General features: G+C 34.8%; 1 protein-coding gene across 1 annotated transcript; it reads left to right on the top strand.

The window, feature by feature from the left end:
* The first annotated feature begins 26,309 nt into the window (after positions 1–26,309).
* On the top strand, positions 26,310–49,687 carry LOC146994015 (uncharacterized). Its single transcript, XM_085826720.1, has 2 exons — positions 26,310–29,019; positions 44,304–49,687. The coding sequence occupies exon 1, from the start codon at positions 26,969–26,971 to the stop codon at positions 27,584–27,586; it is 618 nt and encodes a 205-aa protein (XP_085682846.1). The 5' UTR covers positions 26,310–26,968; the 3' UTR covers positions 27,587–29,019; positions 44,304–49,687.
* Positions 49,688–72,089: the final 22,402 nt, after the last annotated feature.

Raw genomic sequence — 72,089 nt, 5'->3', positions numbered from 1 at the left:
CTTCACAAACACTCATGTTTTATCATTTTTTTTATTTTAGAATTCATCAACCTTGTTCCTCCTCCTCCCCTCTCCCTCTCTCTCTCTGAGGAGTCTATATAAACGGATCGCCAGCGAGCTCTTGTTCATATCAGACGAGTATTTCGCCTTGAGAACGGAAAAAAAAATACAAAAGCCATGCTGCTCAAACTGGAATAAAACGATGACTATTACGTGCACGCGTATGTGGATCTAGGATTCCTGTACTGGAATGCCAAAGATATCTTGACTCCCTTGCCTACGAACGTCTCGCATGCGACGAGTGTTCTCCAAGTCTTTTTTCCTAATCGACACTATTTTCTTCGACTAGGCGATTTGGACAACTACTCCAAAGAATGGGGTCAACCGAACCAGATTGTCCTCACTTCGAATGAAGCGGCCTTCGTCGCTTCGAAATCCCTGCATAACAAGTCGCTCTTCCCTTGGATGTGTAAAATATTCATGAGACCTCTGACGAAAATTGAGGAGGACGGGGAAACGTATATCACCGTCCGAGAGACTGTGCAAGACGAACAAGAAAGGAAAAAGAGTCCTCTCTTTTTCATCACTCAATTCGGGATCCATCATCTCCCCAAACTCATCCAGAGACATCAAGCCTTCGTTGAAAAGTATCAGAAAGAGGATGATGGTGATGGTGATGATGATGATGATGATGCGATATGGTCTCCAGTCGCTTAAGGAAGGGGAAACGTTCTCCGCTTTCCCTATTCCATAGACTGGAGAGTTGAATCAGGAGACCAAAAAAATGGGTCTTGGAAGGAATGTGTGCATTTCAAAATGCATTCGATTCCTTCCGAGACCCATTTTTTTGGGCCACTCTCTCCTCCAATATTGGGAGAGAGAGAGAGAGAGAAAAGAAATTTATCATCTCCTGTCCACCCAAAAAAGAAACTATGTATTTTTGTTTTTCTGGATGCGGCCGAATTTGTAGAGGAATCGTCCAGAAACCGGCCCTCAAGCCCATTTTCAGACTATTTCTATACATATTCGGTCATCAAGATGGTCCGGGGACGACTTTGTTTGGACATCATCTCTATATAGATGGTGAAATTTGTATAGCCATTTCTAAAGAATCTCAGAGAAAACTAAAAGCGAGATTGCAAAAAAAGAAATAGCCTCCAGTGAACACAATTCCAACGACAGTGAATAGGAAAAGTGAAGAGTTGAAAGTGAAAGTCGAAAAACGAAATGGGATCGGCTAGGAAAAATTTCTCAGAGCTCAGAAAAAAATTATGAGATGTAAAAAAAAAAAAAAAAAAAAAAAAAAAAGAAAACTTTCTGTTAATTTTTATCATGTCTTCTAGACATGATAAAAATTAACTCACCCCCCTTTTGTCTGGGAATGTTGTCTCCCACTTTCTAAAAATAGACCATGACTCATCCTTTTAAAGAATAGAATTCCAAGAAAAGACTGGGTTCTGGTCTATTTTTAGAAACGGTGAGACAACATACCCAGACAAAAGGGGGATGAGTTAATTTTTATCATGTCTAGAAGACATGATAAAAATTAACAAAAAGTTTTTTGTCCATTCAAAAAGACATTCTTTTTGTTTCTGAATCCAACCGAATGTATATAGGAATATACTAGAAAGCGCCCTCCCCTCCAAGCCCATTTTAAGTATATCTCTATACAAATTCGGTATAAAATTGTCCGGGGACGACTTTGTCCGGAGACGACTCTGTCCGGGGACGACTCTGTTTGGACTCAACCATGACGTCATTTTAATATAGTGGAATGTGTGTAGAAATAGTCGGAAAAAGGACTCGAACGCCCGTTTTCAGTATATTCCAATACAAAATTGATTGTCCACAACATAAAAAAAGACATCATTCTTTTCTTGGATAGAGCTCCATTTGTATTTGAATATACTGAAAACCGACTCGAACGCCCGTTTTCAGCATATTCCAATACAAAATAGGGCAGTCCACAACATAAAAAAAGACATCATTTTTTTCTTGGATGGAGCTCCACTTGTATTAGAATATACTGAAAACCAACGTGAACGCCTGTTTTCAGTATATTCCAATACAAAATTGGCAGTCCACAAAATAAAAAAAAGACATCATTTTTTCTTGGATCGAGCTCCACTTGTATTGTAATATACTGAAAACCGACGTGAACGCCCGTTTTCAGTATATTCCAATACAAAATTGGCAGTCCACAAAATAAAAAAAAGACATCATTTTTTTCTTGGATCGAGCTCCACTTGTATTGTAATATACTGAAAACCGACGTGAACGCCCGTTTTCAGTATATTCCAATACAAAATTGGCTGTCCACAACATAAAAAAGAGACATCATTTTTTTTCTTGGATCCAGCTCCATTTGTATTGGAATATACTGAAAACCAACGTGAACGCCCGTTTTCAGTATATTCCAATACAAAATAGGGCAGTCCACAACATAAAAAAAAGACATCATTTTTTTCTTGGATGGAGCTCCACTTGTATTGAAATATACTGAAAACCGACGTGAACGTCCGTTTTCAGTATATTCGAATACAAAATTGGCTGTCCACAACATAAAAAAAAGACATCATTTTTTTCTTGGATGGAGCTCCACTTGTATTGTAATATACTGAAAACCGACGTGAACGCCCGTTTTCAGTATATTCCAATACAAAATAGGGCAGTCCACAACATAAAAAAAAGACATCATTTTTTCTTGGATCCAGCTCCATTTGTATTGGAATATACTGAAAACCAAGGTGAGCGCCCGTTTTCAGTATATTCCAATACAAAATAGGGCAGTCCACAACATAAAAAAAAGACATCATTTTTTTGTTGGATGGAGCTCCATTTGTATTGGAATATACTGAAAACCAACGTGAACGCCCGTTTTCAGTATATTCTAATACAAAATAGGGCAGTCCACAACATAAAAAAAAGACATCATTTTTTTCTTGGATGGAGCTCCATTTGTATTGAAATATAGTGAAAACCGACGTGAACGCCCGTTTTCAGTATATTCCAATACAAAATTGGCAGTCCACAAAATAAAAAAAAGACATCATTTTCTTCTTGGATGGAGCTCCACTTGTATTGAAATATACTGAAAACCAACGTGAACGCCCGTTTTCAGTATATTCCAATACAAAATTGGCTGTCCACAACATAAAAAAAAGACATCAATTTTTTCTTGGATCCAGCTCCATTTGTATTGCAATATACTGAAAACCGACGTGAACGGCCCGTTTTCAGTATATTCCAATACAAAATTGGCTGTCCACAACCTAAAAAAAGACATCATTTTTTTCTTGGATCCAGCTCCATTTGTATTGAAATATACTGAAAACCGACGTGAACGGCCCGTTTTCAGTATATTCCAATACAAAATTGGCAGTCCACAAAATAAAAAAAAGACATCATTTTTTTCTTGGATCGAGCTCCACTTGTATTGAAATATACTGAAAACCGACTCAAACACCCGTTTTCAGTATATTCCAATACAAATTGGCAGTCCACAAAATAAAAAAAAAGACATCATTTCTTTCTTGGATCGAGCTCTATTTGTATTGAAATATACTGAAAACCGACTCAAACACCCGTTTTCAGTATATTCCAATACAAATTGGCAGTCCACAAAATAAAAAAAAAAAAGACATCATTTCTTTCTTGGATCGAGCTCTATTTGTATTGAAATATACTGAAAACCGACTCAAACACCCGTTTCCAGTATATTCCAATACAAATTGGCAGTTCACAAAATAAAAAAAAAGACATCATTTCTTTCTTGGACCGAGCTCCATTTGTATTGAAATATACTGAAAACCGACTCAAACACCCGTTTTCAGTATATTCCAATACAAATTGGCAGTCCACAAAATAAAAAAAAAAAAGACATCATTTTTTTCTTGGATGGAGCTCCACTTGTATTGAAATATACTGAAAACCGACGTGAACGTCCGTTTTCAGTATATTCGAATACAAAATTGGCTGTCCACAACATAAAAAAAAGACATCATTTTTTTCTTGGATGGAGCTCCACTTGTATTGTAATATACTGAAAACCGACGTGAACGCCCGTTTTCAGTATATTCCAATACAAAATAGGGCAGTCCACAACATAAAAAAAAGACATCATTTTTTCTTGGATCCAGCTCCATTTGTATTGGAATATACTGAAAACCAAGGTGAGCGCCCGTTTTCAGTATATTCCAATACAAAATAGGGCAGTCCACAACATAAAAAAAAGACATCATTTTTTTGTTGGATGGAGCTCCATTTGTATTGGAATATACTGAAAACCAACGTGAACGCCCGTTTTCAGTATATTCTAATACAAAATAGGGCAGTCCACAACATAAAAAAAAGACATCATTTTTTTCTTGGATGGAGCTCCATTTGTATTGAAATATAGTGAAAACCGACGTGAACGCCCGTTTTCAGTATATTCCAATACAAAATTGGCAGTCCACAAAATAAAAAAAAGACATCATTTTCTTCTTGGATGGAGCTCCACTTGTATTGAAATATACTGAAAACCAACGTGAACGCCCGTTTTCAGTATATTCCAATACAAAATTGGCTGTCCACAACATAAAAAAAAGACATCAATTTTTTCTTGGATCCAGCTCCATTTGTATTGCAATATACTGAAAACCGACGTGAACGGCCCGTTTTCAGTATATTCCAATACAAAATTGGCTGTCCACAACCTAAAAAAAGACATCATTTTTTTCTTGGATCCAGCTCCATTTGTATTGAAATATACTGAAAACCGACGTGAACGGCCCGTTTTCAGTATATTCCAATACAAAATTGGCAGTCCACAAAATAAAAAAAAGACATCATTTTTTTCTTGGATCGAGCTCCACTTGTATTGAAATATACTGAAAACCGACTCAAACACCCGTTTTCAGTATATTCCAATACAAATTGGCAGTCCACAAAATAAAAAAAAAGACATCATTTCTTTCTTGGATCGAGCTCTATTTGTATTGAAATATACTGAAAACCGACTCAAACACCCGTTTTCAGTATATTCCAATACAAATTGGCAGTCCACAAAATAAAAAAAAAAAAGACATCATTTCTTTCTTGGATCGAGCTCTATTTGTATTGAAATATACTGAAAACCGACTCAAACACCCGTTTCCAGTATATTCCAATACAAATTGGCAGTTCACAAAATAAAAAAAAAGACATCATTTCTTTCTTGGACCGAGCTCCATTTGTATTGAAATATACTGAAAATCGACTCAAACACCCGTTTACAGTATATTCCAATACAAATTGGCAGTCCACAAAATAAAAAAAAAGACATCATTTCTTTCTTGGATCGAGCTCCATTTGTATAGAAATAGCCTAGAAATCAGTTCGAACGCCCGTATTCAGTATATTGTAATACAAATGAAATGACATGAAAAATGCAAAAAGAGGAAAAGTAGCCTACCTTGACGGAAATTCTATTCCAAAAGGGGAAAACTTGTATCCAGGTGGGCCCACAGCACGGCCGGAACTCAAGCGAAACTCGATAGGTTGAAATCGATCCATTAAATAACATTCTTAAAAAACAGTAAAGTTTTATTCACATCTAAAACTCAAGCGAAACTCGATAGGTTGAAATCGATCCATTAAATAACATTCTTAAAAAACAGTAAAGTTTTATTCTATTCCAAAAGGGGAAAACTTGTATCCAGGTGGGCCCACAGCACGGCCGGAACTCAAGCGAAACTCGATAGGTTGAAATCGATCCATTAAATAACATTCTTAACAAACAGTAAAGTTTTATTCACATTGAGTCGGCTGGGAAAAGTTTCTGAAAAATAAATTACCCCCCTTTTTAGTCTGAAAATTTGAAAATTGATGTCTTCAATTTTCGAAAAATTGAAGACATCAATTTTCAGACTAAAAGGGGGGTATTTTTTTTTTTTTTTTTTTTTTTTTTTTTTCAGTCAGAGAAATTTTTCTCCGGCTCTAAGAAATTTTTCCGCACTCGACTGGATGAATAAAACATCCCCGTTTCTTTAAGAATGGGCTCACTGTTAACTATTTCAGCATTCGACGTTTCGCGTCCAATAATAACTGCCGGGTGTTCAAGAATGCAGATGCACCTACTAGATTTTCTAGAGAGAAGCTTGACTGGATGGAGAGTGGATGACTTTTTCCAAGATTCTCGACTTTGGACCGTCAAGAGGTAAAGGATCTTTTTGTTTTTTTTTTTTCTTTTAAGAAAATTTATGGATAGATTCATTTCTTTTTGAATGGACCTATAAAAATAGGAAAAAGTTCTTTTCCAAGATTGGATGAGAGAGGGACCCAAAAAAATGGGTCTTGGAAGGAATCGAATGCATTTGCACTCATTCCCATTTTTTTTTGGTCTCCTGATTCGTCTCTCTTTCTCTCACCTCAGTCCATTTCCATAAACATAGGGAAAGCGGAGAACCTTTCTCTACTTATTTCTAAAAATCTTTTCTTTTTTTTTTCTCCTGAGTTTATGTATATATCAATTCAAATACTTTTGAGAACGGTCATCCCAATTCTCTGTCGTCTTTTCGGTTTCATCGTCCCAACACTCAGTGGACATAGTCTCAGTAGATTTTGGAGCATGGGTCGTCCGTTCATTGTCCCAACATTCAGTGGACATAGTCTCAGTAGATTTTGGAGCATGAGTCGTCTGTTCATTGTCCCAACACTCAGTGGACATAGTCTTAGTGGATTTTAGAGCATGAGTCGTCCGTTCATTGTCCCAACACTCAGTGGATTTTGTCTTTGGATCCTCTGAAGATATTTTGGGGGTCTCATGAGATTCTTTGGAAGGTTCGTCCCAACAGGCTGCTGGATCGTAATGGGGAATATTTTCAGGTATGTCTCCCCAACCCTCCGTCTTCCTCGAGTTATTGGAGGAAGTTGACGACAAAGAAGAAGAAGTAGAAGAGCCCATCAAGTTTAAAGGCGTATGCTCATCCGGATGTTCCATCACTTGGAAACAGGACAGATTATCCCATTTCTGGATGAGGTTATCGTACGCTTTTGGGGACGGATCCTTCTCTAACTGATCGTAGGCCTTATCAAAAGCTTGCAGAGGATTGTCTGCTTCCTCCTGAATCCTCTCCTCTTTCTCCGTTCCGTCTGGATAGACGTGATTGATATGAAAATCTCCTTCCGTAATATGCCATCGATAGTTGCGCACTTTGTTTTCGGCACAATGGAAATATTTCATCCTTTGATGATGTCGGGCACATTTTTCCCGATACTTCCAAATGATTCCATCTGGCACATAAATTTCCGTCACGGGTTTTTGATAATCCAAGGATTTAGCAAAGAATTTAGCTTTCTGACATCCCACCACATAAATCGTGGAGAAGCTGTGAGTGAGCGATTGGAGAATGCGTCCTAAATGGTTGTAGGGAATATGACCCTCGTTCCAACGAAGTCCGTGCCGGTTTCTCGTCAGTTGGTGGAAGGGGTGAGGAGGAGCAAACTTCAACGATCCCACGGTCAAAAAATCTTTTGTTGCATAGCCCAATTCTTTTAAAACGTAGGTAAATTCACCCTTCTTGTGGTTGTAGGACTGGAAACCCTCTAGATCGAGCACGATAAAGTTTTCTGAACACGCCATGGCGATGAATACGGTGATGTCTTCCACAAACAGGAGCAAAAAAAGAATCGAAAAGGCATATATGTATAACAGGGAAGATCTAGAAAGGGGGGGAAAAACAATAAAACGTTTTAGAGTCGTCGTCTTGAAAGAGACATTTTTCTTTTCAAAGGGTTAAGAAGTTTCAAAGTTTCAAAGGTCTTTTTAAATGAAGTTATGATTAAACCATATTCATAGGACCAAAGGGACTTACCAGCTCAGTTCACGTCTTCTTCTGTTCTCTGAAGAAATCTCGCGGAGGATACACACTTTTATACTCGCGCGACATCTGTCGGGATCGCGACCCCATCTAAATGTCAGGGTCATTCCAACCTCTTAAAAGGATCGGAATGAAAGAAACACTTTGATAAAAAATATATTTATGAAAAGATATCTGAGGGTCGTGAGAACATTTTCTCTCCCCACCCCCCGCCTATTTCAAAAAAAAAATAAAAATAAAAAGTCTTTCTTGGATCGCGTCAAGATTACAAAACAACTCACAAGACTTGTTTATCTCGATCTTGTCAGGGTCAGCGTTTCACATAAGAAGATGGATGGACCCTGAACTTTAGACATGATAAAAATTAACTCTACCCGCCTTTTGTCTGGGAATAGGGTCTCACCGTTTCTAAAAATAGACCAGATCCCATTCTTGGAATTCTATTCTTTAGGAAAGGAGGAGTGATGGTCTATTTTTAGAAAGTGTGAGACAACATTCCCAGACAAAAAGGGGGTAGAGTTAATTTTTATCATGTCTAAGACATGATAAAAATTAACAAAAAGTTTTTTTTTTTTTTTTTTTTTTTTTTTTTTTTTTTTAAGGCTGAAAAATTTTTCTGAGAGAGCTGAGAAAGATTTTTCCTCCCAATCGTTTTCGACGATGAAAATGGAAAAACTACTGATCCGATCTCCCTACGCTTTAGGGAAAAAAAAACAAGAAAATACTTATGAAATATTCATGTGTTGAAATTGACTATTCAAATAAGTGACATTTTGTTTCTCATTGGAACTGTTCAACGGCGAGTCCATTCGTCTCATTCTTTGGGGTAGAGGATGAAAGTACAGCGGTTTGTTGAAATCGATGATAGTTTCCTCTTTAGTCGGCGGAACTGTAAATCTATCCCGTCTTAACTCTTCTAATCTCTTTGAAAGTCTTTCCACTTGCCCTGCTAAGGTTTCCTCGGTACTCATGGTCTCTCTTAGTTTAGGAAAGTCTTGACGTATTGGCTAGAGAACAGAGGGTCTTTTTCTCTCTATACATATATCATGTGGGAGCGTGTGATTTATAAATCCTTGTGAAATCTTTCTACGTCTTGTGTAACTTGGAAGATTCGTCTTGTGTAACTTGGAAAATTCTTCTTCTTCTCGTCGATTGGGCTGGAGTTATGGAAAAGAAATGGGATTGGAAAGAAATCAACATATTACAAAAAAAAGAACTTTTTTTTTTCTATTTTTTTTTCTCTAGGGATTTACATACCATTTCATTCATGAACATTCAAGGGTTCTCTCCAAGACCAAATTTTAGAAGAGGACCACAAAGAGTACACTTGAGGATCCTCTTTCAGGTCTAGGTGAGATAAGGGTTGAGACCAATATTCTTGGGTCTCTAAAGCATCCCAACTTAGACATGTATTATTATTATTATTAGAAAGTTCATCCTCCTCCTCCTCCTCATCGTCGCACGATTTCTCCTGGGGAGATTCTTCCGCCTCCTCTTCGTCTTCGACAGCTTTGTTTTCGGAGGGGTAACAATGTAATTTCCGGAAAACGTAACTACCCTCCATCAAATGGTATCGAAAATTTCTCACCTTGTTCTCGGCACAATGAATCATCTTTTGGAAATATTGGTGTCGCGTGCATTTCGACTTGTTCCGCCACTCGGTTTTCCCTGGGATGTAAAACTCGTAAACGGATCGCTGGCAGAGCTTGCTGAAAAATTCGGCTTTATCGTATCCATTGACGTAGATCACCTCCACATTTTCGGTCAGCATTTTCAGGATCGTAGGAAGATGCTCGTAGGAAAGACGACCCTCGGTCCATTGCAGGCCGTGTCGATTATTTGTAGTCTGGTTGACCACAGCTTGATTGCGGGACGATAAGTCATCGTAATGGACAGGAGGGAGAAAAATCATGGATCCGCATAAGGTTAAATCGCAAGTGATGTAGCCCAGTTCTTTCAAGATGAAACATATATCTCCCGTCTTTGGATCATAACAGTGAAAGTATTCCATGTCCAGAACAATGTAGGAATCTTTGAGAGGTTTGGTACTCAAAATGTCCATCTTCTTCAATTGAGGAAAAAAAGAAAACAAAATTCTCTCTCTCTCTCTCTCGCAGTGTGTCCTGAAGGAAAAAATGGATAGCGTTCTCTCGCCGTCTCCTCTTTTATATATATATAGAGAGAAGGTTGCACGTGACAGGTCGTATGAATTCTGGGAAAGGTCACATTCGTATATATATATTTGTTTTTTGAATAATATCGTGCGTATCTCAATACACATCCATCATCATAATAATAAAGGTCACCTTGGAAAGAAAAAGAAATAAAAAACAGGGAACTCGTGCTCGACTTTGAAGGTTTCTACGATTCTCAAGGAGCCTTTATTGTGAAAGAATTGGCTTACGTCACATTGGACGGTACTTCTCGAGGGGTATTTGTTTTTAAACCCCCGTTTCCATGGCAAATGCTCACCGAGAAAGAAAAACGAACCGCTGTGTGGGCTAGTGATTATTATCACGGTTTGTCGTGGTACGAAGGAGAAATTCCGTACAGTTATTTTCCATGGATGTTGACGGAACCTTTTTCCATGATTTGGGTGCGAGGAGAAATGAAACGGCGGTTTTTAGAGAAATGGTTGCAAAGATCCATTTATTACATTTCGGGATCGACGCAAGAGATTCTCAAATACAATGGGATCGAACACATGAATTGTCCTAACCATACAAAAGGTTTTTTCCATTGCGCTCTACAAAAAGCAGTTCGGTATCATTATTATTTAAAGACACAGAGAAGAAATTCGCAAGGTCGATCCTGCACAATTCAATCTTGACAGAACTCATTAAAAAAAAAATACATATATCACGTTACTTCTTCAACAGCATAGATGGTTCTGAAGCGAAACTTGGATTTTGAAATAATAGATCAGAGAGAAATCATTCTTAAAAAAAATGGTAAAGTCTCGAATCGGCTGGGAGAAAAAAAATTTCTCAGAGCTGAAAAAAAAAAAAAAAACTTTTGGTTAATTTTTATCATGTCTTTAGACATGATAAAAATTAATGACCCTCCCTTTTTGTCTGGGAAGGATGTCTCACCCTTTCTAAAAATAGACCATGACTCATCCTTTCTCTAATGGCAATCATTCCATGAATGAATCACGATTTGTTTTTCAAAAGAGTGAGACAACATTCCCAGACGAAAAGGGAAGGGGGTCATTAATTTTTATCATGTCTAAGACATGATAAAAATTAACAAAAAGTTTTTTTTTTTTTTTTTGAGTTGTAGAATTTTTTTCAGCTCTGAAAATTTTTTTCCAGCCGACTCAAGACTTTACCATTTATATTTACGAATAGTCTTTGGATTATTTATTCATTTTCTTTTAAAAGAAAAATTCTGAGCTAGACCTATCTATTGGCTTAACATTCTGGTCATAGAAACAGTCTAGAATCTCATTTTATTTTTCAAGGCTAATGCACGGGTTCTCCAATCAAAAGGGTTACTATAAAGGGATTGGTTTGAATGCATTTATCTGCAAATGTTGTAGGATTCTGTTGTTGAGAAGGGGGTATATTATTATTATTATTATTATTATTATTATTATTATTATTATGGTGATGATGATGATTGTGGCAGATTCGTTTTCTACATGGAAGTCTAATCTCCTCCGAAGACCTTTTCTGGGGATCGTCGATAGATGGTTTTTCAATAGGAATCGTTTCCCTCGGATCCTCAAGAGATAGAGGGGGGTCCTGTCTTGAGACATGAAGCGGTCTCTCCTCCTCCTCCTCCTCGAGAAGTCTTGAGAAAGGGAGAGGATTTTCGGTTCCCTTATTCTCGAGGGGTCTTGACAAATTGAGAGGTCCCTCCTCTTCGAAAGAGAGAGAAGTTTTGGTTCCCTTATCCTCGAGGGGTTTTGACAAATCGAGAGGTCCCTCATTTTCGAGGGGTCTTGATAAATGGAGAGGTTTTCCATCTTCGATGGGTCTTGAGAAAGGGAGAGGTTTTTCATCTTCGAGGAGGTTTGACAATGGGAGAGTTTTGACAAACTGAGAGGAATCTGAACAGGCTTCTCCTCATCCCCATCATTATCGACGAGGATGAGGATAGGCTTTTGGAAAGGTTTTTTCTTTTTCTTCTGAACAGGCTCCTCTTGATGCTCGGGGAGAGGGATGGGGTAGTTGTTCCACCATTCTATTTTTTCTTGCTCGAGGATTTTTTCAAAAGTCGTGGCCTCTCTATGATGAGACGAAGGAGGAGAGTCCTCGAGAAGAATATAATAGGTATTCTTCCCAGTCTTCTCGATCGAGAGAGGTTCGTGCAAACATTTGTGCAACCATTCACTAAAATGAACGAGAATCCCTTTTGTCTTCTCAAGACGATCCATAATCCTATTCATTTGCGAGACGGTTAGAAAGTGGGACGTGTAAAAATATTTGGCTCGTTTCATTAACAAAATTTTTGCATCCAAAGGTGGAATGTCACGAGCCATCAACACGTTTTCGTCGGACAAATATTCATCCCGCATCTTTTGATAACTCCCCACGGTATAATAACCCGCACATTTTGAAAAATCGGAGGCTTTCAGGTAAACGACTCCTTGGATGATATAAAAGGAAAGATCAACATATTTATATTTGAAAGGAATACACGTAGTGAGCTGGGGATGCCTCCTCATGATCCACTTGGACAAAAATACGACTTTGGGGCTCTCCCCTTTTATTTATAGAGAGAAAGAGGGTGTGACCTTCCCTTCCCTCCTCCTCCTCTCTCCCTGCTTCCTCTATCTCTGGACGTCCTTGGATTGGAAAGGTTGACTTTAAAAAAAAAAGAGGGTCATGGTTGGATAATTTTTTGTTTATTAAATTATTACTTTCACTTCCTCATTCCCACACACATTCATCTTTTTAAGAAAAGAAAAAGAGGTCATGGAGATAAGATTTCTTGGAAAGAAGAGAGATAGAAACAAAAAAAAACAAATAAAACGGACGTCATAGAGCCTCTATGTGTGTCTGTGTGTGTCTATATAGATATATAAAAAGACGAGAGTACTGTGCGAGATCATTTCTTTTCCATTGGGAGCCATGTCGCTATTACACGTTTTTCCAACTCAACGGATTTAGTACGGGGAGGATTTGAAGACGCTAAAGCAAATCTCCAACTTGAAAATCTTTTTGGCGTGTCATTGTGCGACATTTATTCCGCATTTACCACCTCATCAAGCGATCGTTTCTTTCAACCAAGATGTCGAATCCTCCAACCTGCTCGTTCAGAATATATACAGAAATTTATTCGAATCGCAACAAACGAAAGAGGAATCTCCCTTCTCTTGGAATCGGATGGATCGAGCTTTGACACGGCCCATTCAAACAGACCGGCGATATACAGATCCGCGCACGAGTTTTCGGTGGAAGAATATTTTTCTCACGAAACGATATTTTACGTTTGGAGTGAGAACGACGGCTGAGGACGAAGTTCATATTGTTCAAACCACAGCCGCTCCTCTCGCCTATCACGAATCATCGTCCCCTAATCTGAAGGAAAGAAGTTTTAAAGTCAGCGACAGGATGAAATATAAGAAATATATTCTAAGACCTTTTCAAAACTATGTCGTTCCCCCGAAAACGCAATATCTCATCGTCACAACCCAGAAGAGTCTCTTTCTCGTCGATCGGTGCTCGTACTTGCTTTGGAAACAATTGAAAGAGGAGATTTCTTTCCAATCGCCGATGATGTTTCAAGAAAAAGAAGAAGAAAACCCTCCGCCACCTTTACCCATTCCTTCCTTAGATGATAAGAGGAGCTGGACCAAACCGTTATTTCCCGAAACAAAATCGACCCGGCAACGGAATGAAATTGAAGTCATCACAATTGAAGATGAGGAGGAAGAAAAAAATTACCTCTTAAAAAACGGTCGACTTACCGGAACCTACCTGGCGTGCAAGATCCGCTTCAGAATCCAGAAGCTTCTTCTTCTTCTTCTTCTTCTTCCCCGACTTGTTCCAACAGGCAACCTCTTTCGGACTCCTCACAGACAGAACCTCTTCCAGTATCCTCTTCTTCTTCTCCTCCTCCAACCTGTCCCGACATCGTAGAGGTAGAATGTCAGACGGGTCCACAAGCTTCAAAAAGTCCCGACATCGTAGAGGTAGAATGTCAGCCGGGTCCACAAGTTCCAACAGGTCCAGAAATCATGGAGGCAGAATCACAGCCGGGTAAACAAGTTCCAACGGGTCCAGAAATCATGGAGGTAGAATTTCAGCCGGGTAAACAAGTTCCAACGGGTCCAGAAATAATGGAGGTAGAATCGCAGCCGGGTCCAGACATCCTAGATCCCTCCACTCATCCCAAAGAGACTCCAAGTGTTTGGAATGATTATATGGACTTACAAAATTTGGTGCAACAGGAAGGAGAAGAAAATAATCATATGGATGGGTGGGTCAAAGACTGTTTAGATCATTTAACCTCGAATGAAATTGAACTGTTATGGAATTGCATTTCTGAAATCACATCGGAAATGGGATAAAAACCAAAACAAAAAAAACAATTTTTTTTAATAACAAATGGGAGGAGGGTCATGATGTCAATTAAAAAAAATATTATATGGAGTCCAATCTTGGTGGTTCACTTCAGTTTTCCAGCATGAGGTGATCCACGTTTCCCGAAATATGGATCCCATTCCAAGAGAGATTGTGTAGAGCCTTCACTTCAGTTCTTTTTTTTATATACCAAGAGGAGAGGGTCTCCAAAGGGTTACCCATGTCCAAAGAGAGAAAGTGTAGAGCATTCATTTCAGTTTTTTTTTTTCAAGTTTAGGGGAGGGAGGTCTCAAAATGACACCCCCCCCATTTTCAAAGAGAGATGGTGTAGAGCGTTCATTTCTGTTTTTTTCCAAAGTTAGGGAGTTTTCAAATGGCTACCCATTTCAGAGAAAGAGAGAGAGAGAGAAGGTGTAGAGCGTTCATTTCAGTTTTCCAACATTAGAAGGTCCCAAAATACCTTCTGAATTCAAAGAGAGATCGTGTAGAGCGTTCATTTCCAGTTCTCCAAGATCAGAAGAAGAGGGTCCGCTTTTCCCAAAAGGGCTTTCCGCATTCAGAGACAGCGAAATGCAGACTTCAGTTTTCTCCCTCCCCAAGAATAGAGGGTCCCAAAATGGCTTCCCATTTCAAAGAGAGAGGGAGAGGCGTTCATTTCCATTCTCCAAGATAGGGTCGTCTGCTTTTTCCCAAAATGGCTTCCCAATTCAAAAAGAGAGAGAGAATGAGAGAGAGAGAGAGTAAAAGGGTGTGTAGAGCGGTCATGTTCATTCTCCAAGATAGGGTCGTCAGCTTTTGCTCAAAATGGCATCTCCCCATTCAAAAAGAGATCGTAACCAATTTTTTCCAGTTTTTTCCAAGATGGGGGGAGAAGAAAACCTAGGATGGAATAACACGACACACAGAGAGAAAGAGAAAAAAAACGCCATCTTGTCATTTTCTGATAGGGTACCGGTGTTCGAATACTTTTGTGACCGACTGTACGGGTGTGGCATTCCCGAGGTACCCTAGCCCTTCAGGGGATCATCTTGGTGAGACGGGTGTCACGATCCTGGAGCCCCAGTGATCTATCCTCTTTTCCGTCTCCTCTCCTCTTGGCTGGAACTTTTCCCTTCCCTTCTCCCTCGTGGTTTCTCTCTGCGGAGTTTGGGGCTCGTCACGAGAGACTGGAGCAGTCCTTGCTTCTAGTTTTCGAATGGCGAGGAAACTGCCCACGTGTTTGCCGTGCGTGGAGACCCGTGTCGCTGGAAAGGAGGGTCCTGGTAGTTGAGGGGAGAGGTACTGTCCCCAACACGCTGCTTTGGCCTCTGCTTCAGCTAAACGGGAGGCACCTTAGTCGTCCTCACGGGTGTCAATCGGCTGGTCACTAGTCCTTGTGTCAGTGGCTTGGAGTCAAGCTCTCGGGAGTACCTGCTTTCGGGAAAGCCGACTGTGGGGCTTCAGTTTGCGTATAGGTCCGGCTAGCCCTAACACAGGAATCTGTGTTCCCTTGTTGGGCTCCGTGGTATGCGGGGCCCGAATTTTTTCTCTTTCAATTATGGCTTCTCCATTTATTCTAAAAAAACTGACTCAAAAGACACCAACCAAGATATTGAAATTGTTGATAAATCAATTAACAAGAAGACCCGTACCGATGAAAATGACAAAGATACTGAAATTATTGACAAATCCAGTACCAAGAAGATCCGAACCGATGCAAATGCCAAAGAATCTACTGATTGTCCGCGCTTTATTGTTATCTCTAGTCCTTCTGGTGAACTGCAAAAGATGTCTCCTTTTCTGGTAAACAAATATATACATTCATGTATAGTGAGCCAAGGAACATAAAGCGTCTCCGATCAGGAGACTTGCGTGTTGATACAATGTCGGCCACCCAGTCTGCTTCTCTTTTCCGACAAACCAAATTTGGAGAAATATCTATAACTGTGTCAGCGCACAAAACACTTAATTTTTGTAGAGGTGTGATCTCGGAGATCGACCTTCTGTGTGTTTCAGAAGAAGAGTTCGTCTCCGAGTTAGCTGACCAAAATGTCTGTGGTGCTAGGCGGATCAAGATGCGAAAGGAAGGTAAGTTGATCGATACAAAACACGTGATCCTTACCTTCAACACGCCTGATCTGCCTAAGAATATTAAGGCTGGATATCTAAATCTTCCTGTAAGACCTTATATTCCTAACCCTATGCGATGTTTCCAGTGCCAGCGTTTCGGCCATTCTAAGATGACTTGTCGTGGCAGCCTCACATGCACCCGATGATCACAGATTGGCCACGATTCTGAAAATTGTACCGCTGCGCCTTCGTGTATAAATTGCAAGGGTCAGCACCCAGCATTTTCACGCCTGTGCCCAAAATGGAAATCCGAAAAAGAAGTACAGACTCTTAAAGTTACCAGGAACATCTCGTATGCTGAAGCCAGAAAACTAATTCAAAGCACACAGCTCCAATCAAACAAATCTTATGCCAGTGCAGTTAAAACAACACGTAGCATTGCCATTCAAACATCAATAGGCACGCAGACTAAACCAAATAAAACCCAACCAACCACATCCACCAAGAAAACGGAAAATGCAACTCATTTAATACAAAAAAAAAAGAAACAGTCATTCAAAGTAAACCTAAAACTGAAAGTCACAAAATAATTAATAAAAATAGAAGTCCTAGCAATAGCTCTCTTGACGATATGATTTCTGAATCTGCGGATTCAGACGGTATGGAAGTAGAAGAGGGTCTAGAAGTTCCCAGGCATCTACTTCCACGAAAAACCAAACAAGAGCACAGAAAGAACAAAAACCAGTCATAATGGCCACCCTCGTCTCATGGAACTGTCGCGGTTTCCACCGAAATTTGCTCGACATCAAAGCCATAATTAATGCTTATCATCCTGTATGCTTCGCAGTACAGGAAACAAATCTAAAACCAGAACAACAGGCAAAACTTCGGAGGTTTTCCTTCGTCAGGAAAGATAACCTTGCAGGTGAGCGTGCCACTGGAGGTGTAGGTCTCCTCACCTCACTGGATTATCCCTCAAATGTGCTTTCTTTGACGACATCCCTCCAAGTTGTCGCTATTCAAACAAATTTTGATATTGTTGTTACAGTCGTTTCTTTGTATTTGCCTCCAAATGAGCATATTGATCAGCAAGATTTAAATGGCCTTTTAGAGCAGCTGCCTGAGCCTTTCATCATAATAGGTGATTTTAACGGCCATAGTCCACTCTGGTGTAGTAAAGATACAAATTGCCGAGGAAAACAAATTGAGCAGATGATCGAAGATCATAGCCTTTGTCTCCTAAATAATGGGCAGGAAATGTACTTCCATGAGCCTTCAAGGACATTCCACGCTCTCGACCTTGCCATCTGTTCACCATCTCTGTTGCCATTTTGCACTTTTAGTGTCGGAAATGACCTGTACAACAGCGATCATTATCCCATTTTTGTATCTCTTGCACGAAGAGGAGCAAACCCCCTGTCGAGACTCCCTCGGTTTATACTGGACAGGGCAGACTGGGAACTCTTCTCTTCCTCCGCAGAGCTCACAGAGGAAATGGTAGAAGATGTGCATATCGATGACGCTGTGGAAGCTGTTACTAATACTATTATTCAGGCAGCTATGCTTTCGATTCCTAGAACATCAGGAAAAATGCTTAAATATACGAAACCATGGTGGAATCCCGACTGTCATGAAGCACTGAAAAAACAGAAAAAAGCATGGGGTATTTTTCGTAGATATCCTACCCTGCAAAACCTCATAGCCTTTAAAAGAGCCAAAGCAAATGCACGAAAAGTAAGAAGGCAGAGCCAGAGGGATTCCTGGATTTTATATGTGTCGTCAATAACATCCTCTACGCCGAGTAAGCGGGTTTGGGAAAGAGTTCGAAAAGCATGCGGCATATATAAAGACCACTCACTTTCCTTTTTGGAAAAAGATGGCCGAGTGATTAGCCCCATAGAAGAAATTGCTAATACTTTTGGTGAGACATTTGCTGCCGTTTCTTCCAGCCGAAATTACTCACCTGCATTTCTTTCTATCAAGCAACGCTCTGAGAAAAAATCCCATCGCTTTCAACTCTTCCAAATTTGAGCCTTATAATAGAGATTTTACTGTGCTAAAGTTAAAGAGAGCTTTGTTACAGACACATAGGTCGTCTCCGGGTCTCGATGGCGTGAATTACGATATGCTAAAGCATCTGTCCTATAAGTCACTGAATGCCCTTCTCACGCTTTACAATAGAGTGTGGAAGAGCATACTTTTCCCAGTGCATGGAAGAAAGCTGTTGTAATTCCTATTGCCAAGCCAGGGAAAGATCCAAGGAATCCCTCCAACTATCGGCCAATTGCCCTTACGAGTTGCCTATGCAAGCTGTTTGAAAGAATGGTAAACAGCCGCCTAGTCTACTTCTTGGAAAAGAATAATATTATATCGCCTTATCAAAGTGGTTTACGAAAGGGGAGGACTACCGTAGATAATATGCTCCTCTTAGAGACATCCATTCGAAAAGCTTTTGTAAGAAGAAGTCACCTAGTCTCGGTATTCTTTGATATTGAGAAAGCTTATGATAAGGCATGGAGATATGGTATACTTCGCGATCTTCACGAGAGTGGCTTGCGCGGCAACCTACCAATTTTCATTCAGAATTTCTTGAATACTAGGACTTTTCAAGTAAGGATTGGCTCTGTTTTTTCAGATATTTTTGAACAGGAAGAGGGTGTGCCTCAAGGCTGTGTGCTTAGTGTAACTATGTTCAGCCTAAAAATAAATTCTGTATTAAAACAACTTCCTCCCACCATTTCAGGATCTTTATATGTTGATGATCTACAAATTAGCTGTCGGGGTGCGGATATGAGACATGTAGAGAGGCAGCTCCAGATCGCTTTGAACAGGATCCAGGAATGGGCAAAAAGACAAGGATTTACGTTTTCAAAACAGAAGATTGTGTGCGTGCATTTTTGTAAAAAGCGAGGTCTGCATCCTGAGCCTCAATTATACCTCCATGAGTCTGTAATTCCAGTTGCACCGGAAGTAAAATTTTTAGGGGTGATGTTCGACCGAAAATTGACTTTCCTTCCTCATGTCTTAAACTTGAGAAAAAAGTGTACCGAAGTTTTAAATATTCTAAATGTCTTGGCGAACACCTCCTGGGGTGCAGAGCGTTGCTCCATGCTTCGCATTTACAGAGCTCTAATTCGCTCTAGACTGGACTATGGCTCAGTTGTTTACGGATCCGCCCGGTCATCAGTATTGTTAAAACTGGATCCTGTTCATAATCAAGCTCTACGGATCTGTTCAGGAGCTTTCAGGACTTCTCCTGTCCAGAGCCTGTATGTTGACTGTAATGAACCATCACTTTATCTGAGGCGTGAACAATTGTTCCTTCTGCAATATTTTAATATTCTATCCCAACTTGAACATCCCAATAAGCTCTGCTTACTTGATGATGTGTGTAACGCGTTATTTGAAACACGTCCATCTTGTGTTCCTACATTTCTTTTAAGAGTTCGCCCTGTCATTGAGGAACTTTCCCTCTCTGATATGCACCCCCAAGCAGTACAGAATTTTGAAATCCCACCTTGGGAAAATGCACAGATTCAGCTTCTTGATGTTTTTAAGTATCATGTGAAGGCAAGCACTAACGAGATTATTTACAGACAACTCTTCGCTGAGCACAGGAACAAATATAGCAGTTATCTTCCAATTTATACAGATGGGTCCAAGTCAGAAGATCATGTCGGGATGGCATTTGTAATTAAAGACCACATGGAGGGTAGACGCTTGGACAATGCTTTCTCTGTCTTGACATCCGAACTAACTGCGATATATTATAGTCTTTTATACATCTCAAGGCTCTGCTACAAAAAGTTTATAATTTATACAGATTCGTATAGTGCTCTTAAATCAATAGAAGCTTTTCCTAATACTCAAAATCCAGTAATAGTGGGTATTCTCAAAATACATATAAAATTAATGAATCGTGGATATGAAATCCTGTACTGCTGGGTTCCCGGGCATGTGGGAATAAAAGGGAATGAGCTGGCAGATATCACAGCAAAATGTGCTGTTGAACTGTCCAGTCGTCTCATCCCTTTTGCAGACATCTGTTGTGTTGTGAAACAAAAGATCCGAAAAAAATGGCAGCAACTTTGGGATGTTCAGCTTCAAAATAAATTAAGACATGTAAAACCTAGAGTTGAGCACTGGGAATTAACCAAAAATCGTAAGGAGGAAGTTCTTTTGACTCGCCTCAGAATTGGTCACACTAGAGTGACACATAGCTACCTTTTAAAAGCTGAAAATGAGCCTGTTTGTTTTAACTGTAATGTTTGTTTATCTGTTCGTGTTTTAACTGTAATGTTTGTTTATCTGTTCGTCATATTTTAATTGAGTGTCCATGTTTTAATAGGCTTCGCCAGAAATATTTTAATAGCTGTGACTTGCCTCTCGACCGTTTAATCGGAAGAGAGGTCAATTGTGGTTTGTTTTATTATTTGAAAGAGACTGGCATTTATTACCAAATGTAATTTGTTTTGAAGACTGTGTCTTGAATTTTAATATGTGCTTTTAATTTGTTTTTATATGACTCCATCCTCTGGATTTGGTATATTTGTCTACTTGTTAATTTATTGAATTTTAAGTCATCAATTGTAATCATCCCATCTCGTGTTTGGCGTGCTATAATCATCTTTGGTTTTTGCGCCATAATCTCTCACTCACTCACTCTTTCTTTGCCTGATTTTGCATTATCCTTAATTTATGGACATGAGTGTATTTATTTCATAGCAGCCATCCCTTGAATGCTTTTGTGAGGTAAACATTCAACTTGTTTTGAAAAATATGTTACTTTTTTTAAAATTTTCTTTCTGCCCCTATCTTGATATATCTTCTACAACAGGGATTTCGAACCAAGGGAAAATTTCATGACTTCAGGGGGAAGAACATGGTCAGCCTTTTATTTATATGTTAAGTATAGCCTTTTATTTATATGTTAAGTATTTAGTTTTAGTTCATGAATATCAAAATCTACTTCTGTTCAAGTTTTGACACTTATCAACATTTTCTACACTTTTGTTGTTTCATTTATAAAACAAGTTGAAACATAGTCCGAATCTAAATAAATGTATATGTATTTTTCAAGAGCTGGAGAGGGGAGAAGGATTTTCTAGCAATGGTGAAAGAGATGCATGGGGCAGAATGGGTTGTTTTACTATTTTTAATACATCTATGTTATAGTATTTATTATAACTCAAGCCGTGCCTTTGAGATACTTTTATAATTGATGAATCAAAGTAATATCCTTTAATATTCATTCAAAAACACATTACCATCATAAATATTATCTAAAATATGTACATAGGAAGTATTTTTGTGGTCTTTGTGAAAGGGAAGGAAAAAGAAAGTCCATAAAGCACTGTACTTCCAATGTATTCTCGGATTAGTCATGCTACCGTAACATTTATGTTCTCAACACCTGTGCACTTTATTATCATTTTCCAGTTTACAACTTTAGTTTGGCTAAAAAGAAAAATAAATTGACAAATGTTTAATTGCACAGAACTTTCAAATTCACAAAATGTTGAGTAGATACTGAAAATTAAGAAGAGTTGAAAACGGTAAAAATCAGACTATGCAACCAATTCTAGAAACCACCTGTTAGTGTTTAATGGTGTTTTACACATGCTGGTTCATAAAGACTGGACAAGTTTCACAAAGATTTAAGAATACAGTCAAAAGTCGTTAATCCGGACTAGTCGGGACTTCGGCTATTCCGGATTATCGATTTTTCCGGATTATAGATCATCAGTTTAAATCTCGTAAGATGGCATGCAGAAATTCTAAAATTAAAAATATGAAACCGTACTTTATGAAATAAAGAACAATTATGATCTAAAGGGTATCAAAATTTACAAAACAAAACAAAAAAAAAAAAAAAAGCTTAATATTTATTTGTTTACTTTATTAAACATTTCTCTCAATGTAAGTTGTTTAAGTTGCTTCATTTTATGTGATAATACTTTCTCTTTAATTCTATAAACAGACACAATTTCTTGTTCAGTTACAAAGTCCCGCTGTTCAAGTCCCGTTAATTGCTGTGCCAAGAATACCGACTAACTTGTCAATCGAAATTTTTTCGTTTTCACTAACCTCTCTGTCACATTCTTCATACCTTTATCCATTTTTTGCAGCAATTCCATTTTTTGTTTGTTGGACTTCGAAACATACTTTCGTTTTGTAGGTCCTTCTGAAGTTCCAGCATCGGAAATTCTATTTGACATAATCGAAAGTTCAAGTTTACTTTTATAAAATTGCTCTTACAGTCTGCAAAAAATAATAAGCGGGATCCAATTCGAAGATTAAGGAAAAACGCAATCATTAACATTAACTGAAATAGATAATTTTAGCTTACACCGTCCGTTATACATTAAATGCGCAGGCGAAAACGTATTCTGCACTTGCGCATACGCATATGCGCAGTAGTCAAGGTCTTACGCGCACGCGTAAAACGCCTGTGCGCATGTGCCAACGCGGCGCATGCGCAGAAAGTTTTTAGCTTTGAGGTCCGGATTATGGGTGTCCGAATTAACGACTTTTGACTGTATTTGCTTCGTTCGATTCCTGTACTAGCTAATTCTGTTTCAAAGTCATCAGACATCATGTCAGTAAGAACTGCATGTTACAATTCAGAAATATTCAAGAAACACAATTAGATGCTTATCATGTTTCAAAATTAGCAAAGCTTTTCAATAAAAAAGAAGTATTTTAAGTAAATTGACAAAAGTATCTTAGTTCAACAATAATGCTTACTTACACAAATAAAGAAATAGCGCTACCGTTCTGTTACCAGGATCAGGTTCAGAAATGTATGTATGTGTTTATGTATACATGTATGTGTTCATAGTATGCATAAGTACAAATGTATATGTGCATACAAATACACATATAAGCACATGCATACCAACACATGTTCATACATTTCTGAATCCAGTCCCCCCCCAATAACAGAATAGTACAAAATAACTGTTAAACTGTTACTGTTTTTGCTAAGTATCCGAGGAAGCATATTCCTTGGATGTACAAATTGTAAACTTTTCTGTACATTTTAAAGCTAATAAATACTTTTCCTTCAGATTTTCAATTTTCCTTTTTTGGTTATAGTTAAAAAACTGATTTTAATGTCAAAGAACTGAAAATAAAAGATGCGACATACTGCTGTTTACAGTAATGTAAAAATAAAGCAGTAATTTGAAAATTTAGAACTATGGATTTTTACTTTGCTCTTAATCTGTGCAATCTCCTCATGGTAATAGTAAAAAGCATGAAAAAAAAAAAGAGGGCAATGAGACTGCAAGCTGTCAAACTATTGGGAGTTATAGAAAATTATAGTTAGTTTTTTCTATTACGTGGGCCTTCAGCCCACTTCAGGGCCAATATAGGGATCAAACCTCACTACTGCATCATATTACAACTAATTCGTTGGAAATTTGGATCATTAGATACGTTTTGCTTTTCCTAATGCAAATCACAATAGAAATATTTATAGGGCTTTCAGTACAATTTGAGGTACGTTGTGAATGCAGGTGTTACCAGGATATAAAACATTTATCTTTTCTGCTATATTGATGACCACTACACATTTCAAGAGTAATATCAACATAGTAGTTACAGATATGGCACTATTTGCCTTTTGTTTTTACTTATCAGAGATTAGCAAATAAGGCATAGTTTGAAATTATTATATACACAACGTGATTTCAAAAAATTAAATTAGTAATTATTAAAAAGACATCTTATTACACGAATTCTGTTTCAAGAGCAAAATAACGTTAGTAAATTATGAATATAACGTGAGTAAATTATGAATTCCGAGTCTCAGTTTGGCCATGCTTGATTTGTACATAAGGTATATGCCATATAATTATAAAAAATAATTTCTAAGAAACATTATACAGTCAAAAGTTGTTAATCCGGACACCCATAAAACGGACCTCAAAGCTACAAACTTTCTGCTCATGTGTCAACGCATAGGCGTTCACGCATGCATGTAATACCTTTACGCATGTGCATAATACGTTTACGCATGCGAGTTTAATGTATAACGGACAATATAAGCTAAGCTAAAATTATCTAATTATCTATTTCAGTTAATGTTGCATGTTGCTTTGTTCCTTAATCTTCAAACTAGATCTGGCTTATTTTTTTTTTTTTTTTTTTTTTTTTTTTTGCATACTGTTAGAGCAATTTTATAAAAATAAGCTTGAACTTTCGATTATGTCAAACAGAATTTCCGATTATGGAGCTGCCAAAGGATCTATCTACAAAGCGAAAGCATGTTTCGATGTCCATCAAACAAAAAGTGGAGTTGCTGCAAAAAATGGATAAAGGCATATCCTTTGTTTTTCTAATCATTCCGAAATCTGTTTATCAATTTCACGCTCCTCTGCGGGGGGGGGGGGACATCACAGCGCGCAATGAACTGGAAGTTGATCTGTCAGCACTATCTTTATCTTCAGGGCAGATATTTTTATTTTATTCGCCTTATAATTCCTTACTAAATGTAGTATTTCATCTCGATGTACTCCGTCTTTGGTATGATTTAAATCAAATTTCTCGTCATTATAAATATCACGAATACACATCAAATAATTTTCTGGTTGCAATTTTCTAATCAACTATGTGTAATGTATGCTTACATATGTGCGCGTTGAAAGAAATGTTTAATAAAATAAACAAATAAATATTAAGCTTTTTTTTTGTAAATTTTGTTACCCTTTAGATCATAATTACTCTTTATTTCATAAATTACGGTTTCATATTTTTAATTTTATAATTTCTGCATGCCATCTTACCAGATTTAAATTGATGATCTATAATCCGAAAAAACCGATAATCCATAATCGCCGAAGTCCCGACGAGTCCGGATTAAAGACATTTGACTGTATTCTTAATTTGTTTTAAGAATATGTTCTGAAAATTATTCCGATTTTTGAAGTTTTTAAAAAAGAACGTTTTTTTTTTTTTTTTTACTTTCATAAAATATATAAATTGCTGTTTCAGTGTCGATGAAGTATCAGACTTTCAATACTCAGCTACATAAATTTCTATCCATAAAAATTGTTTTCTTGCTTTTTCGTCAGCAATTAATAACAAATTTTTTTTCAGGTATAGAAAATATATATATTCTCTGCTTTACCACTCAGCAATACATGAGCGAATTTTGTGGCATGGGCTATGCTTTCGTATCATTTCCAGTTTATTAATTTTTTTTAGAATATGGTAACTTTTATCTGGCTGCATGTGTAGTCTCCCTTTTATTTATTATACCTGTCTTTAAAATATATTGAACTCGCATTTTCTACATTGATTATGTATTCTTTATGAAAATGAATATTTAGACAAAATAATGCATAAGACAATTTAATGAACATTATATAATATTACAGAACTAATTCTAGAATGGCTAGTATGTGGAAGGCTATCAAATACTGCATTTTTAAAGTAAATAATAGAAGCATATTTCTATCGTAGTTATATGAGATTACAGTATAGTTAGTTATACGAGAATATCTTCTAATATTTCTAATATAATCTAATATTTTCACAAGCATACACATAATGTTTCAATACTTGGGGTTTTCAAAGCGAAAAACGTTGTAAAATAATACACATCCAGAAATAAGTGTCAAAAGTGGCTAGTTATCTGATACATGTGTAGATCATATGAACAGGAATGTGATATATTAATACATATATGAAATCGGATCGAAAAGTAATTGCTCTGCGTTTTTGCTATAAGCACACATTACTCGACTTTTAATGCTAATTTAGCAATATAACGGAACCAAATTAGCAATCACATACGAAACAAAAATAAACAGATCTTCATCCCGCTTTTCCCCATATATTTTCCTTTTCTCCCTATTCGTCACATGCGTCGCCCATATCTTTAAAGGAGCGAAGTTGGCGCACAAAAGGCTGTTCTCCGAACAATATCCCACTTTCGTTTATTTACATTACTGAGATAATTATTTGTTCCGACTTTTTAAGGTGTTCTATGGTACAAGTTTTTGTATAAACTGTTGTTATATGTGCATGAGGATAGTTTCGAACGTGTATGTTGTTGTGAAAAGTATTACTTAAATATTGTGTTTGGTTATAAATCTTCATAATTGACTGTTTATTGCTCTCCCTGTTTTTTGATTTAGTCATCGTATCGAAACACATACATCACACACCAGAGAAGTCTTATACATAATATGTATTTATATATTTATCAAGATAAACACATATGTATTTGCGCAAGACACCGAAAGCTAGAATGAAGCCACCAAGAAGTACTGTGACTCAAATTTCTGTTGAGCAGTATACTTTTCATCCATCCAGAGCATGAACGTTATATTGAGGTCTGTAAGTAAGTAATACGATATCAAAGCTGTCAGCGTATAGTTATCTATAAAATGCAGGAGTTTCAGATATGTAACGAATCATTTGGAAATAGGACTATTTTAAAAGATTACATGCATACCTGTACGGAAGATAAATAAGAAGTATGTAATCAATCATTCACACAAAAGGCTAATTTAAAACAGTGAATTTATCAAACATATGTTTATTCACAAAAGAGGAAAGCCTCATGTGTGTGGAATATGTAAAAAGTCATTTAGTCAAAAGGGTAGTTTAAACGATCACATGCTTATTCACACAGGAGAAAAACCTCATGCGTGTGAGGTGTGTAAAAAATTGTTTAGTCAGAAGGGTAATTTAAACAACCATATGCTTATTCACACTGGAGAGAAACCTCATGTGTGTGATGTATGTAAGAAGTCATTTAGTCGAAAGAATAGTTTATATGATCACATACTTATTCATACAGGAGAAAAACCTCATATATGTGAAATATGTATGAAGTCCTTTAGTCAAAAGGGTCATTTAAAGGACCATATGCTTATGCACACAGGAGAGAAGCCTCATGTGTGTGATGTATGCAAGAAGTCATTTAGTCATAAGAGTAGTTTAAACAAACATATGCATGTTCATACAGGAGAAAAACGTCATATGTGTGAAGAATGCAAGAAGTCATTTAGTCTAAAGTGTCTTTTAAATAATCATATGCTTATTCACACAGGAGAGAAACCTCATATATGTGAAATATGTAAGAAATCATTTAGTCAAAAGGGTAATTTAAATAAGCATATACTTATTCACTCAAAAGAGAAGGTGTGAAGTATATAACAAGTGACTTAGGGAAAAGAGTTATTTAAGAACACAAGTTTATTCATACAGGGCAGAAATCTCATCTGTATCAATTATGTAACAAATTGTTAAGACAAAATGGTATATAAGCAAGCATATGCATATTCACACAGTAAAGGAATCTTGTGTGTGAGGTATGTAAAAGCTCTCTTGTACTAATGGATGATTTAAATGACTATGGTTTATAAAGGATTTGGGCAGAAAAAGAATTTGAAGAAACATATTTATATAAAAGAAAAGTCTTGCGTCTTTTGACGAACCTCCATTTAACCAATGCACTAAGTGCTTGGCCATATAGCAAGGGAATCTCATTACATGAGGTATGTAATTTGTCACTTGAGCCTGATGCTTTTTTAACCATTTATTTGTATGTACAAGGAAAGGATTTAATTCATGGAAGATTAATCATGAGTCAGTTAAAGTAATTTTGGCTTAAAGTAGCTGTTGCCTATCTGCGCTCTACAGGATATCTTCTTATAATAGAAGTTTAAAGCAATGTATACTTACGCTCATTGGAAAGGTTTAAACTTATCCACTTTATTCAGAATCAGCTGATTCTAAGAATTTTACATTTCTTCCCCACCCTATCTCAAATTTTAATCCTTTATACTGAATTGGTTGGTTCTCTGCATTTTGTGAAGAGTAAAAAATTTGAAAAGTACTCTTTTGTAACATGCTCATTAGGACTGCAAGCTGGCATTTTTTGATTTCTGATCAAAAGAGAGCTTCGTTATGTGCTTATTAAAAGATTAGGAGATCAGTTTCAGACTGTGCCACTATTGCCATAGCCACAATATGCATATTGTATTATTTTCAAACACTTTCTAGAAACAGTAAGGCTTTTTCCCTTTCTTGTGGGTCTATGCAAGTGGTTTTCAAGATATATTTACATAATAGACAGCTTTCACCCTCTAGCCATAAGTAGTTAATGTTTGCATCTGTTCCTGTCTGACTTTATGTTTCATATACAAGTTATCATTCTGAAATACTTCTAATACTGAAATTTCTAGGCACCATGACTAAATGTTTTATCATCATGTGTATTCAGTAACATGTATATGCTTTGTGATAAATTTGGCTCTTTTTGATTTTAACACTAATTCCTATCAAAGCTGTGCTGTTATTCTTCATGCCCATCATGAAAAATTGTTTTAAGTATTTCCATGTATTATGACCAGATACCGAAGAGTGGAGCTATCCAGCTCAAGGATCAAACACCTTAGTGTATGTTGTTCAGAAAATCTAGACCAGACTTTCACATCTGATGCTGGAAAATAAGAATAGATGCTTTCTCAAATGTTCTCAGGCGAGTCTTGGTTTTGCCTATATTGTAAAGAAATCCACTATCTGAAATATATAAGAAGGTGCTTGTAAAAATGAATAACTTGGGAAACATTGTGCAGGTAAGAAATTTATGTATACTAGATATTTATTCAAAAACTGAACTGTGATTTACTGTCATATGCATATTTTTCTGTCTACTGTATAACTGTCTCTAAGCAGCATGAATAAGTTGCAGTAATGGATGAGCATGATGTCAAAACACTCTTAACATCTTTCCTTTCATTTTATGTAACCCTAATTAATTCTCAGTAAATGTTTTTATATAAAAGAATATGAACTCTGTTACTGCTGTGTTTTAATTTAAATTTTGAACATGCCTTTTGCAGAACAGGAAGCAACAAGGTATTTTCAGAGTAATAGGATCATATCATCAATACTAATATGTATTAATTTGCATGGTATGCATGGTACTTTATATTTGAAAATGGATAAATATTTGCTCTGCAGCTAGTGAATATCTTTTAAAAAAGGAATGTAGTCCAAGTACTCTGAAGTCACTTTTGTGACTGTCAAGTGAATTAGCAGCAGTTGAGTGTCAGAAAGAACATCTAGATGTGGCTTAAAAGATAATAATTCACTGGAATAATTTTCTGCGAGATCTGTATTTGTCACTTATTTAACCAAAGAAAGAGTGATCTGTGATTATTTATTGAATATTTTCAATAATCAGTATGAACAACTATCACAACTTTAGCAGGATCTCTCAACTTTCGGGGTCGATGGAAAACTATGTATCTTTTTTTCAACCTCTGATGAAAGAAACTTCATTTTTAGGTTGATCTTTACAATATGGTAACTGGTAGTTTGGCGACATTTTGGAGGCGATAAAGGTTACTACCTGGCACTTTGGTAATAATGTGAGCAGTACTCAGTTCCGATTACGCATTATTTTGTGTGAGGGAAATGAGAGATCATGGGATATGTCATGTGATATTAATGGACGAATTACGGTTCTTTAATCGGAAAAGGGGGGAAATCAGGAAAAAATCTGGAAATTTTGTATTTGGCTTTATTCTCTGTTGTGTGAAACAGTGTTCGTGAATTTTTGGATCCCATGGCCGTAACTAAAGTGAATTCGAAATGGGTATTTACGTATGTATTAATTTAATGTATGTGCTCATTTATATTTTTTAAGTAGTGTTTTTGAATTTAATTATATTTTAATTAAATGATAGTTATTTTGTGAATTTTATGTTTGTAGGAATTTGGTATACGTTTTAGTTGAAGTAAACGTGCATGGAAATAATTTAAATATCTGACAATAAGTGTTTGTAATGGTTGCGGTATGAATTCGTTGGTGACGTGTATAATGTAATAGATGATTTAGAGGTAAACGTTTTTGGATATTTTATTTATTTTATATGTGGAAATGTTCATATTTGGAAAGGGCAAATACTTTTTCACGATCAGGTAATTTCATATATGTTCTTTTTACCGGGTTTAAAGATTGAGAAAATTGTCATGTATTTTCGTGAAATTTTTCTAATTTATGAGAAAAAAGCAGTGTACATGGATATAGTGAAGAGTGTGCGCAATGCCATTTTTGTGCAATTGTGGGATGTTTTTTTAAGTAAAAATAAGTCGACGTGTACATGGTTTAGTGATATTTTAATTAAATGATAGTTATTTTGTGAATTTTATGTTTGTAGGAATTTGGTACACATTTAAGTTGAAGTAAACGTGCATGGAAATAATTTAAATATTTGATAATAAGTATTTGTAATGCTTGCGCTATGAATTCTTTGGTGACGTGTATAATGTAATACAGTCAAAAGTCGTTAATTCAGACACCCATAATCCGGAATGATCTATAATCCGGATCTTAAAACTAAAAACTTTCTGCGCATGCGCCGCGTTGGCACATGCGCTCAGGCGTTTTACGCATGCGCGTAAGACCTTGACTACTGCGCATATGCGTGTGCGCAAGTGCAGAATACGTTTTCGCCTGCGCGTTTAATGTATAACGGACGGTGTAAGCTAAAATTATTATCTATTTCACTTAATGTTAATGATTGCGTTGTTTCTTAATCTTCGAATTGTATCCCGCTTATTATTTTTTTCAGACTGTAAGAGCAATTTTATAAAAGTAAACTTGAACTTTCGATTATGTCAAATAGAATTTCCGATGCTGGATTTTCCAAAGGATCTACAAAACGAAAGTATGTTTCGATGTCCAACAAACAAAAAGTGGAATTGGTGCAAAAAATGAATAAAGACATGAAGAATGTGACAGAGAGGTTAGTGAAAACGAAAAAATTTCGATTGACAAGATAGTCGGTATTCTCGGCACAGCAATTAACGGGACTTGAACAGCGGAACTTTGTAACTGAACAAGAAATTATTTCTGTTTATAGAATTAAAGAGAAAGTATTATCACATAAAATGAAGCAACTTAAACAACTTACATTGAAAGAAATGTTTAATAAAGTAAACAAATAAATATTAAGCTTTTTTTTTTTTTTTTTTTTTTTTTTTTTTTGTAAATTTTGATACCCTTTAGATCATAATTGTTCTTTATTTCATAAATTACGGTTTCATATTTTTAATTTTAGAATTTCTGCATGCCATCTTACGAGATTTAAACTGATGATCTATAATCTGGAAAAATCGATTGTTGATCTTTACATTATGGTAACTTTACGTTTTTTTGGCTAAAATTTGGCGACCAAATCTCCTACAGCAACCCTCTATTTTTTCCCCGCCGCCATTTTGTCTTCACGAAGTAAAGATATGTTTCTTTTCTTTTTATCTACTGAACACTTCTTCCAACAATCTACTAGCCGAATTACACTTATGCTAGAAATTTTATCTAACAAAACTGCTTAATCATGACAAATATTCACTGCAAAATTGGGAAAAAGTGCAGAATACCATACTCCTTACGCATTTTTCAAAATAACACATACACATAAACCATGTACACGCCGACTTACTTTTACTTAAAAAAAATCCCAGAATTGCACAAAAATGGCATTGCCCACACTCTTCACTATATCCATGTACACTGCTTTTTTCTCATAAATTAGAAAAATTTCACAAAAATACATGACAATTTTCTCAATCTTTAAACCCGGTAAAAAGAACATATATGAAATTACCTGATCACGAAAAAGTATTTACCCTTTCCAAATATGAACATTTCCACATATAAAATAAATAAAATATCCAAAAAGTTTTACATTTAAATCATCTACAGTCAAAAGTCGTTAATCCGGACTCATCGGGACTTCCGCGATTCCGGATTATCAATTTGGTTAATCTTTGGATTATGGTAACTTGTTGATTTTTGGCGAAAATTTGGCGACCAGCCCTGCTACAGCAACCTTCTACTTTTTTTTCCGGCGCCATTTTGTCTTCACAAAGTAAAGACATATTTCTTTTTTTTTATTTACTCAACATTTTTTCCAACAATCTGCTAGCCGAATTACGCTTATGCTAGAAATTTTATGGAATAAAGGTGCTTAAACATGACGAATATTAATTGCAAAATTGGGAGAAAGTGCAGAATTGCAAACTCCGTGCCGCAATTTTCAGAATGGCACATACACGGTAACCATGTACACGTCGACCTATTTTTACTTAAAAAACATCCCAGAATTGCAAAAAAATGGCATTGCACACACTCTTGACTTTATCCATGTACACTGCTTTTTTCTCATAAATTAAAAAAATTTGCACGAAAATGCAGGAAAATTTTGTGAATCTTTAAAGTTGGTAAAAAGGGCATATACGAAATTACCTGATCGCGAAAAAGTATATACCCTTTCGAAGGATGAACATTTGCACATATAAAATAAATAAAATATCCAAAAACTTTTCCCACTAAATTATCTATTATAAACGTCACCTGCGAATTTATAACGCAAACATTAAAAATGGTTGCAAATACTTAGTGTCAAATATTTAAATTATTTCCATGCACGTTTACTTCTACTGAAACGTATTCCAAAATGCTACAAACATATAATTCACAAAATAACTATCATTTAATTAAAATATAATTAAATTAAAAAACACTACTTAAAATATAAACACATACATTAAATTCATAAAAATTAGCTTAAAATTTTAATTACTTTAAACTAATTCATTGCTAATAAAAATTTTCCAGTAATAGCATATTCATTTATTTATTCCTTATATTTAGAACAATGCATAAAAATAATATCCTGAAATGATTAAAAATATTAACTTACCTAATCTTCTACAGAATCTTGAGTGCATGGCAGATCACAAAATGTCCATTTTCACCAGATTTCTTGCACCGCCATTCAAACTTATCTGTAATATCCTTCCTTTCACACAATCTCATTTCATTCCCACATGTTGGACATTCATACTTATCTGCAATTAATTCTACACTCATACACTATTCAAGCAATTCTTTTGGATTATCAGATAAACGCAATAAAAATTTCAAATTCACTTTAGATAGGGCCATAAGATCCAAAAATTAAGCAACACTGTTTCACACAATACAAAATGAAGCTAAATACAATATGCTATAAAGTACAGCAGATACTTTTCCAAATTTCCCCCCTTTTCCGATTAACCCCTTCGAGCCGGGTAGCGAAAACGCGTGCTTATCGCGGAGGCCGGCAGTGTCTTCCGCGAGCGTCTCTTCAGGGCCGGGGGCTTTTTTGCTACTAAGCCTAAATCCATGAAATTTCCGAAGTATCAACGCATTGTTTAATAATGCTCTATAGAGTTTTTAAACGGCTTATGCTTTATAGATATTTTTATATATATATACTTTAATTACCTTATTTCTTGTTTAAATGCATATTTTACACATTTTATTTTAATTACTCACCATTTTATGACTTTTAACATTATACATCGGAAAACTAAATATATTACTTAAAATTCTCTTTTCGTATGAAAAATTTTAAAACAGGGATCTACACACAGTCCTACGTTACATTCCTTGAACTCGTAATAACTCATTTGCCGTTTTGGAGGATTTTTCCGGGAATGTGAACAAACGAAGCATCGTCGTCTCATTTTCTTATCAGTCTCTTTTGAACAAAGTTTTGGAAAATGTCTTTCAGTTAATCTTTCAGAATCAATATCAGAATATTAGAATTTCAGAATCAATATCTGAAATATTTTGCATCATTTCTGCTATTTCATGCTCTGTTAAACATTTTCAACGCTTCGACATCGAAACGGTAAAAACAGAAAGAATTCACGTCTAACGAGATCTAATTATTTTTTAAAAACTGAACTGTAAACCGAAATACTCAACGCTTTAGTCCATATAAAACTTACAATAAACAACTACCACATGCGAATAAAGTGCGATTTAAAGAGACGTCATAAATCACGCCATTCGGAAACATTTAGTTCCCCGTTTGTTTATATAATCAAAAACACATGTATGTGAGTCATGCTTCTCTCATTTCGAGTAGAAGGTCTGATGTACGTGTATCTGAAACCATATGGACATACAGTGCCATCTTGTAGCAGAAATTATAGTTTGAAAAACGTTCCAAGGTACTGGCACAAATACGTGACAGTCGGTAGTAAATGCAACAATGCTCTAGCACGCCTGCGTGTCGACCGGTAGATAAGTGTGTTCGTTGCTGGCACGTATACGTGACAGTCGGCGCGAAGGGGTTAAAGAGCTGTCATTTGTCCATAAATGTCACATGACATATCTCATGATCTCTCATTTCTGTCAGACAAAATAATCCATAATTGGAACTGGGTACTTTTCACATTATTGCCAAAGTCCTAGGTAAGTAACCTTTGTCGCCTACCAAAATGTCGCCAAACTGCCTGTTACCATATTCCAAAGATTAGCGAAAAAATTAAATCACATTTTGTTTGGGAAAGAGAATTAAAACAAACTGTTAAAACATATCATAGAATATTTGTAATTAAAATAATTTATTATTAAATTAGATTACTATTAAATAAAAAAAAACTTTTCATCAAATTCTTCAATTATTTGATGATTCAATATTATTGTTATTAAATAATTTCTTTCTGTTCTGTTATTGGGACCGTAGTCATCACCAAATGTTTGGGTAAACTTGCCAAAGATATTGTTTCATAAAGTCGCCAATGTTTAAAGTCGTTGCAGTGTTTAGTTGTTTAAAAAGTAAAAGAATTCCTTTTTAAAATTGGCAACGAAAATACAAACTCTAAAGGTGTAACAATCATTTGTATTTTTATTATTATTGTATTTACTATGGTTATGAAAATTTAGAACTTGACTAATGATGAAACATCTTCCATAAAATTTCTTCAGGAACAATCAATTCACTCTGAAAGAAAGTGCACCAAAAAAAAAAAAAAAAAAAAAAAATTAAATCAAGCTCTACTTCAAATTGAAGTGGCACCAAAATGAAGATAGCATCAAAAGTCAGTTTCTTAATTTTTATTTATTCATTTGTTTCATTTATGCTCGGTGCTGGGAAAACTCAGATAAGTGGAACTTAGTGCAGTTTTTTCCGCCATCTTGAATCACAAAAAATCGCTGTATCCTCGTGAGGAAGTTTTTGATGCCAAGAGGGAAATGGCACTTTCCAAAAATTCCCTCTTCAGCCCAGTATCTGGGGAAAAGCTCTGCTGGGGGAGAAAATCGCGTAAGGCAAAGTGTAGCATTTGCATTGAGATGGTAAACCACACACATAGAACACATTGTAAATGATTAATTATTGTTGTGATTAATTAAATCTACGTACTTTTTTTCATCTTAATATTTTATATTATGATATATATATAACTCCAGTATTATTAACTTTTATACTTCTCTTTTTTAATTCTTACCATTAATTTGAACAATTATCTGTAATAATGGTTATATGTTTGAAAACATGTTCTTTATATAAATTTATATAAAGTCAGTTAAAATATACAATATTGTTGAAGTTCAAGAAAAACTTCAACAATATTGTATTTTTTAACTGATGTTAACTATGTGTTGGTCATATCTCTCTGTCCCAGTGGGTATGCAGTGGACTTGCCAAGAAACAAAAGAATGTTTTTTAGTTGCTGTGCATAACCACTGTGCCAGAACTTTGCTCAGAGTTATTGAAGAAAGATATTGATGGCACTACAATATAATATATTGGAAAGGGTATTGTTGCAACTCTCAGGGCTACAACGTGCAGGTTACAAATAATCACAGCAGGGATTATTAATATAAAGATTTTAATATGGATATCTCACACAAGCGGAAAACGTTACGTTACTCTATCAAGTGCATGCATATAACTGAGTGAAAAGGGAATTTCCCCGCTTAGTTCACAGTTAAAGAAAAAAATAAGAATAATTAATAATAGTCCAATCAAATGCGGTGCTCCTTCTGTCGACTTCACCCAGCCGTTACGTAATCGTCTGTCTGCAGCAGCCGTCTCCAACATTCTCCCCCTCTTTGAATCGACTGCAGGTTGGCTCGAAGACATACAGTACCTGATCGAAAAGATCTAATTTCTAAAGCACCTTGATCATATGTCCAAATCTTGACACTTTAGCACCTTGCAGGATGTTACTAGAGTAATTAGAATCTGAATGCTCATCATTAGAAATAGAATAAATATGATTAGTAAAAAGTTATCGTGTATGGGATGAATGGGTGTGTCCGTTAACTGCACTTTCAACGGAAAGACCCATTGAATGGGACGAAGCAGCGTACCAGCATGAGTCTTCAGTTCTACAGTTCTCACCTTGCCATCTTTCCCAGGAATTAGTCAAAGGACCTTAGCTAAAGGCCAATACATCCGTTTTTTGATGTCATCTCCCATTAGGACAATTTCACCCAACCGTAGCTCTGACGATGGATCCTTCTTATTTTGAATCAGAAGGCCTAAATATTCTTTCCTAAATCTATGCCTTAAATCATTAAGCAGTATTTCGTGATGTCTAGCCCTTTTTCGGAGACCTTTTGAATTGCAGAAATCAACATCCGGAAAGAAAAACATGGCTGGGGAAAGTGGGATTAAATCATCCGGTTAATCAGACTGTTTATTTCTTTTACTCTGTTCATAACGAAAACTGACCAATCACCACAGTTCTTAATCCATCAGAGTGCTACCATAGAGTCACTCCATGCAATAATTTTCAAATCAGGCAAATCTAAGGCAGCGTATACTGAGTGAACCAGTCTCGCTTCTATGCATCAGGACATCGATTCTAACCGGGGTATTGTCAGAGATTTTAACGATGCTACCCTGGATTCGGCTCTGATCAATCGAATTTTGACGAAAGGCATCTAAATTCCAGAGTTTGGGTACGCTAATATTAGCACAATGCAACGAAACTACATTATTGCACAAATTATTTTCTGGTAATGTTGGAATAGTAGCTGAAGTAGTTTCTTTGGATAAGCTGTTTACTTTACCAACTACAGGGTATCCGAATTTAGTCTCAAATACAGTTACACCCAAGTACAGTTTCAGAGAGCTGCCAGTAATAATGTCCCCAATGGCATCTGCTCCTAAAAGCAACTCAATGTCATATTCTTTAGCTTGCAAATCAGACAAGGAAATATTTCTTTCTTTTAATTCTTTTAGGATATTGGAGTCAACTACTTTTGGAACACATTCACATATTTTGTTTTGAGAAAGTACTTGGTCATATGTGCCCTCAAAATTTTTTTAATTAGCATCAAACACTAAATTGGAATAAGGACTTGTCTCTCTCCCCCCAAACAAACCGTGTATAATGGTTTGTTTCGATTTAGGACGCAGTTGCAAAAGCACGATGACCCTTTCTGAAAGATAAGATTTCTGAAAACCACTTCCAAAATCGTACGAACTGTAAGTTGTCTACCTTCGAGTACTATTTTTAAAACAAGTGTTTGCAAATACACATTTTCATTAACAATTGACTGATTAGACAATACATTACTTGAAATAACAGTACTGTCAGTTTCATTTGGCTTTACAGGTTCGCCATTTGAGCACATAATGGTATAGTGAAATTTATCACAAGTTAAACATTTTACTTTATTTTTGCATGCCTGTGAACTATGTCCAACTCGTAGGCAGCGAAAACAGGCACGCTTTTGCACCGAAAGCTTTCGTTTATCTTCTAAAGACATTTTGTGAGCAGAAAAACATTCGGCAGAATTGTGAGATTTCTCACAAAAAATACAATGTAAATTTTGCCTACTTGTATTGTCTTGAACATTTACCAAGGTAGCAACTGTAGAGCAATCCGCATCATCGGAATGTGGACGCGAATGTGCAGAACGTGAAGCTCCCAACCCGGTAAGAGCGAGCTTAATCATTTCCTCACTTTGCACTTCGTTTCAGAGAAAGCACAAAAGTTTATCCAAAGAATGTTCACTATCTTGCTGTGACGTAGTATCTTCCATCGAGCGGCTTCTTTCCCACGCACGAAGAACAGTTTCTGGTAAAGACTCAAGAAGTGGTTCTAAAAATTCTGCAAATTTTTCCTTAGTTCTTAGGCTTTCGAGTGCCATAAGCTTGCTCTCAAGTAAATCATAAAGTTCATCTAAATCTCCTTTATTCCGACCAGCAGCATTTTTCATTACTATGGAAAGTAGATCCCGTACATAAATCTAAACCAAAAGTTCATCGCTCCCGAAGCGTTCTTTAAATTGTGCAATCACCTTTGAATAGCTTTCTTTAGTTGGCGGAAAACTTGCTACCAGTCTTAGAATCTGCTACCACACATTGTAACAGATATTGAAATTTGTCTTCATCCACAATAGAATCATCTTTGTGAATTTTTTCAAACTGAGACCAAAAGGCAAGAAAGTCTTTCGGTTCTCCACTAAATTTCCTCATTTCAAGTTTTGGAAGCTTGAATTTCCTTTTTTGCTCAGTTGTTCCTTCCGTAACCGAATTTCCCTTCTTTGCATTTTCTAACAGCGAACAAATCAAGCAGAACTTGTCTCGGTATTCTTCTGCTTTCAAAATATCTTCGGAATATTCGTCTTGAAGGGTATCATCACTTAGCAGCAAATTCGAAACTTCTTCAGTTGTTTCCAAACGTGTGAATTTGTCCCGAATCTGTTTAAACAACGCACTGACTTCGTCACTTTTTAAACTGTTGTTTTTGATCTTCTGAGCTATATCGTTGCAGCATACCGTAAATGCTGTTCTCAGCAACTTTTGCTTTGCCTTCAAAACTTTTATATCCATATTTCATCAAAAATATAAAGTTGCGGATTTACTATGTTGCAACTCTCAGGACTACAATGTGCAGGTTACAAATTAAATAATCACGACAGGCATTATTAATATAAAGATTTTAATATGGATATCTCACATGAGTGGAAAACGTTACATTACTCTATCAAGTGCATATATATAACTTTGTGAAAAGGGAATTTCCCTGCTTTGTTCGCAGTTAAAGAAAAAAAATAAGAATAATAAAAAATAGTTCAATCAAATGTGGCGCTCCTTCTGTCGACTTCGCCCAGCTGTTACGTAATCGACTGTCTGCAGCAGCCGTCTCCAACAGATATAACACTAAAGAATAATGAGAGGGAGGATTCTGCATTAATCTTAAATATAATTTTACCAGGAATACTCAAATAAGAGGCACCGGGCGAGCTTCCTGAAATCATGTTACCAAATGCCCTTTTTCTAATTATGTCCATGATAGGATTAGAATTATTTACAATATGAAAAGCACTTCTGAGCTATGTGCTAAAGAGGAGGGAAGCTCATTAGCCAGGACTAACTACCAGTGTGCAACAGTTTTAACGCTGAAAGATGACCTGTATCATAAACAGTTTTTTTACCCCTCATATTCAAATTTATATTATTTTCCTGCTGAAAATATTATTTGATATTTTTTTATGCAGAATGAAGAGTCGGGTCAGTATTTTGCCCCTCGAAAGCCATCTCACCTCAGTGTTTAGATGAGTATAATGCGGATTGATTTCTTCACATAGCGTTTTAAATATTCAAGAATTAAGGCTTTGTGTCGAATTTCATTTGTGATTTTGATAGCATCTGATAATACTTATTGTAGTTCTGGGGAAATTTTTTTCGCCGCAAGGTGCTCACTATGTGTAATGCAGTGTGTAGGCAGAAAGTCTGGATGACTAACATTCTTCACCTTTGCAATAACTCCTGAGTAATGTTCAGTCATGTTTGCAACACTGTCTGTACATATCCCAACACATTTTTTCCATTCAATTCTACGTTCCAGGAAATAACTATCAAGCGCTTTAAAAATCTCACAGCTCGTTGTTCTGCCTGGCAAGTTAAGCGAGTTCATGTAATTTTCCTTCACGCTCAACCCTCATAAAACAAAGAAGTGCCTTGTTGCTTATGTCCATAGATTCATCAAGTTGAATAAAATGGTGAAATTTACCATTTTTATAACTTGATTTTAAATATTTTCAGCAGCCATTTGTTCAATTCTGTGCTTAACAGTGTTAGTGGACAAAGGAATTATTTTCAATTTCTGTGCAGCTTTTTTTCTCAAAACCTCTTCTCAGGCTTGCAACATGCAAGGCTTAAGTAATTCTTCTCCAATTGTGTATGGCTTTGTACTTTTTGCCATTTGAAGTGCTATCAGATAAGAAGCCTATAATAAGGACTTATCTTCAACAACCATATTTTTTAAAACACCTACTTGTTTTTGCATATTTTTATGCATCCTTTGGAAATATTCAATTTTTTTCTTAACTAAATCTGGGTGTTTTGATTTCAAGTTTTGAAGGTTTTACAGCAACGTTAGATAAACTCTTAGAACAGATAATACAAAGTTGCCAGCTCAGTTCCCAAGTTCTGCAATAAATCCAAATTTTAAGTAGTTTGAACCATATTTTCCTGTTATTTTGTTTTTTTTTTCTCATCACCTCCAATTTGAATGTTCTTTCTAATGCTGTCAGGCCATAATGATGTTTTTTTCTGTTGACTTAGCTTGAGACTTTGTTTCTATTGTTAATTTTTACTTTTTTTTTCAAAAACTAAACACTGAAAAATTTGCAATAATCACCACTGAATCGCATTTTTTCTGAAGAATTTGCAGAATGAAGTACGCTTTTTTTTTTTTTTTTTTTTTTTTTTTTTTTTTTTTTTAAGAATTTGCACTAATTGTGACAGTGAATGAATTTCACACTTTTGAAAAAAAAAAAAAAAAAAAAGGGGGGGGTGCACAATACTTGAATATTGGATAACACACGTAAACACACCATTAGAAATTTTCACAGATGTCATCACTGATCATGCTACAGAGATCGATCTTGATTCACATTAGTGTAGACACAGGAAAAACAACATTCAGTAGACATGTGCACAGTATCCATTGGGATTTTTATGGGAAATAAATCATGCTCTTTATCACTGTTACAGGATCACTGTGATATTTTATTTGCGTAACAGCTGAAGGAAGCAAGCAGTTCGGTGACCATCAAAGCACTTTTGAACACACCGTTAAATCACCTTGATGATATCTAACTTTTAGAGTGACGAACTTGCAGATACTTTTCCACTAGAGTTGAGGCAGCAGGTACACAGCCTACCTGCTCTTTCATATGTGATATTTAAAGGCATAGTCTTGATGGCTGAGTGACCATCTTTATTTTTAGGCACATCGGAATCATTTCTTTGTAGATGATAAACTTTCTGATCAAGCAATTACAATAATTTTTATCTACACATAATGCCATCTTAGATAAAGAATAAAGGAGGGCCTAGCAGATTAGAGATGGCAGAGGTTAGGAAAAGGAACGATGTAGCTGCTTGCGAAGCAGTATTTATACTAAGTAGGTGCATAAGTATAGCTAAGCTGTGATTGGTTAATTTTAGGTTTTTGTTCCTTTTTCAGGAGTATTATTTAACTTAGAAAGGTCTGAAATTTGGGAGATCAGATTGATTTAGAGAGGAGAGCACCAAATTTAGATTAGTCAGCTTTAAGGTTGCCAATCATTTCTTAGCGTAGCCATCATATTTTATTATATCTCGTGTTTATATATTAATCAGAAGCAGAAATCACAAACGTAACCCTCGAATTCTAGAACCACTTGCATAAGTTGGTTGCCAGATAAAATATACAGGCTGTTTCATATTGAATGGTGTGAAAAGAATAGCACAGTACAAATTACGTAATTGATTTATTAAGCCAAAACAAATTAATTCTGAAAATACAATTATACATGTTGTATCCGGGAACAATGAAAAATATTTCTGTTTCGAATCACCACTAGAGGCGCAGTTAATCAGTATGGCACCATCCATGCAGGAGAAAATGTACTGTATTTTGAAATACACCAAACATCATCATTTATTGTTGTTCAAAGACATTTTTCCACAAAATTTGGTAAAGAACCATTGAACGATGGGTGGAGCAGCTTCAGGACATGGGCTGCTTCTGTAAAAAAAGCAGCCCAGGATGAACAACTGTCAAAAAATTCATGAAATGTTTCTACAAAGTCTTACAAAATCAGCTTGTCATGCCTCAAATACAATGCCGGATTTATGTTTAAGTTGAACAAGCTATAGCTTGGGCTCCCCTGAATAATTATAGCATATCCCATATAAAAAAAATGACTCATATCCCTCATAAAGGGCCCCATATCTCAAATAGCTTAGGATCTCATCAAATCTAAATCCAGTCCTGCTCATGTAACAATGTGGCATATGTTACAAAAACATCTACAATTCTGGTTGTACACCTTTCAAATTTTACAGGCATTAAAACCTTCCAACAAACTGTTGCATAAGATTTCTATGTTCCAACAAACTGCATAAGATTTCTGTGAATTCTTCAGATCGCAGCTTTTTTTGTGGATATAGACAGTGTAGAAAGAAGAGTTTCCAATTCTGCAAGATCATTCCACACTCACTACGTTCACACGTAGTGAAACATTAGGGTTATCTAAATCTTCTAAAAAGTTCTTAATTCTAACAACCTCTTTATCATTAAATATGTACTTCTTTATGACTTTGCTTGTTCAATAATTGCTCATTTTCCTGCTCACTTCTTCAAAATGCCATCAATTATGGGAGTTTTTGCTGCTATTGTTGCTTACATAAATTTACCAGTGAAATTTGTAACTAAATGAATCAGTTTAATCACTAATGGCAAATATCACATCCATCCTCCTCCCTTATATTTATTAATTAATATGTCAATAAAATAGAAAATAACTATTTATTAATGTATATAGTCCATAAATAAAGATAATAACTCAGTTTGTCATTAATTTTTTCAATTCAATTTTAATTTCATTTCAAATTTAAACTGTCCAATGAAAACTGGAGTTGAACTGTTTTTAGTGACTCCAGCTCTGACTTCTTTTACCCCAAAAATCTGCCCTACTCCATGACTCGACTCCACAGCCCTGGTCAGAACAATGTTGTGTGTAAATCTAATATATATTCCAAGTCGCGTTCCCAAGATATGATAAACAAAAGTTAAATTTCGTCAATCGGCCCAGTAGAATGGGAGAACTGTGCCCCCTTTTTTGTGTAAGGTGTACAATAATTTATCAATACTTCATATTTCAAAAATTTTATCAGTTTTTGATATTACTGTCTTTTTCTGAAAATAAGACATCCTCCAAAAATAAGCCCTATTGTGATTTTCGGAACTTTTTGTAAAATAAGACATCTCACGAAAATAATCCCTAGTTAAAATAATGTGACAAAAAGAATTCGTTAAAAGATGCTGTTGATTTAACTCATATTTCAGAGAAATTTTTTAAACAAAATATTCTGAGAAATTAATTGTTTACCTCTACAGTTCGTTTCAAATTAATTCTTGGAATTTATCTTAACCAGTTCACCATTTGCCCCGAGAGAGATATGTTCACAGGAAAGGCTTCATCATCCGTTAGCATCGGCAGACTCTCATCGGGATGAAATTTGGGCTGAATCGTAACCCCTGAGACACATACGACGCAGCGACCTTTTTCCAACCCCCACAGAATGAGTCGAAAATCAAAAGGGGTGATTGATGGGTAAAAAATTCATGGGACAAAATAACTGATAGTGATGTTTCCAATGCCCTACGAACAGGCTACTTAGACAAGAAGTATTCATTTACCAATAGCTATATTACAAGACATGAGAGATTCGAACCAATGATTCAACAGGACATGGATTTGGAAGAAAATTAGAATATGATTCAGAATTTTATTTATGACGATGTTCCAGAAGAAGATGACATGACTGTAATTGAATAAATTTAAATTTCTGTATTCTGTGTAAAATAAATAGTAAATAAAAATATATAAATATACTTTTATTTTTGCCTTTCCCCGAAAATAAGCCCTAGTGCGAATTTTGGACCAAAAAAGAAAGTAAGACAGTGTTTTATTTTCAGAAAAAGACGGTAGCTAGAATTTTTATATAGTCAGAAAATAATGCATCTGATACATTAATTTTTTTTTTTTTTCTTTCAGCCGTCATCCAGCATCAGTACTCAGTGTACCCTAGGAATATTCCAAAGGTTCATTTGCATCAACAATTTCCGAGTCCAAGAAACACACATGAATTTTAATCTCATCTGAATGGCTGCTTTTGAATGGTAATTTGACTGAGCTGATGCAAACCTGAGACATGACAGTTTGAGTCATGTTCATTCAGACATGACAGTTTTGAGCAATTTAGACACTTGTAATTTAGACTTTGAACATGTGAAAGAAAAGGTTGGACCACTTAGACCTGCAAGCTCTGAGTTGGTGATTTGTTGGTATTTTATGCTGAGCAATGTAGTGCAAGATATAACATAAGCTGTTTCAGAAGAGAAACTGAGTTATTACATTGTGTTAGGGAAGTTAAAATTTTAAGAGATTTTTATTCTGACATCTATTTCACACCATCTCCTAAAAGTGATATTATATTATAGGTAAAAGAATGTATCTCAATTTTATTACAGTTTGCACAAAATCGTATGTGATTGGCATAAACTTATGTTGTGCAAATCACTGAAGTATTTATAGCAAGAATAGAAAACAGTGCAATGATTACGAAACATTCAAAGATTAAATATGAGAGACTGTCTTGCAAAAGGCAAATTTCACATGTTATACTGTACTTAATTACATTAATAAATACATTATTGCACTGAATTTTTATACGCTGAATTTTTCTGAAATATTTGTATAGTTTTTATATTATAGTGTTTGGGAGCAATGCACGGAAAAATTCTGAAATCATTTGTAACCTATAAGTACTTTGAATATTATAAAATTTTTAGTGAGTGGCTTACGAAACATTCATGACTTGTTGCAGTTGCTCCATCGTTAAGTTATTATACCTCTAATTTTTCAGGTGATTCACATTGGATATTTCATTACTAGCTTTTAAAGATAAATTGTAAAACCATTTTCTGAAGAGCAATGATAATATAACTTGCAAAAGCAGTTTTGCGTATAGCAATATGATGCTAACTAAATACCGTGTTTACTCGCATTTGGATGGTTTATTTGCTGAGAGAACTAAGGAACATTTGAAAGTATCTCAGTATGAAGTTTTCTTTTGCAATGCAGATTATCTGCCTTACTTTTAAGAACTGATGATTATCCAAAATTTCTAAAATCGGACTTCTTCAAATCCTTCCAGTTTCATTTCTTCAAAAAATAGAGCAGCAAGATTTAGAGGTATGGCTTGGAGCTTTATCCTGATGGAACTTAACGCACTGAAGATTGTTTGGATAAAGAGATGGAATTTCTACTTTTAAAACAAGCGTTAACATATTTCTAATAGTAATCCGAATTAATTTTGACTTTTTTTCCTACTTTCCTGATTTTAAGTTTTCATTATAAGAGAATCCAGTAATAACCGTAAAACCTTTAAAAAAACTCGTTTTCTGTGATCCAACATATTAAGTCTTTTTCGGCCAATAAATCGATTTTTTTCTATTGCAATCAGATAAGTATATCTGAGCCTCATCAATTGTAACTGTATATTTCCATTTTTCACTTGCGAAATAATTTTCATACAGCAATCTGTACATAGTCTTATGCTGAGAAACATGTTTCGGCATTGGGCGATGAACGTCATGGTTTTTTTTTTTTTTTTTTTCGATTAGATTTAAATCAGATTTTAAAATTTTGTTCACAGTTCCTACAGAGATATTTAAAGATTTTGCAATAGCTCTTTGGGGGGATTAGATTTTTCTTTAAAACATGAGATGCGACTTTAAATTTAATAAGAACTGTACCTACCTTTGTTGGGTACACATTTTTTTTCCATTTTCCCAGTGACATGTAAACTTTGACGTTTCTTTCCTTTCATATTAATTATGTCATTTATTTTATGAGTAGAAATATTAAAACCATGTTTTTCACATCTTTTTTAATAACTGATTAAGAGTGTTTTCCTATGGACAGCGCAAAAATATAGCCTTCGATACATTGTTTATTTTCAGCAACATTTTAAAGAAAAGAATATTTTTAATGCTGCAGAGGATAAATAAACCTTATTCCAATTTGATGACACTCACGTTTGTATTTTTAAATGAATATTTAAATTCATGGAAAATGTGTAACCATTCGTTACAAAAATGTGTAAACACCGTCTGTAATAGAGTATTACTCTCACTTTGCTCAATGATAGAAGAGTAGTATTGTGAATAATGTATAAGATTTATGCCTAAATGATTTTAACTGAACCATATCCTTCAAAAGTACCTCAAAATGGTAGAAATATCGAAGGTAATCAAACCATTCCTTTTAGATCAATAAAAAGTACTATATTATTTATTCTGCATTGCTCTCTCTTTATATTACTGGTAACACTCCTATAACACGGTAGATAGATTCCTAGAAAATGCCGTGTTGTGTGAAAAAACCATTTGTACAAGGCTCAGAGCCAATACAAAAAAAGAGAGTTACATTCTGAAAGCTTATTAAAACCAAGTATTTTTTTTATTTCTACATAAATAACTTTAATTTTTTATTAAAAATCTAAATGTATGTCGAACAAAAAAATAACGCAACTTTAATTAGTTTTTTTGTCATTCATTGCTCAGTATAATCAACCGAGAACGTTTTTTCGGTGGAATGAGATCGCTTTCATTTTCAGAATTTTTTTTTCTTCGTTTAAAGTTCTGGAACCTTCTTTCCTCTTTAAAAAATCTGTAATTTTACTTTGTTTACTAGTTTTTACCATGTCATTGTAAATTTCTCGATATCGAGGTAGACAATTTTGCAGCTCCATTTTGAATTTTCGGCTTCTTTCAGCGGAAGGGTCGGCATTCAAGAAAAATGACTCGAGATTTTCTGTTAAGCTTAGTCCTTCTTTTTAAATGTTTACTGTAAAGCCCCGTTTCCATTTGTGCATTGCAAACACATAGCGTCATAGGGGAAACGCATATGCAGGTGAAAGACCGTTTACACTATTGCGTTGGATTTACACGTACCAAAGTTCAGTGGCCAATAGCATTTATTGCCATCAGATGTCTCTGTATTTAACTTACGGGATTTGGACACTTAACCCTTCAGAGCATGATTTTTTGTTTTTAGAAGATACTGACTTTAATTAAAATTTTATTGAAACTTAATTCTAATTAATCATGTTCAGACTTAATAAAAATTTAAATTGTGATGAAAATTTAAATAAAAATGATGTTTCAAATACTTTGTGCATTTACATTTATCGTGCAAGTTATGTTGTATGGAAAATTTTGAAACCATTTCCATCCATATTTAGACATAATGATACAACGCATTATGTCTAAATAAAATTCGCATACAATAAATGTTTGAAATTTGCAATTTGGTATTTTAGAAGGAGTGCAATTTTCATTTTCATATGGGAACATGTTGAACTTGATCCTGTCTGACGCAGGATGGAGGAATGTTTAATGCAGGGCCCATCTGTCTGTTCACATTGTAATCATTTTTTAAAAGACCGTTTGCTCTTCCACATTTAGGAACTGAACTTTCGCCCATTTTGCACAGTTCAACAGATAGCTCAACCCAAAAGGCAACCAGGTTTAGCAAATCCTTAGGAGTTGGATCCATTCTGTAGAGACACATATTTTTACAGCAGCCACACATTTATGACTACAGAGTCTAAGAAGTGGTTTAAAAAAAAAAAAAAAATGTCTCATATACCACTTTCTTGAACTCTGAGTTATTTTCTATCTTTTTATGTGGCTATTCGGCAAATCTACATTGCCCCATATGTTTGTTGTATCGTTTCGCAACATTTAGGCAGCCCGCAGTAACTGTTTCTTTTTTCTCCTATCAAATCTAGATATCTGTTCAATAGGGTATTTCCCAGTAAACGTATACAACAGGAGCACATTCTTATTGCCTTTCTACACTAAATTACATATTTCAGTTCCATCACAGTCTGCAACGTATTCAAAGATTGTTCCCCTCGACTCTTTCTTCAGTCTCCCATCTGCAATGAGGCTTGCAATGAGAAATTCTGTTTCTTCGCACAGTTCCCAAATAAAGAATGCACTGATCAACTAAACTCTTCATTATGTCAATTGAAGTTATGAAAGTTGTTGAAATACAATTTGAAATTTTAATTTCGAGGAATCTTTCTATAGTGTTTAATGACATTTCCACTGGCGCCCAGTTCTGCCTCATTTGCTAAGCGATTGTGGAGTATATCTCAAACTTATGAGCAAATCCATCGAGTCCACATAAAAATGGTTTGAAAATAATTAATTACCCACTAAATGAACAAAATCAAAGGAATTTTTAATATAAACAAATAATATACATGCTACATAGTTAGAGAAATAAAATTAATATTTTATGACTCTGAATAATAACAATGCATGCAAATATCGAGTAGGTATTACTTATATAAAAACAAGCCAGAAATAAAAGGTATTATGAAGTCTTATAATTAAAAATCCACTCCAGATTTTAAACTGGTTCATATATGCATCAAACTGCACTCTAGAGTAAAACATAGTGATGCATGATGAAAGTAATCGGAGAAAAATTGAAATATTTCAATTTAAAACAATTCCGTGGTTGAATTTTAACATAGAAATGAAAAGTACATACCTTCAGCTATATATAATAAAATTTTTAAGTCTCTAATATCAAATAAAACTAGCTTTACCACTGAAAAAAACAGAAATGAATTCTATGTACTTGGCACTAATAAAATAAAGAGTTCACTTTTATGCTGCATCTACTGAGGAAAAGAAGACCTAAACATTGATATGGATATATTAAGATAAAAATCAACCCAGTAAACTGTCTGCTTTATATTGTTACGAAATGTAAAGGCGTGGTAAGATAGCTTCTCCGCAAAGCAGTTTTAGGGTTGCCATAAAATGGCAAAGGAGGGCAGGGTTGCCACATTTGGCGACAAAATTGGCGATATACCATGGACGGTTGGAGAACCTTCTGGAACGAATTCTTACTGGTTTAGCCCAGAATGTTCCTGAACACAAGCCGAAAGCTATATAAACCCTGCTGGTTCATAGTCAGTTAGTGTGTGTGCCTTGTCTAGCGAGCTGATAGTCATTGAGCGAGTGTCTCGAAGTTTAGTGCCCAGTTGGTCGTCGAGTGCATCGAGAGAGCCTTTTAGTGCATCGTCGAGTTTTGTCTTAGACTGTGCTGAGTCGAGAGCTTTACTTTTGTGTATCGTCGAGTGCATCATGTGGAGAGTCCCAAAAGTACGTGGAGTTCCGAGAACGACCAGAGTCGGAAACTGTGCTTTGCGGTGAAGCTGTCTCCACCGTTATTGCCTGACAGTGTGAAGGCTGTGTCGCTGAACGTGTCAGCGTGTTTATGACAGTTCGTGAAAAAGTGATTTTGGAGCTGTACTGAGAATATTGGTAAATAAAGTGTGTTTTGATACTTCATCAAGTGTCGTCATTATTCACTTCAAATCCAAACGAACCCCGTATGAACATGAAGGAAGAAAATAATGTAACAATATTTTTTTAATGCTAAATTCAGTAAAAATTGGTATGATTTCATATATGCATCACCCTGCATTGAAGAGTTAAGATATTTAAATTCCATGTTATTGGAAATTTTTATTTCTGCTTATGAACTGTGAAAGTAAAGTACACTAGCAATTTTTAGATAAGTAAGGTTGTAATGCATATTATGAACATCGCTAATTGCATAGAAGCTGAAGTAAATTTGAAATTTTTTTTTGCGTTCCTAGAAGCATATTAATAAATATAATGAAATGATACTAATTAATGAATATAATGAAATAATAGATATATTATTAAAACTAAAAGGTACTTTTACTGAAAAGAAAAAGAAAAGTTAAACGACTTAAAAAAATAGTTGGTACTTTAAAAATACAGAACAACAGTAAAGAAAGGTTCACAGTATTTAAATAAAATTTGCTATGCTTGTAATACCGCTGACTGCCATGTGAGATTGTATATTTTTAAAATATCCCCAAATTTTGGGAGAAAGCTGTTCTCTACACCATTGTAAATGGTGCCGATGGGCTCCTGTCAGTGGTATATAGGGTTGAGTATAGTCGGCGAGTAGGCCACCTTTATGAAGCCATCTGTCCAGAGTAAACTGGGACACCTGTCATCTGGTTGTCCCGCGCTTCTACTAAGCAGTGTTGCCCACTGTCTAGTTTTGAAAGCTTTTCGCCTGGAAGGCGAATTCCTGTATGTTATGCAAGTGTTACTTGTTATATTCAGAATGCAGCTTTCGCCCAGGGGCCGGTTTTGAAGTGACTTTGCGCCAGGGCTTAATTTCTAAGATTAGAAGTGCCGGATCCCTATGGAAGACCGTCAGCAAAGAGGAACATGAGTAAATAAATAAAAAATCTGATGTGTACACCACATGACTTCCTCGTACGGAATATTAAATTATACGCATTTTTTCTTGCATTTCATTTAAACTTATTGGATTGAATTAAATCTACTTCGCCGACAGCACATAAACCTCAATAGAATAAATGCATTCTTTAAAATTCGCTCTAGTATTTGTTAACCATAGCGACACTCTTGCGCTAGATTCGCTTAACAGTATTAATAATTATATGGCAGTTAACTTATGTGATAATTATATAATGGAAACTAAGTTAACTGTTATATAATCCAATAATTATATAACAGTTAACTTATATATTTCGTTCATATTATAACTCATATTGCACAAAATTTATATCATTTAAAGAATAGAATTATCTAATCATTGCCACATGTTCTATTCAAATACTATAATAAAGCTAGAATGATGTATAAAGGAAATTAAGCAAACAAAACAAAAAAGAAACAGTTTTTCACAGACGATTGAGTATTTCTCATTTAATTAATTCAGTTCTCACTTCGCGAGAAGGCAAAAATGCATAAAAACTCAAAATATCTATATTAAAAATTACGAAGTAAATCTTAAACACTTATTTCCTCGAAAAAAATCCAGAAAGAATTAAGCATGATTTAATTGGCATTAATAAATGGATGCGTTATGTTTGTTGTTCTAAATTTCTCTAGATTGGCAACAAATCCACTAGTCTCTGTTTCAAATGTAAACATCAATGGCCGCCATATAAAAAAGGCTTAGCGGCACTTGGACAACTTTAAAATTGTTGATGATTCCAAAAATATTGCATACAGATTTACTAAAGGCATAAAAACCTTAACCGGAAGATAAAAACGACATAATACAATCATTTTTAAAGCAAAAAATGTACAATGTACAAACATATAAGAGTAAAGAAACAGAGATCACTGAGCCAGGTAACACAGTGGATATATATAAAAATATATTTATATATGTTTGGTGCGGCCGATTGCAACCAAAATACGAGGTGCACATCTACATATTATAGCAGTCCTATATAGAAAATTTCAACGTTCTGAGGCTACTCGTTTTTGAGTTATGCGAGATACGTACGTACATACGTTCGTACAGACGCCACGAAAAATTCTCTTCAGAATTAATTTTAAAGCAATTTTATAATTTTTTTGAAGGAGAAGAGTGTTTTATTCTGTCCTTACGTACAGATATCACGCAAAAACATCGTTAAATTGCATTCGATAGCGGTCAAAATGGATATTTTCGTTGAAATATGCTGCCTGAAACTTTTCGCGATTACAATACTTCCTTTTTACTTCGTACAAGGAAGAAATAAAATAACTATTAAACTCATTAATAGTTTTAAAATTAAATAGTTAATTACTATCAAATTAATTAATAGCTATTTAATTAATGTTTATAAATTGTTGTTTAATCAATAATTATTAAATAATTAAAATTAAATTGAATGTAAAGAGATAAATTAAAATTTAATAAGCGATTTTTAATATAATTTTATTGCTAAAAATTAAATTTTCGTGATAAAATTTCTAGTGAAATTGTTATTCAGTTACATAAAAGAAGTGCCGCAACCTTCTTATTTTAGGGCGCTCCGGCTAGAATTACGATTTAATTAGAAAAACTAAGATGCATCGGAGCAGGAATCCGGTGAGCGCAATTTAAGCTCTGATCGTAGGGGGAAATTTCTTTTATCATCACAAAAATTAAATATACTTAAAATATAGCTGATGAAAATTCAGATAATGAGGGTATGAGTGGGTGGAAACAAAAAATGAGGGGAATCTTGGTGAGAGAGAACGTTTTCTTTGACCGCGGCTCTTTGCTGATATAATTATAGCCATCAAGCGGATGTGTGTCAATGTTAAAATGAGTCCTGAATCTGACTCCTAACGATGAATGTAAAATTGCTGGTTAAGCTTTTCGCCCCACCCGTACTTGGTTACATTAGTGGATACTGTAGGAAGACGATGTATAAGACGTGCTTGAGCAGTTTATCTCAGTATTTCACTCGTATTGTACTCGCTCTCACTTAACGCACATTTAAGAACACAAATTTTCCTTCTTGCGAGGATAACTAACTGTAACCATCGATAAGAATACACTAGATGCGATTGCATGGCGAGAAATTTACGCGTTCATAGACAAACTCCCCAAATTTATTGCCGTTCTTAAAGTGAAAGGTGAGTGAGGGGACTTTACTTCAACGTCTCATGTTCTCATGAGCTCGTATTTCTAGAGAAATAGAGTATTGCAAGGTCTGCTTACTGCTTTAAATTAAAACGTTAGGAATTCTATTTTTCTTTCTTGAAATTGTGGTTCAGTTTTATAAAAAGAAGTACCCGAGATTATTTAGGGCTCCGGCTAGAATTATATTTTAAAAATTGAGAAGTACCGGAGCCGGACACCGGTGGGCTCCGGCGCAAAGCACTGCTTCGCACCTAAGTCTTCAACACTCTAAATTGTTTAAACCTCATTGGTAAGGCATGGAAAGACGTCTCAGTGTGGACCCTGAATTTAGCATGGAAAAAACTGTGGTCTAAGAGTGTTTCTGTTTTAGGTTTCGATCCTTAACCTGTGGATAACACAGTGCAACTAGTCGAAGAAATTGTATCTCTGCGAAACGGTATGGGTCTGGATGTGGATGGTGCTGATCTGGATGAGTTAGCGGAAGAGTATAGTGAAGAACTTACAACGGAAGAACTTCACAAGGAGCAGCACAAGAGATGGTAGAAGAGTTCTCCTTAGAGAAGGAGAGAACAGGAGATGATGCCCTTTCTTAAAGTAAGATTAAAGAAGTTTTGGCAAAGAGGGAAGAAGTGAAAACTTTGAAGGAAATCACCCTAATAAAGCAGTGTGTGGGCGCACCATGAACCTGTGTTATGTGTCGCATTTTAAAGGCATCTTAAAAAGGAGACAGAAGCGAGTGTTATTAGATAAGCTTTTGCTAAAGCAACCTGCACCTAAAAGAAAATTAAAGGATTCTGAACAGAATCGTTCTTTTCCTTGAGCGATTAACGTCAGTCTTTCTTAAGGCCCTTATATGTTTGTAAGTTGTGCATTTTTTCCTTTGAAAATGATTGAATTACGTTTTTCTTATCTTCCAGTTAAGCTTTTTATGCCTTTAGTAAATCTGCATTTAATATTTGTGGAGTTATCAACAATTTAAAAGTTGTTTAAGTGCATCTAAGACTAATTAATTTCTCGATAGCGGACATGTTTGTTTACATTTTAAACTTGGCAAAATAGCAGATTTGTTGCCAAGCTAGAGAAATTAAGCTTCGCAACAACAAAGATAACATCTTTTATAATTGTGAACTAAATCTTGTTTAATCCATTCTGGAATTTATTCGAAGAAAGAAGTGTTTCAGATTTACTTCGTAATTTTTAATATAGATATTTTGAATTTTTATGTACTTTTGCCTTGTCGGGAAGTGAGAACTGAATTAATTGAATGAAAAATACCGAATTGTCTGTAAAAAACTTTCTTTTCTGTTCTGTTTGCTTAATTTCTTTTATACATCGTTCTAGATTTATTATAATATCTGAATAGAACATATGACAACGATTAGATAATTCTTCAAATGATATAAATTAATATGCATTCTGAGTTATAATATGATCGAAATGTAACGCTGTTAAGTGAACGTAGCACCAGAAGGTCGCTATAGTAAAAAAATATAGTGAATTTTAAAGAGTGCATTTATTCTATTGTGGTTTATACACTATAGAAGAAATATATTTAATTCAATCCAATAAGTTTAAATGAAATGCAAGAAAAAATGCGTATAATTTAATATTCCGTGCAAGCAAATCATGTGGTGTACACATCAGATTTTTTTGTAACAAGAAAGAGTTATACTTGGATTAACGCTGTTCCTTTTTACTCAGCAGTAGTGAGAAAAAATAAATTTTAGCATGATTTTGTTACTGTTTCTGGAATACACACTAATTTCTCTACAAATGTATGATTGTAGTTTATACAACTACACCTCGCAAGAGGAGGTACTAAACATAACCTAATAACCTAACTTTATTTCTAAAGCTAGTTAAGTATATAGGAAAAGTTGTTTTATGGCCACTGCTAAATTTTATTAATGATTTATATAAAATTCTGCCTTTTCAATAATAAACCAATAGATTATGTTTAAATGTTTACTTTTTAGTTGTTTATAAATATTTGAGGAGGTAGGAAAACTGAACTAGCGCCAATATTGATTAAGTTTTATTTTTGTATGTATTGCAATCACTTTTATGACGTCTGAAAATTCACATATTTATGTATTTCAGAAAGTGGATGAAAATTGAACTTAAAGATTCCATTACAGTCATATCTACATTAACTTGGATGATATAAAAATTTTTAATTTTAAATTTGAATTAAAAATTTTCAAATAACCCAATTTCACGTGAAATATCTCATACAGGAAAAGTTAACAAAAGCTTGTTAATAGAAAGTAGCAAAAACATATGCTTGTAGTACTTAAGGTATAACAATTTTTTGTTATAACTGAAGTAAAATCTATATATATAAGCGGCTTAAGTGTTTGTCGTCAATAGTTTATTGTTGCTTGCGTAACTGTAAATTGTTTTATTCCCCGTGCAGTGCAGCGCGTGACGAATATTATGAGAAAACTAAGCCGGAAAAGTTAAAAATACAAGAGCACGTGCATTTAACATTTAATAAATAAATTTAACATCTTTATATAACAGAATTCGGAAATATCCAACCGGCAAAATCCGGCAACGATGAAAAAACAAATCACATGAAATAAATAAATATCTTTATTATATGCGGCTTAAGTGTCTGTTTGTCGCCGATAGTTTATTGGTTGCTTGCGTAACTGTACTAGCCAATGGGGGGAAGTTGCCACGGCACAGGGTTGCCGTTTCAATTGAGACGTAGACAATTTCCTGTAAAACTTGCTTTTGCTGTGACCATCAATAAGTCTCAGGGTCAAACGCATTTGCATTTGGACACGGTCAACTTTATGTTGCCTCTTCAAGAGTTCGTGAAAGAACGGACGTCGAATTAAAAATAATTCATGGTCCTCCGCAAGGCGAGCTTAAAAATTATGGAAAGATCTGCACAAGAAATGTTGTGTACAAAGAGATCTTTGACATGTGAATTAACATTTTATTATTTAAATCACCTTTATTTATCGAACTAGCGATGGCTCTTGAGAAATGTACCGCTAGTGGTTTCGTTCATTGCACTCTACTTTAAGCAACTAAGCAAGTAGAAGGGGAAAACCCCGTGGGGCAGTAAGCAAAGGGGCATCCTCGCCGCCTGCCCTGGGTAACTCAGTTTGAATTAGCACACACCTTTGCACAAATCATTTTAATTGCAATTTAGAATATCTAGACCAGCGGTCATTTCGTATGACCGCCGGGCTTTCTACTATTCCTATAACTGAAGTTATAATAATATTTTTTAATAACATGATTTTTGCAATCCTGCAGGAATTGATAGTATTATCTGCCCTTATTATAAACCGCAGTCTACTGGCGCATTACCCTTGCCCCGCGCTTTACTTTCGCGCCGAGTGTTATAAACGAGGCACTGCATGTTTATCTTATTTCTGTCGATGAGCGTTATATGTCTCCAACCTATATAAAGGCAATGATTGTTCGTTTTATTTTCGTTAGCATTATCTCCAATTGATGACTTTTTTTTTAAGTTGATCTTCTCACTGTTAAGAGATACGTTGAGAGCACTGTAACGTCGCCGTGTTTTCCAGAGATGGGAGAATAAACAGACAGGTTGCCTATTTGATTTTTAACCCCTTAAGGACCAGCGCGCGGAGAACGAAGTGCAGTCACGGAAACGAACCAGCTGACATGGATCGTCGCCACCGGCTCGCTCATTTTCACCAGTTAAGCCTAATTAAAAAAATCTGATGTGTATACCACATGACTTCCTTGTACGGAATATTAAATTATACTCATGTTTACTTGCAATTCATTTAAACTTATTGGATTGAATTAAACCTACTTCCCCGACAGCGCATAAACCACAATAGAATAAATGCATTCAATTAAAATTCACTCTATTTGTTTACCATAGTGACACTCTGGCGCTCGGTTCACTTAACAGTATTATATTTCGTTCATATTATAACTCAGAATGCAAAAAATTTATATCATTTAAAGAATTATCTAATCGTTGCCACATGTTCTATTCAAATACTATAATAAAGCTACAACGATGTATAAAAGAAATTAGGCAAACAAAACAAAAAAGAAACAGTTTTTCACGGACGATTGAGTATTTCTCATTCAATTAATTCAGTTCTCACTTCGCGACAAGGCAAAATACATAAAAATTCAAAATATTTGTATTAAAAATTACGAAGTAAATCTTAAACACTTCTTTCCTCGAAAAAATTCCAGAAAGGATTAAGCATGATTGAATTCGCAATAATAAATGAAGGCGTTATCTTTGTTGTTGAGAAGCTAAGTTTCTCTAGATTGGCAACAAATCCACTAGTCTGCCGTTTCAAATGTAAACAAGCAATGGCCACCATCAAAAAAATTATTAGGCTTAGCGCCTCTTAAACAACTTTAAAATTGTTGATAATTCTAAAAATATTGCATATAGATTTACTAAAGGCATAAAATCCTGAACCGGAAGATAAGAGCAACATAATTCAATCATTTTTAAAGCAAAAAATGTATAATTTACAAACATATAAGAGTAAAGAAACTGAGATCACTGAGCCGGGTAACAGAGTGGATATACATATAAATATATTTGTATACGTTTGGTGCGGCCGATTGCAACCAAAATACGAGGTGCACATCTACATGTTATAATAGTCCTATATACAAAATTTCAACGTTCTGAGGCTACTCGTTTTTGAGTTATGCGAGATACGTACGTACATACGTTCGTACAGATGCCACGAAAAATTGTCTTCAGAATTCATTTTAAAGTAGTTTTTATAATTCTTTTGGAGGAAAAGAGTGTTTTATTCTGTCCTTACGTACAGATATCATGCAGAAACATCGTTAAATTGCATTCGAAAGTGATCAAAATGGATATTTTCGTTGAAATATGCTGCCTGAAACTTTTCCCGATCACATTACTTCCTTTTTACTTCGTACAAGGAAGTAAAGAGAACTACTGGTCTTGAGTTTTTTCCTAACGGAAGTTTGGCGACGTTACACCTGTAGTCAGCTGAATGCACTTTCCTAGCAAACAAAGCAAATAATATAATAATATAAAGGAAAACAAGGAGTTGGATGCACTTACCCAGATTCTAATAACGGAAAAGCAAAGAACAAAAAAGCAAAAAAAAAAAAAAAAAAAAAAGAAGTTGCTAACGAAATAAACAAAAACGCCTGTGCCCCTTTAATTCACAGGTGCACTTATAAAGGGCTATCGTGATTCCTAGTTTGTTTATACCAATAAATCTGTCAAAAGCAGAAGCACAGAACAGGAACTAATGCCAGTAAGTACATAAAGGTCACATGACATGTGAATCAACCCATGTTGAAAACAGTTACCATTTAGCTCCATCTACTGGCTTTTACAAATTCAAATAAATCGTTAAGTTTTAAAGTTGCATGTACGCTACGCTGGGCTAATAGGACTGGAATCGTTGTGGGACGTTGATCCTGAACGGGTTAATGAAAACTTAACAAATTAATTCTTGGTTATAGAAAAGATGAAATGTGTTAAATTTAGCATTGGAGCATTGAATAAAACCGAAGCAGACCATTCGTTTCCGCGGACGCAATCTTTGCGCCTATTCACAGCGCATCCATCACAGTTCTCTGCGCATCTTTTAGCGTTCTCTTGTGTATCCCTGTGCGGATTTCCCGCAGGATGATTAACACCAGTTTTTCCTATGAGAAAAAGAAATCGTTAATTGAGAATTTGCGCTGTTTGCAGGTATTTTTTGGGTAACATAAATAGTTAATTGAGACCAACGTCTTTTGGCACAATTTTTTTTACTAGCTTGTGATAGCTAATTGCCAATAAGCTCTGGATATCAAGTTTCTTGTCACAGTGGTCAGAGTATATATAGTATTTTATAATAAATAACCCTTAATTTGAATATATCTAACATTCAATACTGCTACTCGCGTATCTGTAAAGTATAAACTATGTCGGAAGCAACAACGAGCAGACGGCTGCATAGTGTAGATTATATTAAATGCGGATTTATCGAAAATGCCACAAATCCATCATCGCCAATGTGCTATTTGTCAAAAAAACATTTTCAAATGAACTGATGAAGGCTTCTAGGCTTTAAGATCATTTAATAAAGTACACCCGAATAAGAAAGACAAAGATGTGACCTATTTCAAGATATTAAAAAGAAGTACGAAATTCAGCCAACTAATATCAAAACGTTTTTCATCAGGTTCTAAGCAACACGATGATGGACTTCGAGCTTAGTACAATATCTCATTGTTGATTGCTAAAACAGGCAAACCACATACTATTGGGAAGATTTAATTCTACCCAACAGTAAAAGAAGTAATAAGCACTGTTTTCCATAAAACCAGCTACAGATATCATCCGAAATATTCTTCGAGCAATAGTTCCGTGCAAAGATGAATTGATGAGATGGCTGAAAACATTGAAGAATCATTGTGCAATCATCTTCAGACTTGCCAATTTTCAATTCAGCTGGAAGAGTCCACTTTACCAACCAATAAAGCATTGTTATTGTCATCGTGAGGAAATCAAAGATGCAAAAATATGTCAAGAACTATTGTTTGCAACCAAACTGGAAACATATACAAAAGCAGAAACCATGTTCAATACACTGGAAAAGTTTTGTGACGAAAAAGAAATTCGTTTGAATAATCTTTTGTCAGTTGTTACAGATAGCGCATCGGCTATAACAGGGCGTCACAATGGCTTCATAGCGTGCTTAAAAATAAAGTTCTTGACGTGGTTGCTGTACATTGCGTAATTCGTCGCCAGCATTTGAAATTGCCAAAAATTTGAGTGAGTGTCTCCGTACATCACTGCAATATGTTATCAGAGCTGTTAATAAAATCAGAAGTAACTCGTTGAATGACAGATTATTTAGTCAGCTTTGCCCTGACAATGATGAAGACTTCAACCGATTGCTGCTTCACACAGAGGTGCGCTTGGCTGTCAAAACGTACTTGTTTGACTTGATTTTACAATCTGTTTATATCTGTTATAGCGTTCCCTAGAAAACAAAGACACGGAACTGCGCGACAACTTCATCTCATCAAAGAACACTATTGCGTACTTGCCAGACCTGTATAAATTGTTTAATGATGTCAATTTCTAACTTCAAGCCGACGACATAAACTTTATAAAGACAAAAAATAGCGTTCCTGCTTTCGTGTTAAAACTGCTATTATACAAAAGAAATATTGGCAGACGCAAATTCATTAACTTCCCAAATTTATCAGCAGTATAATTCAAGCACGACGACTTGCTTGTTTACTGTCAACATTTGAAAAACTTCCACAGTGATTTAACGGAACAATTCCAACTCATTCTTAACATGGACATACCGAACTGGGTTTTGGATCCTTTTTGAAATGCCAACACAGCATGATCATCCCAGTTAGAAGAACTAATCGATCTGACGACAACTGAAAATTAGAAATTAAATTCAAGAATGGCTACAAAGAATTTTGACTGCAGAAGCCGATTTTGCAACTGTACCCAGGATTATGGTTGATTGTTCAACGATTTCTGGTGGCATTCCAATCTTCCTATTTAGCTGACCGTGGATTTAGCGCTATAGCAACGTTGGTAACTAAAAAGAGAATCGGCTGCATGTTACTTAACGCGGCGACTTGCGGTTGTTTTTAAGTAAAATAGAGCCTGATATTCTCTTTGAAGCTCAGAAAAAGGCAATTAACTTTATCAGCAAAACTCTTGTTTTATTTACTATATCAGGTGGTTAGTGTCAGTGACCACCGCCCACAGAACACATTCATACAAATCAGTCTTTATAGTACGAACGGAAACAGATTTTCTTTTTCAAAAAGAGTGCAACTCTGCATGTGCTGCATTTCCACACTGTTCTTACATTCTTTTTTTCGGCGCTGCAGAGTGTACATCGAAATGATGTTGTCTTCGATGGCTGATGCTTATTTTTTTAAGATGATTGCTGCATCAACTACTGGCTTATGTTTCTTGATTGGCTTATGTTCCTTGATTGCCATCTAGTGAGCTACAAGGAAACTTCATAAACGGTCAGTCTTGAAAACCACTCACACGAGTGAGTAAGGCGTTCAATAGAAAAGCTGTTTACTGTAGGTAACCACCGCCCTTCAAAGAGTTAACAAACTCCTTAAAATGCATCATTAATCAACCTTCTCATTAGATAAGTAATAAATTCAATGTCTTTTTAATATTAAAAAGATACTTCTTAATATAATTAAGTATGCGTCTTAATTGTCCTCATTGAAACAGTTTTCTTTAAACTCTGAATAAGGACAGGGTCATATCCTATTTTACGACTATATAGTTACACATTTAAATGTAATTGTGGCAATAGCTGTTTCAGATTCGCAAGTAAGAAAAATTCGGTTAGTTTAGAAAAAAAAAAAAAACTTCTCACAATGGACAGTGGGCAAAATAAGGTTGAGAACCTATGTGTTACACCGAGCTACATTTTTAAGCTTATACCTTAAAAAATAATGGCTTCTATAAAATATGAACTTCATATGATAAAAGAACCTTAGACAAACTATATTACTGTGTTATGGGCATCAAAATTTTAGCTGAAAGTAAATTTGAATGCAACATAAAAAAAAGCTGTTCATAGTTGTTTTCATTCCCAGTCAGACGAGCATTTGCAGTTCACTAGAAATAAAGGAGAACACTAGGAATATCTTTTGCTAGAACTCCTAATTTCTGGAAGTGATTTTTCATTACTACCATATATCAATTTTCTCGTAAATGAAAAGTTAACACAATAAACTACTGCTGTATGTTTTAATAAAATTTGAATATAATGGAATGAACTGCACTACGTTAGGAAAAAAAGAGTGAAAAAATTTCTATTTTTGCTTTATTTTCAAAATATATGTTTTTCTTACGTTTGTTATTAGAGGACTTAGTCTACAGATCAGAAGCTGAATAATATTTTTATGTTTTTACATATGCAAATTAATTATAAAAAGACCTGTGATTGTCTTTGTATTGATACAGATTGAATCTTGTGTATGTTATGGAATTATCATTAAATATTCAGATATGTATAATATTAACAGTGTATGTATGTTTTTCCCTCATTTAAGGCAAGTAAATTCTTACAAATTTATCAGTATGTTTACTATGTATTATAAAAAGTAGCTATCTATAAAAACATCACTCCTTGATCGAATGCTTAAATGCACTTCTTTGAAAAACTTTACACACATAACTTGGTTATGAAACGCTACTGTACAGGATGTTTTGAAAGGATATGCATGGTTAAACATCTTCTGTAGCAGCTGATCGTAGCCTTCAATTTATGAAATAAATCAAATAGGATAGACTAAGATAATTTCGTTTAAACTCGAACTTTTTATAAAAATTCGCAAAATTAAAATTTTTATTGAAAAGTATTGAAAGGTAAATTTCCTCTCATCCTCATTTAATGTCTTAGAAGGAAGCACAAGCCGTAATATGTAAAACTGTATCTGAAACCAAAATGATATTAGTTAAAACACTTTCAGCCGAAGAGAAGGAAAACGATTTAGATTAAGTTAACACAAGAAACTCTATAGCCTGCTCCTGCTACTTAAAGCAACTACGGCTTGTTTGCAAATGGTCGTCTGGCAGCAAGTGGGTTTGAATCCACGTTTCAGAATATTTAGTTTTCTCACTCCTTCAGCGGGAGAAGAAATAGTATTAAATTACTTCATTTATCTCACTCCTTATTAGCCGGGAGGAGAAGTGTTGTTAAGTCAGATGTCAAGTGGGCTTTAGTGGCCATGCGGCTAACACGAGGCAAAATGCTAAGGCCTTTTGCTAAAAGGGGCCTAAAAAAGTAGCCTTTATCAGTTGAAGTAAATAAATGAAGCGGGCCAAACGTCTGAAGTAGGGAACGAGAAGATGAGCTGAATGTAGGCTTGGGGAGCCATTGGCTGAAGGCGAAGAGTCTCAGCAACTGAAGCTTGCCCATTAAGGCAAAAGTTTACCCACAAAAGCTTAGTAGTATTCGTAGGTTAAGGACTACGAATACTGATAATAAAAACTTGATCGATATAACTAATACGGTAATTAACAATCGTTGCAAATGCATTTTTAACCTCTTGCAACATAAGGATAAAGTATATATTACAATGAATGATCAGGCTCGCAAAAATTGATATAATACTCTGAGCTGTGGGCCTTTCAGAAGAGTCATTTTAATAGGATGATCGTTTTAGCAAACATAGGCTATACTGACATTGCATGCTTGGTTTCAAATGGAGATACATAGACATTCGCTTTTCAAATCAGAGAAAGGGCGATAAGGAAAATCAATTATTTTGCATATACAGTGCATGAAAATGGAGTCCTAGCCAGATTTCTTAAACGTATCGAATTATTGTGCGTACGGAAAACTTTAATAGCTTAGGAAGCTTTCTGTACATAAGTAGTTGTATGATGTATGTCGACCCAAATAGAACTTTTACCTAGAAGCTTCTCAAAAAGTATACTTCTCAAAAAGTATTTTCTTTGAAACTATAAATATTCTTTCTTAGAAAGCTCTTTTTTCATATACATTTGTGTTAGAGATGATTTATACACGATCTTTCAGCAAATTGGTTGCAGTCTTTCAGAAGGAGATAGAGTACACATAGACGATGCAGAATCACGTAACAATATGGTAGGACACACTTTCCTGCCTCGGTAGTGATGATACAAAACACAACAAAGGAAGGACAAGAATAGGATGGAAAAACATTTTTATTATGCTTAGTACAGTAGAAACCAAGAAATAAAGACAAAAACAGACCACGATGGTTATGAAGGTGTAAATTACGACGCCGGACCTTGACGCTGGCTCACAGCTCCCGTGTATGGAAGATCCGATCTTCTGGATAATACGAAGCGCGTCCCAGACTTCACAGCAGCTGCTACGATGCGTGCGACAAGTTTCAAAGCATTGTTAACAGGGGTTTTACACACTACAGTCTTGACGTACGTCCAGAGGAAGTAATCAATGCAAGCGAGGTCTGCCAAGCTCGCAAACCAATGCACTGACCACCGTGTCGCCACCTTCACTACTACAGAGTTTCAATTTTTCTACCTCGTACACCAGCCAAAGCCATCACAATATTTTAGCTGTACTAAGAATAATAAAAAATGTTTTCTCATCCTGTTCGTGTTCTGCCTTTCTTTTGTGTCTTTACTACTGCGCTAGGAATGCGTTTCCGACCATGCAGTTGCTCTGTAATTTCCGATCGTCTAGTTGTATTCTGCCTCTCTTGATAAAGTGTGACTGATTTGCTGAAACACCTTGCTTATATTTATGTCTAATCACGCAAGTCATAGGCTTTTAAATTTGCTTCTAATTACTTTATTTTGAATTTAAATTCTAGCAATATTTGGATATATTTAATCAATTGAGGAAATCTGATATTAGTGTCTTGATGTTTGTTATTTTCTGGGTTGCTGCGAACACTGGAAAAATGATTCTGCATTCCACATTTATTGCACATCTTATCCATAAACCTGCAATGTCTTGACTGAGATCTGAACCACAACACTAGTAAGGTCTTTGTGTACGCTGCAAATGAGAATTGTTTTGATTTTGCTACTTTTAAGTGTGGCTCTGGCTGTCCTGCCTGAATACAAGTGTAATTTGAAAAGTTCAGTTATTTACAAATATCAATAGTTCTCTGTAAATTGAGTTCTGATTTTCTTATGTGACAAGGTCCATAGCCTTGCATGATATGATCTTTTATGCTGCAATCATAAGTGCACCATATTCTCATCGATTGACGTGTAATTTGATCTCCCTTAGGAATGAATTAACAGTATTGTTCAGTTTTTTGAATTATACTATTAAACACAAAAGGTACCAGAATGACATTACGATGCAAATTACAATGTTCGTCAAACTTGTCAAGAATATTTTTCACTGTTTTTTACTGCCCTGCTGCAAGTACTGAAGATGTAAAAGTCAAATTGTCTATATTTTTATTTGCCAACAATGGCCAGAAGTAACACAACAGATTTCTCCTTCTTGTGATATTTCATAACCATTTTGAAAAGCAAATAACTTCAGCAGCATTTTGGCCATGCCTCTGCTGGGTTATTGCTCACAGTAAGTTAAAAAAGAATTTGGTTTGGTGGGTGTGCTTTTGACAGTATACTTTGATTCTTTCTAAATACCTACTTATCAATTATGAAATTTCTCTACTGAAGAACATTCTAAATGTTCCTCATCTATTCTTACCTCATAATCACATTCAAAAGGCAAAATGCTATTGCGCTTAATAAATTAAGAATCGCATAGAGAGATTGGTGCAGTGGTAACGAAGCTAATGTACGTTTCTGCTGTTCATGAGCTTTTATATTCAATAATTTGGAAAACTGACGCATACAACTATAACTTTTAAATTCGCATTCTTTCCTGAGCTTTAAATCATATAATTTTGTGGGATGAATATTAGCTACATGTCTTTTTCAGCTAAAAAATATAGTGTATCTTTTTCCTCAGTTCATGGGAGTCAACAGTTGATTCTCCATGCCAGGAATTATTTGGCTCTGGAAAGACTTTACAGTTGTTTCCAATGATATCGGCTGATTTTTCGATGCGATATTATTTGTCCCTGAGAAAAATGTTTTATTATTTCAGAAGACACATTAATATTTTCTGAATATATATTTACAGCAGGGATAAATAGAAAGGGCTAGCTCATTTCTTTGTTCGACTCCTCGCCGACGCGAGCCTAATGAGGAAAATTAACAGACAGTAATCTGACGTCACTGTGATGCCACCTGTTCTGATTTCCCGCTTTTAAAACTGTAGTTTCATTCAGCTGCGAGACGATTTTCTAGAGGCTACATATCCCAAATTAATTTTAGTCATATATATATATATCTGTTTTCTAATAATGTACATATTTAAAATAATTTATATGTGTGTAATTTTAGTCAGTTTTTATTTAAAATTCTATATTGTAAAGTACCATTTACGTAATATGGCCTTTTGCGCTGTAGTAACTTGCCGTAGCACTTACAGAAGTACGAAAGGATGAGATATTTTATTTCATGGGACCAAAGGATCCAAATGAGATTTTGCTTTTGACGAAAGAATGGATACATAAATGTCAAAGACAAGATTCTATTAATGCGAAGAGCGGAAAAATCTGCAGCGAACATTTTCTATGCAGTGTTTATGAAGATGATATGAAAAATCGCTTGTTTGGATAGCCACAAAAGAAACTGTTGAAATGGAATGCTGTGCCGAAAGTAAATTATGATGACAATAATAAATCGAAATTGATGATGACAATAGTAAATCAAATTTTAATGATTTTGAAATAAAACTCACAAATGAAAATATAGATATTCCTGAATGCCCTAAGTTTAAGGATAAACAAGAATGCATTGATAATTTGAAGAACAAAGTAATATCCTTAGAAAATTGTATTAAAGTATTGAAAAATACAGAAAAGAAAAATTTTAGAATGTTTGTTCAGCGGCAAAGAAGGAGGACGACATCTAGACAGAAATTGGTATCAGAAATTAAAATCTCAAATAGCGAAATTTGGGGGGGGGAGCACAAATCAGAGAATTTGAAAAAATGTCTAAAGCCTATTTTTATAAAATTAAAATTTTTTATAAAAAAATTAAGAAAAAAACCTGGAATATCTTTACCTAGTATTAGCAAATTAAAGGAATGGTGCGCTAAATTTTAGTGTAGTCCAAGAATTCAAAGTGATGTTCTTACTCTAAAGAAGGAAAGAGGCGAATATTTGTATTCTGTAGAAAAAATATGCGTTCTCAGTTTCGACGAAATGCATATAGATTGAAAACTCTGCTATGACTCTAAACTGGACCAAGTTCTCGGTTCTTTTCAAAATGTGCAGTTTGTTTTAATCAGAGTCATTTTGTGCATTCAAAATGTGCATTTGTTTTAATCAGAGTTTGTTTTAATCAGAGAGGTCTCATTTCGTGCTCTGCCTCAAATTACTGAGAAACCACGTTTTAGATAAAGGATTTGTTTTAGAAGATGGAACTGTTTTAAATTTTGCTATTATTAAAGAGGTTTTAAATAGAGATTGAGAAGAAATCAAATTGTGTCACTAACTAAAACCGAATTATTTAATGGTCAAGGAAAACGAGAGACAAAAATTCGCTCCAGAGAAAACATTATTTTCAAAAAGTACCGCAAAAGGTATACTCCACCCCACAGGAAATCAAAAAGCATCTGACTTCTATGAGTTAATCGATAATATCTTCGGTATTATGAATAGTACCAACAAGAATAACAAGTATTTAACAAACTAATTTTGTTAAGTACTTGTTAAAATTATTCTTATTGTATCCTTTGTAACTAATTATTGATTAGATTTTGTGCTAAATTAGCATTCTAGATAAAATATAATAGTATATAGTTAAAGTTATTGGCATAAAAAGACTTGCTTCCTTTACTCACACTTTTTAAAAATTAAATAACTGTATTAGGTACTCTGAATAAAGCTATTTTGTCAAAATTAAGGTAACAATCTTACATACATTTATTTAATTGTAATATAGATATCAGTATAAATTACAAAATTATTTAAAAAAAATTATTATATTCAATCGGAAGAGAATTATAACAATGTGAAATTTACAATTAGGCAAAAAATCAAATGTAGGTTAGCAGAAATGTTGCCATATATGTCATATATGTTTAAAACTGTGTCAATGTAAAATTGTTTTTTGAGTAAATTTAAATAGCTGCTATTATAGTTATCTCAGAAGCAGTATAAAAATTCTCTCAGTTCACATGCAGATAAAGAAATGATTAGAAATAAACGTTCATTAAATAAAAAACCTGCAAATAAAAATTAAAAAAAACCCACGGAACTTTATGTTAAAAGAGTAGCACATTTTAGCTATTATTTTAAAATTGAGTAAGTATTATTAAATTTTTTAATGGTTCAGTCTAAAATGCATAAAGCAGTAACATTGTCTCTTCCAAATGAGATACGTTCCGCAAGAGAAGAAGAGGATAAAAGTGGTCCCGTGATCTAGTGACAACAATCTCCGCACGTGCGCTGTTTACGATGGAGTCTATAGCAGATGTACCACTAAAATTAATTGATTTTTCTAATTTAGAAATTTACAGCTATTGTGAAAAATTAAAAAGTACTCTTGGAAGTGATTTCTCTTTTCTTGATGTCAATAAAAAGGGCCTTCTCTTGTTCAAGGAAAAGCATGTGAATAACATTTGTTTTCAAGTAATGTCAGATAGTAGGGTATTTATAGTAAGCTGCGTTAAGGCAGAAATGAAGAAAACAGTTAATTATAAAACGTCTGTGCAAATTTCTGCAGAAAATGAGGTAAGATTCATAAATTTTCTTTTATGCATAATACCTACCAATATTCATGTTTTACTTTCCTAGGAATATTAAGTGTATATCAATAGTTGAAAAATATTCCCTAGACCTTGAATAATGTTTTCCAAACTTTAAAATGCAAACATAATCATGTAAATATTTGTTAATAGTTTATGCATAGTTGTTCTAAATTATTGAAATAGTTGAATTCACGCAAGATCTGCTTATTTGCAAAAACATAAACACCAAGCTAATTTTCTCTTATTAATTGAGTGCCATAGAGAACATATTATACCACTGAATTTTTATTAATTTCGTTACGTTGTGTTTTAATAATGTGGCTGTTAGAATCTAGTTTTAATCAATACGCATAAATGTAGTATTTTTTATCGCTTTCTACTATAAAATAAAGAAATATCTATGATAAAAAAATTATTAATTTCACAGCTAGAATTACAGCAAACTCAGTTGTGCAAATCAATACAATTTTCTTTTCGACATTTTTACTGTAATATAAAAAATAAATTTTAATATGAAGTTCATGCTATCTATAGATTTAGAATCAGTTATGAACAATTAAATTTCAAGGGGTACAAAATTATGTATTAATTTTGAAATGTGTATCATATTAGTATCACTACCGTCACATAATTTTAGGGCAACTGTATTTATAATGTTCCAGACATTTTAGTCTAACATTTTTGAAAACCATCTTGTGCTTGTCAGGCTGATAAAATTGTGACTTATAATAGTAATTACATTATTATTGTAGAACAACATACATGAGCATTATTTTATGTATTTCCTCTTGCAGTATACAGAATTATTATTGCAAATGATTCATAAGATTTCAAAAAAGTACTGAAAATAATTTTAAAAACTATAATTATTAAAAAACTATTAAGTTAATTAATACTATTTGAAATCAAGTAGAAATATTTCATATTTTACTGATAAAACTATAAATGTTCAATGTGTGTTGTTCTGGTTTTATGATGTACATAGAAATGAGTATCCCAATCTTCCCAACATGTATTGTAACTTTTTCGACACTGTTTCTTTAGAAATGCTTGGCCATCTAAAGTCGTTGCCTTTACATAGGCAAGTATTATTCTTAAATTGTCTATACCATCTCATATTCTGGTGGCTTTTTGGAATATACAGTTGCATTGTGGTGCTTTGAAATAATTTTGCATAGTAACAAAAATATAAATGTTGCATATTTCCAAAACACAAAATACTTCAACATTTTCATAAATGGTCAATTATTGGCTGCATGAGATGAACACAAGAATGCCTCTATGTGTAAACTTAAATATTTAACATATTTAAGTTTACATATATGAATGTGTGTGTGATTCATAACTTAAAAATTATTGGACTTTGAAACCCACTGAATAAATTGTAACAACTTTGCATAGTTGGTCCCAGAATTTCATTAATGTTCATATTTTTTATTATAGATTCAGACTGCTATTTGTGAGTGCCCTGGTGGATCTAATCCTGCAAGTTGCAAGCATGTTTTTGCATTGCTTTATGCATTAGTTGATTATAGTCAAAAAAAATTATATGAAGCCCCAACTGAACAGCTACAACAATGGCATCAACCAAGGCCAAAACTCTTATCACCAAAAAAGAGTTCAGATATATTTAAGCCACATGCTTCCAATTATTCAACCACGAATTCTGTTAACTTTTCAGCACTTTTTGGAGAAAACTGTAATTTCCCAATATTCTCTGTACTGGAATGTACAGACCATCTATTTCAAGTCGGAACAATTCCCCTACCTGCATTGGTATGTACCAGGATAAATATTGAAATGCCCGATTTCTTAAATATAGAAGAGGTGTTTTACTTTCATCAAAACATAAAATGTAGCCTAGAAGAAGCATGGGAGATAGAGCTTAAAACTACAGAACAGAGTGAGAGCAATTTGTGGAAGAACCACCGTCAGATAAGACTAACAGCTTCTGCCTTTCATAGTATTGCTCACAGGATGGCAGACTTTGATACACTGGCAGCAAATATATACAGAAATCATGAAAAAGACCTCAGCAAATTGCCAGCAGTCTCATTTGGTTCCAGACATGAAAGTGTTATTAGAAATTTTATCAGGAGCCAAAATGAATCTTATATTTTGAGAAAAGTTGGGGTTGTTACCAACCCACGTATTCCATTTTTGTGTGCATCACCTGATGGCTTACTTTTTAACAAAGAAAATGTTCGGCTTGTCGAAATAAAATGCTGTTACAATCCTGAAAATGTTGAGCTGAATCAGCTTGCCAAAAGACCAAATTTTTGTTTATACAATGTAGATGGAATTTGGAAGCTTAAAACAACTCATGCATACTTTTATCAGATTCAAGGGCAATTAGCGATAAGTAATTTAACAGAATGTCAGTTTACTTTTTATTACAAATATCCAAATTATATTCATACACAGATTATACATTTTGATCCTGTATTTTGGAATAATTTGAAACAACAACTTAAAAATTTTTATTTTAATCATTACATTAAGTTCTGTTTAAGATGTTAAATTTTATCTTGGCAGTATATCTGAAATCTCATATATACATTGTGAGCAATATGCTATTATTGACATGTTCTAGCTGTAAAAAGAATTATATAAATATGTTAATTGCCTTTATGTATAAAAGCAGGCAACAATGAGCTGTTGGTAACAGTGATACCCCCACAGTATAGTGGATAATAGAGAATTTGTTCTCGGGGACCTGCATACCATTTTACATTAAGGCTGTAATTACTTTAAATAATCATCAATAATTGATCATTCTTTCATCAAGCCTTTGGTGGACTTAACTCATTTAAGGTATAATTATGTATTGGGATCAGTATGAAATCAATATTTCCTTAGCATGTTTGATGTGACTGAAAACTAGCTAAATTTCTTACAACTTTAGTTCTTTGATTTAAATCATTGGAAAAAGGAATTTGACCATTTCTTAAAATCTGATGTGATACTTAACAAATCTTACTAATAAAATAATTCAGTTAAAATGGATCTATAAGGTGCACAGACTGATATTGTTTTCTATATGAAAGAGTTTAAAATAAATCAAATTACAAGCTGTAACACAATGGCCAATACAGTACAAAGTCCGAAATCTGGACTCGTCGGGACCTTGGCGATTCTGGATTTGGGATTTTTCCAGATATCAGATCATCAATTTAAATCTGGTGAGACGGGATACAGAAATTATACAATTAAAAATATGAATTCATATTTTATGAAATAAAGAACAATTATGGTTAAACAAAAGGGTATCAAAATTTACAAAAAAAAGCTTAATATTTATTTGTTTACTCTATTAAGATTTTATCTAGGGGCGGTGCTAGATACCGCCTGGTGCAGTCTGTACGGGTCCTAAATTCTGCTACAAAGCGCCTATTTAAGTTATAAATTTTCACCGCGCCTAAACTTTGGATCCCAGGTGCTTTCCCTAAATCATAAAAACTTCTCATCCCTTAATTTTGCCACTTGGTGCTTCCCCAAATTCCAAAAATTTTGTCTTCCCTAAATTCTGCTGCCGCTTCTGGGTTTATGGTGAGTAACATATCAGTTATTCTTAATTAAAATAGCACTAAATGTAATCCTTTGGCCTAAGAGTTTCATTAACAAAATCTATTTTTAGCATATGAAAAGAAATTTTTGTTAAATTTTTCTTTGTCAACATTTCTTAAAGCATTTAAAAATCTATAATCATCGCCAAGCATAATGTTAGCATAAAAGGTTGCCATACTCTTGTTATTCAATTACTAATATATATGAAAAAGAAAAGTTTAGACATCACTGCACGAGTTATTACTGAAGCTGCCATGTATTGATAAACATGCGGTGATGAAAGCAAAATATAATGAATAATGACTCGCCAGATCGCTGTTGGTGATATAAAATAGGTGAATGTTTGATTTGAGATGTATGCTAAGCAGATACTCAACTAAGGATCCAAATTATTAATCTC

The sequence above is a fragment of the Stegodyphus dumicola genome, chromosome 11 (assembly GCF_044657685.1).
Source record: "Stegodyphus dumicola isolate Sdum_Otavi_A_Nest chromosome 11, ASM4465768v1".
NCBI lineage: Eukaryota > Metazoa > Arthropoda > Arachnida > Araneae > Eresidae > Stegodyphus > Stegodyphus dumicola.
Note: the sequence above shows the minus strand (reverse complement) of the source record. Positions and strands in the feature narration are given on the sequence as shown.

Coding starts and splice junctions, on each gene's coding strand:
- LOC146994015 (XM_085826720.1), top strand. CDS start 26,969: ATGTTTATTCACAAAAGAGGAAAGCCTCATGTGTGTGGAATATGTAAA.